Genomic DNA, 70,791 nt, shown 5'->3' with positions numbered 1-70,791 from the left:
GCGTCCATTGTGCTGTTTCCGCTGGAAACAGAGTGGTAGGTGAGGAGCCAGTGGCGCAGCATGGAAAACGAATAGACATTCATCCACTGGTCCTCCGTGAATCCCTGGCCCACGCAGAGCACGGTGAAGAAGTCGCCCGACACCGAGCCATCCAGCTCTGCTGTGGGCAGAGGCTGAGACAAACAAAACATGGATTGAAACACAAAGTTTTCAAACTTTCCGCGGGGACATCTTGGGTCCAGATCGCTCACCTGACGGGACCTGGGTCCTGTGAAGAACCCTCCCAAGGAGGCTCCACCCCCCTGCAAGATGCTTGCGTAGCGCAGCCAGTCGACAAACTTTTTATTCAGGATGGTCACGTGTTCTGGAGGTGAAAAAGAAGGATATGAGTCACAAGTTACCGTAAATACAGAGTACTGAGGAGCCTCTTTTCGTCCGCTGGTTACCTTCGGTGAGGCTCTCTCGGCTGAGCCTGAGGATGCTGTTGAGCACCGGCAGGGTGAACATGAGCGAGCGAGTCGGCCTGTCAGACGGCCGGCCCTCCAGACCGTGAACGAGCTGAGCGCAGAGATTGTTCAAATCCGTCCTGGATCTGGCCTGTTGCAGCCGAAGCAGAGCGGAAAAACAAGTCGGAAATTAAGGCTGCAACTATCAATTATTTCAGTTATCAATAAATTGATTAATAACTATGAAGATTAATTGATTAATCGGATTAAAAATTGGCACATTATGCTGATTTTTTAAACTTAAACTTTCCTTATGCAAAGTTGGAAATACATTAATGCAAGTAAAGCGATGCAATTATTAATAAAATAATTTATTCCTTTCCTAAACAGGAAAATAAACATTTTATTCCCTGAAATGCAATGACAGCATTTTTTTAGTGAATCACTTGTAGCAAAGGATGCATCTGCAGTGACAAAATTACTTCTACATCAAAATGTGAAAAGCTCAAACCTTTCTACTTGACTTAACATCAATAATACAGTGGAGGGCTGACCTGTTAATGCATGTATTTATTTTTTTTATTAACTGATTAATTGGATAGAAAAAGGTGCTTAGAAGTCCTTTATTTCTTTTTTACAGAATTTGAACCAGGTGAAGCTGAAACTTCACGACTCTAGGAATTCTGGGTAAAACATATTAAAGCTTTTTTTTAATCTTAAATGCAAAATGTATAATCAAAGCTTATTTACTGCTTTGATTATGTTGTTCTTTTAGCAGCTCGCCTTTTGTTCAGTCTGATTAATCCAGTTCATGATTAATCGATTAATTAATTGATTATTTTAGTAATCAATTAATCGCGACTAATTCAATTAATCGTTTCAGCAATAGTTGGAGTGGCTCACAAATAAAATTAAATTCTGAGCATATTCTTTTTTTTATCTTCCTGCAAACCTGCGAGACGAGCAGAGCGGCAGCATGCGTGTTCAGCTGACTGACGTTCTCCTGGATGTTGTTCAGCTCCTCACCAGAAGAGGGCGGCGTCTCCCTGAGCAGAGCGGAGCTCAGCACTTGGAGCTGCTCTGAGGGTGAGGAGAGGAGCAACAGCAGCCTCTGCTGGAGATCTGAGGGCAGCCTTTGATTGGTGACAACAGAAACAGCAGAGCAGCAAGGATAAAAAATAAAAATTAAAAAAGTACAAGTTAAATATGTTAAGCGTTAATCAGAGAAGAAGTCAAAGAGTTTCATAGTAAACATGTGTCAAACTCAAGGCCCGTGGGCCAGATCCGACCCACTGTAGCTTTTTATGTGGCCCTCTAGATTCTAGACTAAACACTAAGTGTGCTTAAATATTATGTTATCAATCAAATCAATGCTGTTTTTTTCTGTTTACTGCCAAATTACATCAATCAGTCCCTCCAGCTTCTTGAGAATTATTGTGGAAATTCACGCAAAATCAACAAATCCCCACACTTCTTTGAGATAATATATATTTGAGAGTTTATTGCAGATTTTTCTCAAAAATGGTCAAAAACTTCCTTATTTGTACTAAACAGCTGCCTCAGCCTTAATTGATATCAGATTATGGTCCGTGATCTCTACAGCGAGTAATTTTACCATCATAAATAAGTGCAAATATTTCCAAGTTAGTCCCACAAACACTTTGATTTTATTGCAAAAATTACAAACAGTATAACAAAATCCTGGAGGGACTGAAAAGATGTTCATTAATATTAGTTAACTTTAAGAATTCAATGATATTTTAACAGTCGGTAAGCAGGTTTTATCAATACATTATTATGGCACAACCGGCCCTTTAAGAGCATTCATGATCTTAATTTGGCCCAAAGCGAAAATGAGTTTGACACCCCCGGGAAAAGGCTTTCCAGCTTCAGATTCACACATCTCTGACTGCCTCCCGTAGAAAACAAACCTCACGACTCTTGTCACAAAGGCACAAAAGCTAAAGATAAACTTGTTGAAAGATAAACCTCCTGGTGTGATCCGGCGGCAAGACAACAAGGCGCTGCAGAGGACCACAAAGACGCCATCAAACATCATAAACCATCACATCTGCCTGGGATGAGATCTACAGCCGTTTGTTGCCCCTGGACTGATTTACTGTGTTGATACAGATTTGGACTACCGCTACAAAGAAAGATTACCAATACATTAAAATCTTCTTACAATTGAAAATGTTATTTACAACACAAAGTATTTGCCTTTAAATTCTACGTTTATACTAAACAGAAAAACGTCTATTCAGCCACTTTTACTCAGAAGCAGCCGCCAAATTAAGTGATTTATTTAACTTGGCTAAATACGCTGAGTGTTTAAAAAGAGAGAGTGACCCGAAAGCCTGTTCTTTTTGCTAAAGGTAGAGTAACTTTTTTTTTCCTATTTCTTTTAATTGAGACAAATTTTAAACGGGATGTTTTTCTTTTAACAAAGAACGCTTTTTAGATTGTTAAACGCTTTTTAAGTTTTGGATCTGCAGTGGTTTAGGCCACCAGTAGCTCTTTAGATCTTCAACAATAGCTTAAAATGAAAAAGAATCAAACTGATGTTTTTAAATATGAATTTAAAAACAAATGGAGGTTTTAGCAGCTTTTTCTGTTCTTATGGCACAATTACATTCATTTTCCACAAGAAAATCAATGACAAACATTTAAATCTGTTTTTCTTGTCTTTGGGTTGGCAAGTATGTGTTTTAGCTTATTTATTGATTTTTTTTTTACCCGTTTTTGTAAATGCCAAAAGAGATATCCATCTTTTTTTTCAAAAAGTGTTGTGTTTGTCTTTATTTTACAATAATCAAAAAGAAAAACAGGAATAAAATGATGATTGTTTAGCAGGGACAACACTTTTTCGTGTGTGTGTGTGTGTGTGTATGCATATATATACGTTTACAGATTTAAATGACTTATTTAGCTAAACTCAAGGGTAAAAATGGCTCTTTAGATTGTAAAGGTTGCAGACTCATGGTTTAGACATTGCTGTCATTCAAAAATGTCCGACTAGATTATTTGTCTAAATAAAATATTGCATCCTTAGTCTGTGGTTGAGAAAGCAAATCAATGTTTTATGTTTTTAGTTTAAGACAAAGGCTAAACCCAACCTAAAGCAGCGTCATGACATGTTTGGGCTTTCGGGAAAAAAATAAGGGATTTCTGAAAACATTATTACAGTGTTATCAGACCTATCAAAATTATTATAACAAATACTTGTAAAAAAAAGTATCAAGATCACGAGGAGGGCCTCTTACGTTCTGGCGTATTTATTAGCGGACAGGATGAGGTGCAGCCTTTGCAGCGAGTCCACCGTCTCATGACCGAGCTCCTTGAGCTGGAGCAGCTTCACGAGGCGGCTGTAAAACTTCTGCAGCTCAGTCTCCTGAATCTCCCTGGAAAACAACCAAAGCACACCGAGGCTTCATCTCACATTGCTGCACAAAAAGTCTTGAATCACGTCTAGTTTTTTTGACATTTTACCAAACTTCCCAAGAAATGTCAATATTGCTGCAGGCTTTCACTCATTTTCACTCAATAATAAATGACCAGAACCTGATCATTTATTATTATGACTAAGGCTGAATTATTGCAATAAAGTGACTTTTTTAAATGTTATTTTTAGCTCATTCATTTTTAACACTTTGTTTCCTGGAATCTTTTTAAAGTGTTATGTGCTTTGTTCTCCTTACCTTGCTGTTTGTTTGTTTTTTGTTTTTTAAAAACTCACTGATTTAAGACTCTTTCAGGGTAAAAACAGTTCCAAATCTCAAAAGATTAGCTGTATTGTGCTAAAATATAGCGACTACGAGAACCAAAGGGCCAATACTTGAAACAAAAATAAATTTGCATCTAAATCTTTACACCAAGTTTCACTTTTTGAGTCAAATAATGGAACCGCTTGGGGCATATCTGCACCGTGTTACACAAATAACTCTTCAGTGTTTCAGGGAAAAATGGTAAAAATATTCAAAACAACTGACATTATAATGACATTCCCAGGGTGTTCGCATACCAGATCACATTTCACTGATAAGTCATTCAGGTAAAAACGCTTTTTTACATTCCAAAACAAATCTAGTAAATAATAATATACTGATTTCCATCTTAGCGACATGTTTTCATTTTAACATGTTACGGGGGGGGAAAGAAGGAAGCTGACTACTTCTTGTTGCAGCCTCGGTTTTTCAGTTAATGGCTACATAAAATATAAACAAAATATACGTTTCAAGTTTTAGCAGCGTTAATAATTGAAACTTAAAAAAATACAATAAAATTTGTACCCAAAACAAGGAAGTTAAGTCGGGCTAACTGGTTTTAGCTTTGTTAGCAAAGCAGCACAAGAGCGAAAGGTTTTGAATAAAATCCAAACTTTCCGAGTCCTTACCTCGCTTGTTTAATTAAACTCTCTGAACCGAGAGAATACATTTTTTTTTTATCAGTCAGCCTTTCCACTACAGCGAAAGGTAAACAGTGCGCGTTTTAAACATGTCCGGACTGCGCTCACATGACATGACATCAGTTCCGCTTTCGATTGATTTGACTTGCATGTTTAACTTAAATAAAATAGCGCCACTATGTCATTTATGCACCAACTAAAACGTATAAAAACTCGCACGCTATTCTACAAAGCAGCAATAAATAATAACTTTAACTCAGCTGATGCCAGCATGCCAACATGTCACGCCAAGAAATATATATGGTTGACTTCCTCAGGCCGTCTCATTATTCCATACTGTGAAATCGCAATTCTCCTGTTGTGCGTAATTTTCGGTCATATTTATTGGTGACCCTGGTAAAGATGTATCAAAAGCCTTCAAGCAAATTAACATTAAAACAACTCAAATACAAAACTTAACCTGAGTGCACTGGACCATGTTAAGAAGAAATGCTTTAGAAAAATTAGCACAACCCTCTCTTCTGGCAACACGAGAGTGTGTTATCCTTTCATGGTTGGGCCGTACAGAAAGAGGGATGTTTGCGCAATTTCTGTTGATCATTTTAGTTTGGAGCCTTTCCTTATAATCGCCTCTTTCAGCTCAACACACGGGACTTCTACAGGACTGAGAAGGAACTTGTTTTGTGGCTTCTGAATCACTCTTATGATGATTTGCCATGTTTTCCATCATTATTTGGAAATATCAATTGGTTATCCATTTTCAGCTTCCTGGTGGAGTCAGATACTTGTTTAAAATTTACTGGTATTTCAGAGACTTCATTTTGCCATCAACTCCAATATGGTCCTCCCTCATGGAGGGTTTATGGGGGGAAAAACTATTATTTGACCAAAGCAGACAATCTCAGTTACAATCTGAGTTAAATTTTAAAAAGAGGTTAGCAAAATCTACATGTTTTTCAGGAGTTTTTAAAGGAATAACACTCCACAAAAACAACAGTTAGCATGAGCGTAGCATCTAACGGTTATAATGGTGACAAGATGCCAACCTTTTCTTCCATCCTGCTCACTGTGCGCCTGCATTACTTACTAGGGACAAGTAGTGGGCGGACAGAAAAGGTTTGAACTGTCTAGATATCATAACCAGTCCATTGGTGTGGCGTCACAGAGTTTGCTATGTTATAACATAAAATTTTACATCTTAAAATTGGGTCATAAAACTCCTATCTAGAGTACTTCAACATATTTCCCTCCAGGCAACTGATGTCAGACAAATATATTATACATTTCAGCTCCTGTAAAGACCGACATATACCCAGCAGGACATCAAGGAAAGAACTTTTTTTAGAATATAAATTAAGAACAAGTTGCAACAATGTCCAGAGAAGAGCTACAAGGATGAAATGGTGTTATTTTTTGCTTTCGCAGCCGTGGAAGAGAGAACCAATTCCTCTTTTCTTGAGGATTATGTATAGGCCTTAACTCTCAATCCATAGCTAGTGTTATGTTTAAAATTTGTTGTTTTATCTCATCAGTGTAATTTACTTTATTGTTTATTAGTTATTTAGGTTTGCCTTACTTTATTTTCTTCAGACGTGATTAGAGATTATATTTCTAATTGACTCTCCAGCAAACTGGTATATTTATGGGTTTCAATAAATATCAGAAAATTCAAACAAATCAACTCTTCTTCTTTTAACAGCACTCTTTACATACATACATTTTTTTTTTTACCCCTCCAGGGGGTCTTTTTGTGGGCTCTATTGTCTCTTATACAGAAGTAGGCTGACAGGAAGGGGAAAGTAGAGGGGGGAAGACATGCGGCAAATCTCGCCGGGTCCGGGAGTCAAACCCGCACCGGCTGCGTCGAGGACTCAAGGCCTCCAAATGTGGGTCACGTTATCCCCTACGCCACCACGGCACGCCCCATACATTTTTAATGTTGTTATTGTCAGTCATTATACTTATCTGCCTGTTTTGAATTGCTGCTTGAATTATTTCACTGAACGGCAAGCAAGGATGTACACAAATCAAATAATATGGGATCTATGAAACTTATTAAATTGAGACAACCATTAAGACTGGTTAATTTATGAATGTTAAAATAATTTAAAATGACTCAGAGTTTGCTATATCTGCTAAGCTCTGAGAATTACCCAAAAGCCTTGGCTGTAGAGAATCATTAAACCAATTAGTCACTTATAATTTAATATTCTCTACACATTAAGCTGCAGTTGACTTTGATTTTACGGAGCTTTACTGTTCAAATACTGTTGCATACACCATGCAACAGAGGTTGATTTTACCCTATGCAAATAATAGATACAAAAAAAACCCAAACACCAAAAACAGTGTCATCTTTTTATAGGTTTTGAAATATTTAACTGTTGCCATTTATAGAGCAGGATAAATATGTAGTGAAGCAGTTCTTTGTAAGCGCTTGACTAGTCATATTTTAATGCAGGAATGCTAGGAGTACGCAGGCAAAGCTCACTTCTTGATCGGGAACTTATGAATAACCTTTGTGGGTTTATGGGATTATTTTCCACTCAATGGATTGTGTCACAATAAATCATGTGTTGCTAAAATATGCAGTTTTTCTACAATTAGTCATCATGGCTAACGGGTTTAGCAGTGACACAGATATTGTGTTTTGTGGCATCAGCAATTTGGGAAAATTTGTTGTAGATGTTGCCATGGCTGGCTGTCTTTATGTGAGCAGCTCATTCATTTATTATGTTTTATAAGTTTCACTAACTCAAATTTACAGACAGACTGAGAGTCATAGAATTTGACTCAAGATGAGAGTTACCGGTCTGAACCAGGAAGGACCAGGAAGAGATTTTGGCTAAGAAAGACCAAGATTAACAGGGTTTAGAGGTAAATATTTGGTTCTTGTTTTACTGGTTTCTCATGGTGGGAAAGAAGTTGAAGATGCGGCTTAGGTAGGTCTGAACCAGTGGCATTCCAACGTTCAGATGATTTTGTAATTTCGACAGGCAGAGAAGTTGTAGTCTTGGGGCGTGAGATGAATTAGTCAGGTTGGCACTGAGTGAGATGACAGATTACCCAAAAAATGTACTCAAGTAAGAGTAGCACTACTTCAAAATTATTTTTACTCCATTATAAGTAAAAAGTAGCCATCCAAGAAATTACTCAACTAAAAGTAAAAAACATATTTGGTAAAAAAAAAAAATCTGCTCAAGCACTTACTGACCAAATTGTCAGTCATTTAATATTTGGAAATTACATAATTAGATGGACCAAAATACAAAGATAAGTGGAAATGTTGGTATTTTCAGGACGAAAATGACAATAATTGATTAATAACTTATAAGTAACAAAACATAATAAAATCAGGGAAAAGAAAAATGTTTCCAATTAAGTTTCTTTCAATAAAAAAAACTTATGAAACTTGAACAAAAACTGCAGGTGTGTGTCTGGTGAACTTTTGGTTAAAACATGTTTGTTTTTTTATTCAGTGAAGTTACTCACAGTGGGAAGAGAATCCAAATTTTTTTACTCAAGTAAGAGTAGAAATAGGTCATAATAAAATTACTCAAGTAGAAGTAAAAAGTACAGCAAAGTAAAAATACTCTTTAAAGTAAAATCTTTCGAAAAACATTACTCGAGTAAATGTAATAGAGTAAATGTAACCAGTAGTGACTATCCAACTCTGGTTTGAAGATGTTGGAACTTCAGTTTTCCAGTTTGATTATAAATCAGCAAACTATAAAATCACAACCAACCAACCTCTGCATTCAGCGTACATAAGACATAGACATTGTAGGAGACTTTAGGTTAAAGAGCAGTCTAATGTGCTCAAGGTGAAACAATTTGCGTTTTCTTCTGTGTTTTTATTCACGTTTGCCCTTACAAGGACTTCACCTCTAAACTGTGAGCTGTTCCTCCGGATATCTTCCATATCCAGATGTTGTTGTTATCCAGATAACGACAAAGCCCAGATTTAAGTTGGACAAGATCAGGGCGGAGTAGAATGGCCAGATTTGGTTTTAATGTGCCGACGGAGTATCTTGCTGGGACCTGCACTGCACAACTGCCAGGAGTGATCACAAGGCGAGGTCCCGCGGAACCAGTTGACCCAACCAAACATGCCACCTCCTGTTGCCTGTGAGGTCTGCTGGATCTCTGGACGATTTCAAGTCTGTTGTAAACACTCATCTTTTTAAAGAGACATAATTCCAGAGAGCAGGGTCTTTTCTGTCAGCCTTTGTATTCTTACGTCACTGCTTAAGTTGGTGCAGTTAGGATGTGGTATATGGATGTTTTTGCAAGTATTTCACCACCTCTTGTTCTTTAAATAACATCTTTTGATTCATCAAACCTGGACGGCGAACGGGCATGGAAGGAAATCAAATCAGATAACAAAAAGAAAAATGTCAGTAAAGAGGAGAAACAGATTTTTACCAGTTCACTTTCTGAAGATGATCAACATTCATTTCACATTCTGGCTCAAACATGTAGAAAACGATTGCTCTTCTTTTGAAAAAGTTTATTAATCAGTAAAGTCGTTAGACATTCAAGACTTTTCATCCTCATATTTTATTTTAATAGATTTACCTTTAGTTGTGCAATTAATTTTGTTTTCACAAGTCAATTAGCGCAAATTACAAACTCTAAACAGTCTGGCATAATTCGCTGCTTGTGCTTTTCATGCATATAAGAGGGTCGTAATGCTAATAATAATAATAATAACTAAAAAAAACATTTACATTTTGGAAAGTAGATTAAAGGAGCTCTGGTTCAAACACTTTATTTATATCTGAAATTGGAGACGATCAAATACAGACCAGACAAATAATCCTTTTAATTCAACATGCAGTCGGAAAGTTCACATCCGAAACCGAAACTTCAGCACGAGTGACTGGACGCAAACAAGCAATAAAAAGCTAATTTGACAGACTGACAGACTGCTTTTTTGTTTTGCGGCGCCTCCATGTCACCCACATGGCCCGCATAGCTTCAGGTCAGCAGGGCCGCATATGAAAAACATATGGAAAACAGCCACTGCTCTCCTACAAGAACTGAGCTTTGTTTCTCCCAACTCGGGATGTTCAGAGACTTTCCTGCTGCTTGTAAGATACTGACTATTAATAATCACTCGATTGATCCTAAAAATAATAATAAAAAAAAATGGAACCATCTCTTTAACTTCAGAATTAGCTTTATTTGCAAAGTTGGCATACGCCAGGGGTGTCAAACTCATTTTCGCTTTGGGCCAAATCAAGATCATGAATGCTCTTAAAGGGCCGGTTGTGCCATAATGTATTGATAAAACCTGCTTACCAACTGTTAAAGTATCATTGAATTCTTAAAATTACAGAATATTATTGAACATCTTTTCAGTCCCTCTAGAATTTTGTGATTCTGTTTGTGATTTTCTTTTTTGCAATAAAATAAAGTGTTTGTGGGACTAACTTGGAAATATTTGCACTTATTTATGATGGTAAAATTACTCGCTGTAGAGATCACGGACCATAATCTGATATCAATTAAGGCTGAGGCAGCTGTTTAGTACAAATAAGGAAGTTTTTGACCATTTTTGAGAAAAATCTGGAACAAACTCCCAATTATGTATTATCGTAAAAAAAAAAAAAGTGTGGGGATTTGTTGATTTTGCGTGAATTTCCACAATAATTCTCAAGAAGCTGGAGGGACTGATTGATATAATTTGGCAGTAAACAGAAAAAAACAGCATTGATTTGATTGATAAAATAATATTTAAGCACACTTAGTGTTTAGGGCCACATAAAAAGCTACGGTGGGTCGGATCTGGCCCACGGGCCTTGAGTTTGACACAAAGAAGGCGCGTCAAATTACAACTCTAAATATATATATATATATATATATATATATATATATATATATATATATATATATATATATATATATATATATATAAGGATCTCGGTTTGATAAAGTTCATTAATCTCAGTTAATGTTGAGTTGTTCATCACTTACAGGCTAGAAAAATTAACTGTGTGTTAGGTCTTACAGGGGGGTTTACCTAAACCCACACTAAAACCAGCCTCTTCACAAAAAAAAAAAAATAAAAATCTTCTGATAGTGAAAAGCAGACTTAGTCACGATTCAGAAAGTGATTCAGTTGAACCATCTTCTAAATAACACTCGGGCTTGTTTTGCTCGCACCGTGCGGGCTATAATTGGATCATTGCTCATTCTTTGTGAGGTTGTGGTTGGTTGGAACTATTGTTTCTCTTAGAACTAAACCGTGGGACCAAAGCACGCAGCTTGATGGAAATACTGAAGAGTCTCCTTCTTGTGTTGGCGCAGCTGAGGGAGTAAACACAGAGGTCACGTTAAAAAGAGCGAGCTATTAGTGGACTCGCAGTTCATTTTAAAGGTGGAGGTGAGCAGTCATTGGCCAGCTTGTCCGTATCTGATCACAGCAGCAGCAGCAGCAGCAGCAGCAGCGGTGGAGGTGAGCTCTTCCTTTCACAGCAGCAGCAGCAGAAGCAGCAGAGAGCTTATTTCCATCAACCCGCCCACCTCCGCTCTCTGTCTGCTTCTCTGGGCGACAGTTTCTCTCCGCTTCGGTCTGTGTCTCCACCTCACTCCTCGGCCCAGAGAGACGGGGCTCCACAGCCGCCGAGTCCTGCCGGCTTTATTCTAACACCTGCTCCTCGAGTCGGATACATGGAGACAACCTGAGCGTAAAAAACTATTTTTTTTTCTTCTTCTTCTTCGCGCGCTTCTTTGGTTGTCTTTCTCAAGAAACTACCAGAACATCTGTTGATTTCCGGCGGACCTGTGGATCATCATTTCAGGTGAGAACAGTGACCCCGTGGGTCTCACGGTTGTGTCCGTGTCTGAATTTAAATGCCATCAGTCGCCAGTGGAAAAACAAGGCGCACAGGTTCTCTCTCGCTCCACGGTCAAAACGTGTCGTCAAAAGCAGAGCTGCGTTTTACCCTCATACGAAGTAGCTTATAATCTGTTCATAAGGACTTGAAAGGTATTGGTCTGCCTCTGTGCCCTCGCCTCTGACATGCTCTTGGCTCAAGCCGGAGGAGAGAGTTGAGTTTCTTTGTCATCACTGAGTCTTTATCAGCCCTCATGGAAATGCTTGGGATTCCAGCAGCAGGTGCAGCGGATAATGGGAACCAGTAAGCCTGGGAATCAGAGAAAGACAGTGTGGGAGGGGGGGGGTAAAATTAAGCACATGAGGTCAATCAATCATCTGCCTGGCAAAGGTATTCACATACCTTCAACCTTTAGGCATTTTGACTTTCTGCTTTCTTTGTTTGTGTTATATTTGGATTTGATGTGACAGACCAACGCAAAGTAATGTGTATTTTTTTCCAGATTGTACTACAACACGTGGATTTTCCAACAATTTTACAATCAAAATCGGAAAGTGTTGCATTTATATTCGCCCCCCTGCCTCCACTCGGGGAGTAATGCAAGTCTTTTGGTGTTTGTCTCAATTCATTTTGAACATCTAGAGACTGAAATCTCTCAAGCTCAGTCAGATTGGATGGAGAGAGGCAGAAAACAGCAGTTTTCAAGCTCAATTGGATTTAGGTTTGGACTTTGACTGGGCCATTCTAACACACACACACACACACACACACACACACACACACACACACACACACACACACACATCTGCTTTTACCTAAACCATTTTCTTTCTTCTGCTGCTTTGTATTTATTTCAATATTACATTGATATTGTTAACAAGCCTCATTGTGCTTCAATAAAACAGCTGGATTTATGCTGAATTTAACCACGTTTTGGGGAATAGGTGTCATGTGAGAGCAGTTGGCTACACTTGTTTTTATTTAGGAGGAATCAGAGAAAAGGTGGGTTGAATACAAATGCAGGCTATTTCAAGTTACTGAAAGTTGTTCACATGTGTGCACTACTTTCTGTTTTAATGTGTGTGCACAACCCAAGAGGAGTCTGTGCATGCTCCAAAATCTGTCAGTGACTCATTATGTTGGTCATAATTTCAAACTTTTCCACATTTTTGCAGAATCGAACCCAAACTGCGTTGTGGTTTACACGGCACCAACCTGCTGTTCACTGTTTTTTCTTTTTTAATGCAAATTATTTCAGCTTTTTCAAATAATGGTTGCCAGAGCCGAACCTCTGACCCCCTTTTGCTCTTTCAGTCGACACAATAGGAACACATGTATCAAGTTCCTAGAGGCTTCGGCTCTTCGGCTGGACAATGAAGCCTTTATGACAGTTTGTACACTTGAATCAATCATATCTGCCTGCATCAGAGCACCAGACCGGTGCGCTGACGGCGAGCCCCCAGAAGCCCCGGGCCCGGCTCTGGAGGTTCGGCACCGATTGGGATAAACAGGAAGGCGAACAAAAAAGTAGGATTAATTTCAATGTTTGATCGCACAAGTGAGTGGGGGAAGAAAACTGCTCGACAGCTCTCAGACAAAACAGAGGCCAATTGTTTGCACTGTAACAATGCAAACAATTGTTAAACAATTGTTTAACAATAACAATAAAATCAGTGAAAGTGAGAAAAAGGATTTATGAAATCGACTTGCTTAGCTATAGAGCTTTGGTTACAGATGTCATTCAAGTTTGTCATTTATAGTAGTTTGCTTTTTCTTTTCTGAATTGCTTGGCGTGTCAAAGTGCGTTGATGCAATGAAACACGCAAGAATATGCTTCCAGTTGAGCTCCTGACACATGCCGTAAGTAAACACAATACGCAAAACCTTCCTCTGAAGCAGGGCTGTCAGACCCATTTTCATTTTGGGCAATATTAAAAATATCAATGTTCTTAAAGGGCTGCTTGTGCCAGAATATATTGATAAAACCAATTAAACTGTTAAAATATCAATAATTAGCTGTTCCTCCACGATTTTGTGATTGTTTAGTGGGTTTTTTTTTTGCAATCAAAATTACAGATTTTGTGTTGCTAATGTAGAAATATTAGTAAGAAATTGTTATAATTTTTGCACTAATGGCAAATGTCACTTTTTATTACTCGCTGTATCAGTTATGGACTATAACTTGACATAAAGTAAAGTTGAGGCAGCTGTCACTTACACTTAATGTTTTTGACCAATTTTGAGAAAACTTGCAGTAAAATCAGAAAATATTTTTGATTCTATGTAAATTTTGCAGATTTGTGAAAAACTGGAAAAAAATATTGATGTAATTTGTCCAGAGGGCCACATAAAAAGATAAGGTGGGCCAGATTTGGCCCCCAGGCCTTGAGTTTGACACATGTGATCTTAAAGGTTCATTAGTATAAATTTGTAAAATATGGAGAAATTACAATTTCTTTTCATTCTTACAAATTCAATGGATTTTACTGAACTGCTTGTCCGTGCAAGACATGTAAAATCCTGTGATTTTACCATGATTGTTTTGTGGCATTTATGGTGGGGATGATAAAAGTAATCTTGATAAAAATGATCAGATTCAACACAGTCTACTCGTGCTGTGACTGTGTATACAGGCTGCAGCGCCTCTTGCCTTAAAAATTACCGTCACTCATCATCAAATCATTATAACTGTCATGTTTATGACCCCAACTGTGCTGCTAAAGAGTACAAAAAGATGGAGTTCAATCATTTTTTGAAAGCAGCATTCATTAATGCTCTCATTGAACCAGCTGTGGAAAAGTTGTTAGAATCAGACAAGCAGCAATTCTAGACACAGTTTGGGGACTTTTTATATATTATTGATATAATCATCAGCTTTAATATAGACACAAATAGGTCCATAGAGAAATAATACTGATAATAAAAAAACAACAAATTATTTTGATAACTTTTTTGATCCTCACTTCTGTTGTTTCCCACGTTTTTGACTGAAACACCTCAGTGTTTCTTGTCAAAGTGAGCTTTGTCTTTATCAGGAAAAGTAAGTCTATATTCTTACTATGAATGTGTTTGCTTGTAGCCTGTATTTGTGTTTCATTCTCTCATTTTGAAGTAAGAAAGGAAGTAGGTTTTGAGTTGCCCCGTTGTTTTGACACAGCCGGTAAATGAAGACTTCATAAATATCGAGGAAGCCTCCAGCTCTTCCATGTTGTTTTTGTGGCACCGTTTTGGGTATGTGGTTAGAAAATAAACAAAACACGTTGACACGGTGATAGACGAGCAAAAGGACCATCTTAGTATGAAAGATTATAACATATGGTCCAGTCATGTGTTTGAAAACGGTAACTGTACAAAAATATTGCTTTCATTTCATCTTCCGTCCTTCTGGTACATGGTAAACAGAATATTGTTCAGCCCAAGAAAGAAAAAAACCTTCCTGGTGAAAATCCTGTTTTTATTTCTCTAAATACACCAAATGTAAACAAACATTCACCAAAATTGTAAAAAAAAAAAAAGAAAAAAAAATCTACTAATAAAAATTAAATTAATTTCAGTATGTAATAAAATACTCATAATATAGTGCAGTAATTGATTAATACAAGAAAAAAATCACGCTATTATGTTATTTGTTCAGTAATTTAAAACCAAAATGTAAAATAGGAATTAATCGGAAAAAAAAGTTAGTTAATCCTAATACTGTTAAATATATATATGTATAACAATCTATAATCTAGTTATTGTTTTATTTTAAAACACAATTAGATTATTTAGACGTAGTTCATAAGCATATCCACCTGATTATCTAGTCTTATGGCGTACAAACTTTAGTTTAAAACAGTGTTGAGTTTACAGTAGAGATGAGTGGAAATCTTTATGTTTTTACTCCATGACTGTTCTGTGTGTTGAGACTGTCAATATTTCCAAACAGCCACATTTGCCTTTTCTTGTAAGTGAGAGAAATGTGCAGTAGCTTTTCTTTTGTTTTTCCTTTTAAGCCAGATGACGAGCAGTGTGCAGCAACAGGTCGGGGAGGGGCAAATGTGTACGTACGGACACAGTAAGGCGACTTCTCCGACATCTCATTAAAAGCTAAATGTTGGCAATTTGTCATCCGTAACTTGGGATTCCTTGATACCCAATGATCTGATAGGTAATAATTTGCACATCTTTTTTATAAATAACTCTGCTGTTTTATTCTTTAAAGGTCATATTGATCCTTATTGACAATACATTATTCACCAGGTGTTCTGGGTTCCCATTTTCTAGTTGTATTTTAACTTGAACGAATCTAACAAATGGCAGTTGCTCAGTCATAAAAGACGGCTGGACTCATTAAATTCATGTGTTCAGAACTGAGAAATTATGACTTTACCTCATAAGTTCCCTGATTATCTGCGTGATTGGGATTAGTAGAGCGGCGAAGCAAGGTAAATTTCAGCTATATGGTAGCTCTGATTTGAGAGCACACAGTGAAATGAGCACACTTTCCTGCTTTTCTGTCTTGGAGCCTGTAGAAAAAGTTGAATTTGTCAAACATTTAGAGTAATATTGTCACATGTAACGCATGTGGCTCATGTGCATTCGCAATAATAAAGATGGGCAAAATCTGAATGGAGCACTCTGAAACCTGCTTTCATTTTAGAGTTTAACAAAGGGCTTTTAGTGGAGTCTACACTAAAGACTAACAGTGTCGACTCCACAATATTCAGCCAGTTAGTAATTCTGCATATTATAAAGATGGAAAATATGTAAAATCACTTCTGCCTTTTTTTCCCCCTCTCTAAATTTGCACATATGTTCAAAAATATTTATTTTGATGTCCCCAAAATTGAAAAAAAAAAAGAAATTCATAAGTCTTCACTTGCAACTGTCAGGTCACAAATAGATAAATAAATAAGTAAATCTCTTGCTCTATTCACCCGAGGTGGATTTGGAAATTCAAAGGCAAAATGATGTTGAAGTGACCCGAGTTATGAGAGAAAGAGGGTGGAAACGATGAGTTTGCTAAGTGCATCTTGCAGGTTGCTTGTCTGCATTGCTGCATGTGTCTCTGTGTTGCTTTGATCAAAAAAGATGGGTAAAAATGAAAGGCATATATTGTGAGTGTGCTGCCGTGAAAAAAAAAAAAAACAGTAGTATACATACAAGGGCTTGAGTGAACGGGCTAAATAAGAATAGAGGAAGAGAGCTGCGACACACATCTGGTTTGAAAAGGAGGAAGCAAGGATCAGCTTTCTCGGTAACAAAGTCCAAAATAGGAGAACAGAGAAGAGGAAACATGTGCGGTTACTTATGGGGGGTCTGTGTTGCGATGTGTTTGTGCGCACTTGTGCTTGTGCAGGAATTGCATATGGCTGCGAGCTGGTCTGAGTGTTTGCGGTTTTGTCATCTGTCTGCAGCGACTTGAGGCAACAACTCATGCAAGGCTGCAAACTACAGACAATGGCTTCCAACGCGGAGCTGGGGCCACGGCTCCGCCGGGGTCACGGGGTCGATTAGTCGCCGCTCCGGCATTGCGTAACCCCAGTTTAAACCAGGATGTGCCATTCAAATGTGGCATGAAAGCGCAAGCTGGAGCTCATTCACAGACCACGCAGAGTGTGTGATTGTGTGCGTTTACTTGCACTGTGACATCAGGCAGTCTTGATTTGCCTAACTGTTGGATACAGGTCACAAAGCGGGATTGTGGAGTGACATCTGCAAACCTGAAGGCATGCAAATGCGTTGCGATGCAGGCACCGTGTGTTGGTGTTGATATGTGTGTTAATGTTTGAAAGAGGGTGAGGGCAATGGAACGCAAGGGGGAATAAGGGGACGATAGAGGAGTACAAAAGTGACAAGTGTGCAGGATAAAAATTGCACAAAAAGAATGTTTTATGGTGAAAAGTGTTGTTTGCGTAGTTACGCATCACGATTCTTCACGTTTCTGTGCCTTGGGTTTTACATATCAGGACCTAATAAAAAAACTATCTGGTCTTGAACAGTTCTACGTCATTTAAATTCAGCCTTAGTTGTGGAAAAACAGATGTCACTTTGTCTTTATTCATCTATCTGAAATGGGAAAATTAGCAAGTGTCAGCATGTGTAAAGCAGCGAAGGCATCGGCAGATTGTAGCTCTGGAGCATACGGGTGTGTTAACACAACGCCAAACAGGAATGCAATCTGCAGTGAACTTGGAAAAGCTGCCAAATGATTTAGGAAGAGTTGTAAAGCCTTTTCCAAACAATCCTAATCTCTCTGTGGGAAAGCTTCTAATCGAGTGGAAACATTTAAGTTTCCCAGGGGTAGACATCCCACACGTTTCTCCCCTGCGTCAGATCACGCAGAAGAGTGAATATGACAGAACAAGATTGCATCTCGGTTAATCCAATGTCTTTTGGATTAGATGAGAGCTACCTAATAAAACGTGGCATGAAAGTAAAAAGATGGCATACCAGTTTACAAGCATGGTGGTGGTGAAGTGTGATGAGCTGGACACGGGCATCTTGAAGTTACTGAGTTGACCATAAACTCCTCTGTGTAGAAAAGTATTCCAGATTCAAATGTGAGGCAATCCGTTCCGGTTCCAGAGTAAAAAGGTTGGAAGAACGTGGACGATCACCTCCGGTACAGAGACGGCAGCAAATCCGCAACCAAATGTCTGAAATACCTCGGCCAAATCGAAAAGCGGTGATCGGACGTTTGAGTTGTGGATAAATGAATCGCAGCATTGACAAACTGCCAGAAGACTTGGCAAGACTTCCTTTACTACACTGATAGACTGTCGTTCTTTTCTTCCACACTGTGTTGAATTAATATCATTGGTATGACATGAGCCATACATTTTTCTACACTTGAGGTTAGATTAAATGATTTGAAAACCTGGTAAAGTCGCACAGATTTTCTCAATACCCTTAATGTGTTGCACAGTGGACTTGCTTGCTTTTTGTCTGTTTTCATTGTGACATGATTGATGTGTGGTGTAAAAGTGTAGCCGAAACAGATCTTACTCAACGACGTCGGCTTGTTGTGGATTGCTTTTGGCAGCAACTCAGCCCGTGTGATATCCTGCCTCGGGCTGCCTCGTCTGCCATCGACCGCAGTCTGAACAATTAAGTCGAACTCTGCAAATAGAAAACCGTTACAATGGAAATTTGGAGGTGACAATTTGACAGCGCAAAAATGGAAACAAAATTCTCACTTCATCTTTGTTTCTCTCAATGTCAAGCTGTTGCATACACTTTCCAAATTAGTCAGAAACACATGTGTTGCGTGGTGGTTATTCTGCACAGTGTCACATCAGCAGCCAAAGTTTGAGTCCTTCCACACCCAAATGTCAGGTTTCAACTTTACTGCCACCTACCATTGTTTAGCTTTAGGTGTTAAAAATATATGATGGACAAGGTCTGTGGGTTTTGGTTTGACCTTTCTCCTTTGATTCTGCATGTTGATGTGATTTATTTATGTCTTTTTGTTTGGTTAGATTTGCTCATTTGTTATGCTCTCCTCCATATTCGTCTCAGTTTGCTTCCTGTTTTATTATGTTGCATGGGTTTTGCTGTCTGCCTTGTTAATCCCCCAATCGTAGTGTTGTAGTGCTCCAGATTGGCCTTGGTTTTGGTTTGTTTTGGTCTTGTTTATATTTTTACTCAACCCTGTCTCGGTCTTGGACGCGTTGGACTTGTTTTGTTGTTGTTGTTGTTTGTTCTAAGAATAGTCAAGACCATGTGAAACTGCAGACTGCATTCAAACTGGACTAATAATGACTTTACCTTCTGGCTTTCATCTACCATCCTTGTTCCTACATGCTGGGGATGAGAAAATAAGTGAAGTGGGAGCAGAGGAAATGCGCCAATGTTTTTTTTATTTGTACATCAAGTGGAAAGGAAGTGAAGTCTTCCATGTCCTGTTGCCTCTTGTCACTCTGCCTGGAGCTAATGCTAAGATGCATAACATTTATCTAGATGTATCCACTCATCAGAGTGGTCTGGTTTGTCTGTTCACCTTGTTTCTGTCTTGTCAGTAAAGGGCATTTAGAGGTGGTTCAGCTTACACACAAGCTTGGCTTCACCTAAATGTCATGCGAGAACACTTTACTGAAAAAGTTGCAGCAACAACTACATTACTGGTTTGGTCTTGTTCTCACCGCCTTCATAGTCTTGGTCTTAAGTTGACTTGACTCGTCCTTGGGGCACAGGATCTTGACTACGACTCTGACTTACCTCTAACGACCTCACCCTGACCTTGCATATTTGGTCTGCAGGTCTCTTTAACTAGTTCATTCCCAGCCAGATTCATCTCCATTTGCAGATCCTGCGCGGTTCCCCCACATTTTCTTAACCATCTCAGTTGGGGTACAAGCCACGTCAATTGTTCACAAGCGATTTGATTGATGCCTTCATTGATTGGCCCGTGGATATACCAATAACAACATCTCAAACAGCTTTTTGGATCAGACCGTAGTAGTTGGCGAGATGTTGAGCTGCAAATTAAGTATAGTCAAACATTGAGGTGTGAAACCTTTGTATCAATTGTGCCGGAAGAGCGAATACAACGTCCACTGAATGGGGGCAAACCAAAATGAACAAATATATCAATATGCTGAGAGATGTTGGAGAAACTGGCCACCCAAGGTTGCAAACACAACATAACATTATTGCGGCATTGACCACAACTCCTGTGCATTCATAGACAGACATTAACCATCTGTGAGACTTGACAATGGACTACAGATATTTGTTACTCTCTAAAGTCAAGTTGTTTCCCACATCCCTGCAGATACAGACCTTTTCTCTACCCGACAGTGAGAAGGAAAGTTAAAGGCTCCCTTTTTATTTTTGTTCCAGCAAAATACAGCGGCAAACATTAAGCCTTATGCATTAGAAGCATTATAAAAGCCAATATTGGTTCTATACACAATTAAAAAAAAATTCAAATCAGTTCTACATTTCACAGGAAGCCAATTTAGAGAAGCTGTAATTGGAACAGCACGATCTCTTTCAGAAGTACTTGTCAAAATAGTTGACTGGTCATTCACTATTTTTCAACCTTGAGAACAGAGGTTTTGCTAATTCTAATTTTAGAAAAACTTTGCTCAGACTTGATAAATGTGAGATTTAAAAGATGAGTTCTTGGTGACTTGATGAAACACTGGAGAGCAGCGTTATGTCATCCAGAATAAGAATAAAATCAGAACATAATCTCAAAGGATTCTAGAACCAAATGTGTAATTTTTGTCCTGGTTACATCATAAAACATTGTTAAAAATTGAAGTTTTGAAGTTTGCGAACCAGCACAGAGTTCATCGATGAATGGAGGTGGGTGTTATCTGTCACGTTTGCTTCAGAAAGAATTAAAGGAAGAAATGGAATTGGTTCAAAGCCACAACTCTGTGGAACGCCACGCTAAAGAGAGTATAAATTTAGGTTGGTCTTTGATGAAGGTCTCTTAAAATAAGATCTTATCAGACATCTGTTGCCGCCTCCTCATTTCTTTCTGAATTTAGCAGAAGAAGCTGCTTCCTGGGTCACATGAATCTCAAAGTCATAGCCTCTGAGACATTGTTGCATTCTGTATTCTGACATTTTTGATATTTAGGTGTAGAGAAGACACAATTTCTCATAACTTCCAATATATTGAAAATACGTAAGGAAAGAAAATATGGTATGTCTTGACTAGAGAACATATAAATTAGTGATATTCTACAGGCTCCTTCAGTACCTGAAACACTTGTTAATGTCCATTCATTAAAATTATTGGGACTTCTTGGTCATAATGTCTTGGCTGCGTTCACAGTGCAGCCTGAAGTGACCCAATTCCGATTTTTTGTCAAATCGGATTTCTTATTTTTTTTACCGTGGTCGTTCATGCTTCCAAATAAATACGATCTGTTTTTGTTCTCTAGTGTGAAAGGGCAAATGACCTGAAAGTGTCCCGCATGCGCAGTAGAGGGCGCAATAACGTCCCGTATCAGTGACGTTAACGTCGGATGAACGCGACCTGGCAGTGGGGATTCAGGTCACATTTGAATCAGGTATGTATCGGATACCCAATCCGATACAATCAGATACCCAATCCGATACGGTCGGATACCCAATCCGATACGGTCGGATACCCAATCCGATACGGTCGGATACCCAATCCGATACGGTCGCGTTCGAAAAAATTCCGACCTGTGTTGTTCAGACTGTCATGAAAAGATTGGATACAGGTCGCATTACATAAAAAATAAAATAAATCGTAATTGGCTGACTCCACCTCCGTTTCCCGTTTGCCATTCTCACAAAAACACGAATAATAAAGAGAAAAAAGTACTCTATTCTTTGAGCTGTTACTGTTAAAAATAAAATCTAATTTCACAGAACTATTTTACTTCAGTTAAAAATAACTCTGTTACCTTTATTTGTCCTAAAAATGCTGTATTTATCAAAGATAAACTCGAAAGAAAACTGACTGTAATTTAACACCCTGACATTGGGCCTCTGTCTCTTTAAGAAGCTCCTGCTCTTTCCAACACTCTGCCCTCAGCAAGTCACTGCAACAGTGCTTCTCTATTATGCCATTTACAACTGGAGCGATGGACTGATAAGTAATTTGTATGTTCAGGTGATTCGAAGTTCCAGCCGATTTTAAATAATAACTTACAATTTAAATGAGAAATGCGTGATTTACAAAGTCACCAACATTTCCCACTGTTCTTTGTGGGATATCTTTGCTTAAAGGCGTTCCATGTATTTAAGCATCGTCTCGTGTGGAGCCTATGCAGGTTTCCTCGTATTTTCTTACCTAATCCAAGCACAGGCATGCTTATTCTTCGCTGAGATACAGATCGGATTGTTTTCAGCACGAGGTTATCAGATTTAACTGCTGGTGTCGGATGAAAAAGGATAAAAGTGGTAAAGACAATTTATTTCAGTCGATTTGAGTCTCTCTAGATTTATGAGCGTATCGTGAAGTCCATCAAGGAGGTGGTTTGAATCAGTATCTTGTAAACAGCCTCCGTTAGATTCCTGCAGCTGCTGTAGATAAGACGGAGCGCTGTGATCAAAATCACCACTTCTACAACCAAATAAGAGTTGTAGAGGTGATACACATTACCTCATGGGAATGTATATGTAAACATGAAGGAAAATGACAATGACGTTCTCTGTTTGTGAAAATATTTGCTTATTACATCTGTTGGGGAATATTTGCATATATAATCCAAATGATTCGCTTTTTAAAAACCGACATTTTCATAGTAAGTGCTGATTATTTCATTTTTTTATTACTTTGTGTGAAGGATGGCTCTGTTTCTCACATACTTCTTAAACATTTTACTCAGGTTAATTTCTAACCTAAGTCTCAGTGGGTGCGCAGGGCAGCATTCTTCCAAGAACCGCCTCTGCTCACAGTCACAGGCCAGACAGCAAAGTGAACTGTTCCTGTCCGTTTTTGCTGCTCGTCAGGGCCGTAGGAGATGGACGAGAACGGGACGTTGGAGGACAACGATGCATTGTGGGAGAAGGTGGAGTGCAAGCGCTACCAGCTGTGTCGCAACATCACTCCGGCGAAGCTCACCCCGTACCTCCGTCAGTGCAAAGTGCTGGACGAGCAGGACGAGGACGAGATCCTCAACTCCCCGCTGCTCCAGACAAAAGCGAACCGCACGAGTGAGTAAAAGAGATGTGATGATTTGTAAGGAGAAAAAGTTAATTCTCTTACATATGGTGAAACATTACAGTTGGATGGGAAATTATGTTCATTTACTGGCTCTGAACTTTAGAAATAAAAGCCTTTGAGGGTCTACATTTTTACCCAAATGCTAGATTTTCTAGAAATCTAGCAAAAAATTGTGATTGCCTGTGACTTAGATATTTAGCCTTACACATTTCTTCCTGTCTCACAATGAATACACTTTCAGACATAAAGTTATTATCAGACGTCTCCTGCAAAGCAGAAGCTCTGAGTTTTTTGTTTCTCTACTATTTTGATATAAAATTTTGTTATTTTAGTGAACTTTTATGGTCTTCCTCAGGCCACAAAAAGGCCATGAAGGTCTCATCAGGTCTGCCTTCAGGCAATAGATTTAAAAATGACAAAAATTACCTCATTACTCTGTAATTGTAGCTGAAGAATTAAGGCAGTTGTTAGATTTTTGTCTTATAACAGAGATCAGGAGCATTGTGTTTGCATTCCCTGAACTTGAAAACAAAACAAAAATCCTTCTTTAACCTTCTTTTAGGTCGTCTGCTGGACATCCTCCGCACCAAAGGAGAGAGGGGATATGGGGCGTTTTTGGAGAGTCTGGAGTTTTACTACCCTGAACTTTACAAGTCGGTCACAGGGAAAGACCCAACGAGACGATTCTCCACCATCGTAGGTGAGTCCCGGACAATCGGCACCAATTTATTGGTGCCGATTTCCTTAATTTTGGGACATCTGTGATCGGCCGATACTTACATGTGAAGCCGATGTTATTCCCTGATCTCATCGACCTCAGCAAAGGTCTAAAAATCATTAACGCACATCCTATCCTCTTCTGCTTTCCTCTGAGAGAAGTTTGACTGATGGCCCAGCCCTCCAGGTTATATCTGCACGTTTGCAGTTGCCAACTCAGCAACTTTTTTGCTATCATTTTGGACAAAAAGAAAATTGGTATCGGCCAAAATCGGTATCGACATGTCAGGATTTTTTATCGGAGATCTGTTCTCCCCTATCTGAGACACCTAAAGTACCTCGCAAATGTTTAGATTCCTCCAGAACCTTTTCTGATTCTGTCACATTCCAGCCATAAACTTTAATCTTGATATTTTATTGGGATTTTATGTGATTGACCAACATGGAAAGATTTAACTGAGAAGTGTAAGGAAAATGATCATTTATTTCCCGCACCCTTTACTTGGCTGTAAAGACATTAATGGTTTTGTTTAAAGCTTTCTACAAGTCACGGAGGAGACAGAGCAGAGAAAGCTGCTCTGCTCATATAACACCAAATTTTAAAAATCTTTTTAACTTCCTTGCAAAACAGCTTGCTGTTGGGAATCTTGATTGATTGGGAAATAGATTGAGCTAAATGTGGGACAATCCTGATCGGTGTAGGGGCTTCTGAAGACGATTTGCCTTCCAGCAGTAACACAACGTAAATACTAATTCTCAGAGCTGTGATTTGAAGGTTAAGATCAAACCTCATTCATGTGTTTGCGTGCCCCCTTCAAAGTCCAAACCTTAATTCCTTAAAAGTTTGTGTTTTGGGAAACAGACTGACTGAGCTATTGTGCAAAAAAACGAATGCTCTCCAAATTCAGTTTTTAGATGAGCAAAGCAGGCCGAGACAAAGTCGAGTTGTTGTTTCAGCTCATGAACAATGTCACCTCTACAATAATGCACTTTGCAACAGAATAACAGACTTAAGGTCACAAAGAGACAGATTACTCCTTTCTGCTAGCTATCTAGTTCGGAGCGGGAAATCGTTACTTTTAGGGTTTGGGTTAGTAAAGTAAGTTATGGCGATGTAGGGAGATTTTTCCTAAACATCTTTCTGTAATGCTGATAAAGTCGCATCAGCCCAAACACGGCCGGCAGCCAAGAAACACCCGAGCTGAGGAAGAGATAACGCATCTGTAAAATCTGTAAAACAATCCCCATGGCCAACATTGTTACCAGTTTTTCTCAGCCTCGACTGACGTTTCTGGAGTTACTGGAACAAACTGGATTCGATCACTGGGCGGGAAAAACATCAGTCTTTGGATTGTTTATTTTTACACAGTTGAGATTGAGGGGGGCGATCCTTTGCTAGATCAATGATCAAAAACATAGACGTGAAATAAAAATCTAAAATAAAGATCGTAGAATTTGAATTGATTGACTCATAAGTAAACAAAGATGAATTTACTATTCTAGAAAAAACACTTTGAACTCTGACTTGGTAGAAATTTGCCATGTGTCTCTTCGGGTATCACCCGAAAGATTAAATTTGAGTAATAATTGATTAAGGCGTCTAATCATGCAGTCTCTGTGGGTGATTTTTCTTGTAGAGGTTGACTGACATTTTCTTATCTGATAGAAACAAGCTGCAGTACCAACAAACGGATGAACTCCTCTGCTTTTTCTCTTTTCTTCAAATGTACTATAATTGATTGATCTGTGGGACAGGAAAATAATCCATGTCAGATTAATAAATATATTTTTTAATTAGAGATACAGTCATGATTTTGAACTGTGGGAGGAAGCCCGGATTATCTAGAGAGAATCAGCGCTTGTACAGGGAGAAAATGCAAACTGACCCGAGATTGGGATTTGAACCCAGGATCTTCTTGATGCAAAGCAACCATGCTACCAACAGTTCCACCAAATAAATAAAAAAAAACCCTGCATGATTATCCATCTACTGCTTTGTGCTCTACTTTGTTTCTTGGTCTTGCACACTGTTTTCTGATGAACAACTTTAAGGTTTGTGGTTCTGACATGAACAATTGGGACAGTATATGCTCACACGCATTCTGAAATGAACGAAACCAGCCGTGCAGCTATAGAGCTTTTACACTCCGTTGAGGCAAAGCCAGCCCCGCCTTCCTGGTTTTGCTTTACTGTCTGTGGTTAGAATCTGAGATGTGTGTTGTATATATTTAAAGCTGGTATTGTACAATAACTTCTCCTCTTTATATTTTTCCACTCCCCTCTTTAGTGGAGGAGGGTCAGGAGGGTTTGACCCAGTTCCTCATGAATGAAGTGATGAAGCTGCAGAAGAACACCAAAGTCAAAACCCTGCAGAACACAGAGCTCAGCAGAAAGACCCGCACGCTGGAGGACGAGTACAAGAAGCTTCGCTTGGCTAATCAGGAGCTTCAAGCCTTTCAGCAGAGTAAAGATAAATCACATTTCACCTCCACTGACAAGCTACACACACTTTTAACCTCTGGCAAGGATAAAACGGCTGGGCTTATGTGCTGGAAAACGCTAAGCCCACCGCTAGTGTTTGGTTTACCTCTCTCGGTGCGCCGCAGTTTAGCTTAACAAGGATTTTTAATCACATAGCTTACCAAAGGGCTGCTTCTGAAACTAGGACACTGTGGTCTTTGTTATCATATCCTGTGCAGTTAACCTCTGCAGCTGGCACACTGAGGCACCTTCAAGCAAGATCTAAAAATACAGTGAGAAAGCTTTTAGCTGGGTTCAAAACAGACCATGTAGCTTAAGCTAAGCAGACCTTTCCAACAATTTACACACTGAAAGCCTAAATTAGTGTGGAGGAAATTATGTTAAGGTTTCACCTCTAGACTGTAATGGGGAAACAAAAACCCCCACACACTTCTTTAATAAGCACAACTAATTTATGCAAATCCATTTGTTCATATATAGTAATTAGTTTTCTGCCACGCTTGCCAGGATATAACAAACTGAGAGAGGAGCGGAACACCTTCAGCGACGAGCTGCTGAGGGTAAAGGATGAAAACTACAAACTGGCCATGAGGTACGCCACGCTGAGCGAGGAGAAGAACATGGCCGTGATGAGGAGCCGAGACCTGCAGCTTGAGGTTCCCCCACCTGAAAGCATTCACACAAATAAAAATGCACCGCTTCAGCTTTTGCAAATTACAGCCGCAAATATTGTTTAATTATTCAACAATTGTAGTGCACAATAATGACGTGAATGGGAAAGGATGCTGGGTTTTCCCAAATCTTTTAGGGTTCATTTTGACATTTGAAAAAGTATGTGCCTTTAGAAATCACCTAATTCGTAAAAAGAGTCTATGTGTGTGCAATTTAATCTGAGCATCAATGCAGCTGTTCTGGAAACTACTAAGACCTGGCCAGTCCCCTGAACCAGACAGGCTGGAAACGAGGTTTAATTATAGAAAAGTCGTCATGGAAACTCTGGGGGAGCTGCAGAGATTCACAGCTGACAAGACGACTGTCAGTCATCAAATCTGCCCTTTGCGAAAGATTAGCAAGAAGCTTAACGCATTATCTATTGATTACTTTCACAATGAGTCAATTTATTGGATAAAAAATTGGCAGATTTTTTACTTAACTACATAAGCTTGTTTTATACAATATGTTGAAATATGCAAGAAAATGCAAATAAAGAAATGATTCAATTCCTTTTTTAAAGACCAAGATAAACATTTTATCACCTAAAATGCAATAACAGCATTCCTTTTGGTGAACGCTCGAACAGTCGCAGCAAAGAATTACAACATCAGCATGTGAAAGGCTCTTTCTGGTTGACTTAACATCAATGCAGCGTAGGGAGCACTACGCTGTAGAAGGTTGTTCTGTTGCTAAGTCAACAACAGAAAACACAATATATTAGCCTTGATTATTTTTTAGTTAATATTTGAAAAGCAAAAGTTGCTCAAGAGGAGATTTTTTTTTTCTACAGAGTTTGAACCAGCTGAAGCAAAAATGGCCACTTTAGGATTTCAGGGTAGAACACACACAAGTTGTTTTCATCTTAAATGCAAAATGTATTTTTTTTATACAATTTTGGCTCAGTTAATGATCTGAGTGTGTTCTTCCAGCAAATGCTACACGTCTGGGTAATCCAGTTAATAATTAATCCATTACTAAATTTGCTGACTATTATCTCAATAATTGGTTAATCACAATTAATCTGATTAATTGCGTCAACCCTATAAAACATTGTTGAATAAAAATCATAAAATCTGCAAATCTCTGGAGATTTTTAGTAAAAAACCCCCAAAAAACAGAGAAACTAAAACCCATAATTTCATCTCAATTTTTCTTCCACTTCATGATTAGGCATTACTTTATGTCAGTCTGAGATTTATGGCGGTAATGTATTGCACTGCATTTGGATCTTTCTTTGTTCATGAATGTGTTTTGAGGAAATGTCGGACTCTCTTTGCCTTGCAGATCGACCAGCTGAAGCACACGCTGAACAAAGTGGAGGAGGAGTGCAAGATGGAGAGGAGGCAGAGTCTCAAGCTGAAGAATGACATCGAGAGCCGACCCAAGAGAGAGCAGATCTTCGAGCTGGAGAGGGAAAACGAAATGCTCAAGATCAAGCTGCAGGAACTTCAGTCCATCATACAGGTAGGGAGCATTTATCTCCTCTGAGAGACGATTATGATCCACAGAGTCAGCCTGTACATGGACATAATATTTAATATTTGACTCCACTCGCCACCTGCTGCTCAGTTGAAGCTGATTGGAGCTGAATATGAGGCCAAGTCATGAAGCTATGCAGAGTATGTGGGGAAATAATTGAGCTTTTCGTGACTTTATATCCCGCTGCTCACCAGACGTCTCAAGAAAAAAAAACCCCAAAAGGTTAAGCCTTGTAAAAAAAACAACAACTTTGTTGTGTGTGTTTTTTTCTCAGCCTGGCCCCTTGCCTGCATCAGACAAGGCCATCCTCGACATTTTGGAGCATGACAGACAGGAAGCTCTGGAGGACAGACAGGATCTGGTCAACCGCCTTTACAACCTCCATGAAGAAGTTCGACAGGCGGAGGAACTACGAGATAAGGTCACAGCTCGGCACGACACACCACACCACCCCCATTGTTAACATTCTGAGATGGTCATGTGGGTTTCAGTGGTTTCTGATTTGAAAGTATAATTAGGCTTTTCTCTCTTCGTCTTCCTCCTTCTGCGTCTGCCTTTCACTTTACTGTGCTTATTGTTAATATTGTTGCTATGAGACAATTTTCAAGCAATATAATGGTAAAGGCACAATAATGCAAGAACACATGGTCAAAGATGAATAAACGTTACATTTTAATGAACATTTAACACTGGAACTGGAAGACATTTTAAATGTCCAAAATAACAAAAAAGAAAAAACTAATAAAATGAAATATGAAGTATTTGTAAACAAAACTGTCCTTCAAAAAAAGGGGCTGATTGAGGCCAAAGCACCAAACTGAAAACGTTTGTCATCCAGTTTTTGACAGAAAGAGAAAAAGGATAAATCATGCAGATGAAAATAAATATATATATATATATATAAATATATTTATCGCCCAGTCCTAACTGGACATATTTCTATTCAGACTGAATGGGTTTTATGAGTGAGGGAAAAGTGTACTGTCAGTGTGCAGCCGCATTCATTTAGTATTTGTGTGTTGTTGCAAATAATGTGTGTGTTACCACACCTTTAAATTACACCGCCTGTTTTTGCTGTCTGTTTCGTTTGTAGTACCTGGAGGAGAAGGAGGAGCTGGAGCTGAAGTGCTCCACCGTTCAGAAGGACTGCGAGATGTACCGCAACCGCATAGACACCATCTCCGCCCAGCTGGATGAGGTGGAGAAGGAGAGGGACCAGGTGACCAGCATCAAAACACACTCTACAACCGCCTACACACTCAGTGTGTCGGTCACTTTGTATGAAAACAACACATTTTGTTTCTTACTTTGCTGTGTCGGCTTCCGCAGGCGTTTCGGGCCAGAGATGAGGCCCAGCATCAGTTCTCTCAGAGCCTCGTCGACAAAGACAAATACCGTAAGCAGATCAGGGAGCTGGAGGAGAAGAGCGACGAGCTCCACATTGAGATCGTGCGCAAGGAAGCCAAGCTGGTGGCGCTGGAAAGTCGCCTGCGACGGATGTCCAAGGACATTCCCCTGGACCAGGTCAGACATGATCACATCATCACAGAGTCATCAGTTTCCCTCTGCACCCTACTGCAGTGGTTCCCAAAGTGTGGGGTGCGGGAAGCAGTATGGTTGAATGAAAACAAAAAAAACAGCTACACAAAAGTGTTTCACTGTAAAGATGGTTTGCAGTTTGTTTTGTTGCAACCTGAAGCTTCAGTGGAGTTTGAAAACAAAATATGTGTACAGGTTTATGTCTGGTTGAACGATGTGTGTGCCCAGTTGATTTTCTTTTTCTTTTTTCGAGGGGGATTTTATTGTGATCCATAGGGAGGCCCAGAAAATCTTTGGGAACCACTGTTCTACTGTCCTGCCAATCATATATGTGTTCTATATTCCATATATATATGGAAGCACACTTTAATCTTGTCATTTATCTCTATTTAACTGGACTACCTTCTGTACTGACTGAATAATAAGAAATCTTATTATTCTGGACATGTATTATTATTAGTAAAGATCCGTAAAAAGCCTCCAGTATTTTTTGCAATTGCACAATCTGACACAGAAAAATGTAGTAAAATCCAAACTATTATTTTTGTACATTTATTCAGTGGAGAAATTGTGATGTTTGGAAATATTTTTTTTTCTTTTTCTCAATTTCCAGGAATTTAAAACAGTTTATCAACTAAATTTCAAGACGCAGTTTGAAATAACTAAAGCAAACTGACGAAAAGTGAATTTAGTTACAGTTGTTTTGAAGGATTGTACGATGTATCAATATTTACTCTTTCCTAACATTGGATATTAATGTAGTCAAAATTAAAGATCGATGTTTTTTCAGTGTGACAACCATAATAGATATAAATGCTAAATGCCCATATTCACCATTGGGGGCAGCAGTAATGCCTTTCTGTACCAACATGTATGCTTTAGATCCTTATTTATGTCAGTAATAGACTAGCTCAAACACTAACAGTATATAAAATATTGCCAAATAATTGTTCCCTACTTAATGTTTCCTCTTGCCACAAAACCCTAAACAAGAAAAAAAACTTCACTTTGTTTTAACAACAGCTGCTTTTCTAACTTCCTGTTGCAGCTAGCTGTGCTGCAGCGCCAACACCAACTTTTATATGTACTTCAGTAAAATGTGGAGGCTGGAAGGTGATTTAAAACCACAAGCTAAATGTATTTTATTTTGGCAGAGTTTGCCGAGGGACATGCCGCTGCCCATCATCTCTCATGCGGCCGAGGATAAACAGTGTTGGTCCAGCGACGAGTCGCACGAGGAGAAGTGCCCGTCGGACGAGCCGCGACTCAAACGCAGGCCAAACCTTAAAGCGGGGGTAAGCCGTTCTTTTATTTAAAGCAACTCGCTTCTTTTTTGAAAAGAGAAATAATCGTGTTCAGTGGGGGGAAAATAAACATGCAACGCAAGTTATGTTTTGAAGTCATTTGAAATCTAAATCATTTTTCCACCTGGAAGTAATTGGTTGAACTGGAACTGTGTTAATATCCCTCAACTTTTTATTGCTTTCATTTGTTTAAAAAAACATAACAGACATCAAAGCTGGTTAAAAAGAAGTAGCAAGAATAATTGTTTCATCATTTTGTCTCTAGCTCCGATGTAAGTCTCCAGTGTTGGGGCTCAGAGACAGTCCGATCACCTCAGACGCCAGCCATCGTACAGGTACGCAGGATGTTGGGATTCAGCTTGTAATGCAACACTGCCAGTCGACTGGTTTGGTTTAACTCTCTATTTATCTCTACTTTTCAGTCAACGGAGATTTCCTAGAGATTCAGACGCCAAACGTCAACGGCAACAACAACTCTCTCCCTCCGTCGCCCAGTTTCCCAGTTTCCCCCACGTTGCCAGGGCCCTCTGCTCCATCATCCCTACCAAACATGTACCCCTTGGAGCAGTGCAGGCAAAATATGGTAAAGAGGGGGCAACTGAGCATGTACAAACTACATTTTAATTTAATGCGATTTTTAAAAATTATTTAATAGGTTTTATTGTAAATGAAATTATTGTGAAATAAAATTATTTCAGATGAAATAAAGCGTACCTTTAATTGATTAAAATCAAATTAGACTATTTGGAATTTATCTAATAAATTGAATGAAATGTAAATCAATTGCTTTTTTAATGTAAGTGGTTCAATTAAAATGGGATTTTTTAAAATTCAATTTAAGTTTGTTAGAAAACAATTAAATATTATTTAATTTAACTTATTTGAAGTTTTTTCATTTTTATTTCACTTTGATGATGTAACTTATTAGTAACATTTATTCAATTTAATAATTAAATTTTTAAAAAGATTTTAATTGAAATGAATTCTGCTGTTATTAAATGAATTGAACATCGGAGTGAATGACCTTTGTCGTCTGAACTGATTCGGTGTTTTTCTTTCTGTTGAAACTTCAGCTCCGTTTCCGTAACGACAGCATCATGTCCATCGTCCCGGAGCCTCCTGAGAAGGCGTCGCTGTACAGACGAGAGAGGGAAAAAGAAAACGACTTCCCGCTCCGCAGGTACAGCTATCTTAATTTTACTGCAGGTCGTTATAATCCCACCAGTTTTCACTGAATTTAATTTGATTTATTTCTCATTTCCTGAAGTGAGAGCAAAAAAAAAGCCTTTTTTTTCTGTTTTCTTTGTAGCCTCTCCGACTTTGATAGCGACAACATGGAAATGGAGTATGGTAATGTGCTTTAATGAAACGTTCAGAAATAACACAAATGATCAATTTGGTCATAGTGCTCTAAAAAACATATTTTCAAAATTAATATCTTGATTGATCTCTCTCTCTCTGTGTGTGTGTGTGTGTGTGTGTGTGTGTGTGTGTGTGTGTGTGTTGATTTTCATTGCTTTGCCTCAGAAGATGGCCCTAACTCTGTGATCTCGTCGTCGTCCTCCCACCAATCGGAGGGAATGGACACATATGATCTGGAGCAGGTCAACAATATCTTCAGGAAGTTCTCTTTGGAGAGGTATTCTGTGACTTTCCATCTACTCAATAAAAATAAAAAAAATTCTTCTACCAATAACCCCTTTTTTCTGTGTTGGTGGACGCGCAGGCCGTTTCGCCCGTCTTTGTCCTCCTTCTCCAGAATCAGCTCCACCATCAAGCCGGTGCAGGAGGTGGCTCTGCAAGGCGACAACCTCTTGAAGGACGTCACGCTGGTCGGTGGCAACGAGAGCGGGATTTTCATCTCGTCGGTTCAGGCTGGGTCCAACGCCGAGAGAGCAGGGCTGCGAGAAGGCCACCTCCTCTTGCTGGTAAGAAGTTAACGTTCATCCTGAAAGTTGAATGAGTCAAATATGAGGTGAAAATCTATTAGGTCGTCAAGGATTTATTCGGAAACATCACAAACCAAGTTATTTTACTTGTTTCAATGTACTGTGGCTGTAATCTATGAGACCCAAAGATGGGTTTCTAACCCCTGTTTATTCTGTGATTGACTAACCAGCTTGAGGGATCCGTAAGAGGGGAAAGCCAGAGCCTTCCACTGGATACCAGCACTCAGGAAGAAGCCCACTGGACGTTGCAGCACTGCTCTGGACCAATCAAGCTGCACTATCGAGCCAGTTTTGACTGTAAGTCATTTTTATTGTTGAGAGTTGTAGAAGCTTAAATAAATGGCAGCTGGGTTTAAGAAGACAGTGTAGCGGAACATGTGTTCGTATCAACACAGTAACGACATCCCTCGCAGTGAGTCACAGCCAACGACCATTTAGATTAAGAAGAGGATGCAAAAGTGATTTTGTTGGTATATTTTGTTTTTTCTACGATGGAAAACGAGTCAGTGAAGTTACTATCTAAACGACTCCACGCCAAACTAATGCAAGAATGGCTGCCAGTAAAATCACGCAGGAGGCTGAAGATCGAATTGCTTGTTTTTGATGAGCAGCACCAAGAGTTTGGGTTTCAGGTCAAGTGACGGCAAAATACGGCAAACACAGTAGTCATATAATAGCCTGTTTTATTCAATTCTGCCAGTAAAATCACGCATTTGTAGCAGCTCTTCACAACACAGAAAAGCTACATCAGTCCAATCAGACATCCAGATTCCAAGTTAACTACATGCATTGCAGTTTATATAGTTGTCAAACAATGCAGACAATTTCTCATTTTATTTAAATAGTTTAAACTGTTTTCTACCTAAGGAGACCCAGTAGATTGTATTGAGTCGCCGACTTGCTCCTTCTAGGTGAGAAGTGGATAGACGACTGACTCAATGTCAAGCCATTTGTTTGATTAGTATAAATCTCTCTTAAGCGGCATCATTTTTATTACATAGACCAAAAATGAACCATTAGCCACAAATTCAGTCACCTGGTTCTTAATAAGCGCCACCTAGAGTTCAAACAGTTTGCCACCAGGTGGAAACAGTTGAAATGGTGCAGGCAAAGGAGAGAAGCTTTTCAGTTCAAGAAACATGCTGTTGTGTTTTGGTTGATTTTATGGTCTGTTTGTACGGTTTAGCTACTCAAGTAGCGCGGTACAACTGGCTTGTGCATGGCTCAGAAACAGACACAAAGTAGCATGGCTTTGATACAAAATTGAATTCCAAAATTGGTTATATGGTGAGCTGACCTGGAAACATTTAGAAAACCAACCAAGCATTTGGCGTTTTCTTTGGGTTTTTGTTGTCACACCAACAACAACACCTTATTATGTTTCTTGGTTATTGGCCCAAAAAACCAGTGAACGTACCAAAGCGTTGTCCCCTGTTGAAGCCCAGTAGCTATTTTACGTCTCCTTAGATCAAGCTTTTACACTGACATACTTCACAGCTTTATATTAAATAAGCTAAATGCCCATTCTCCAGCTTATCGTCGGCTCCAGAGCAACCTGTCCGACGGCACGCTGGCGTCTGGAGACTCCTTCTACATCCGAGTCAACCTGAACATCTGTGGACAGTCGGACAGCTGCTCCCTGAGCGTGCGCTGCGACGAGGTGGTGCACGTTCTGGACACCAGGCACCAGGGCCGCTGCGAGTGGCTGTGCGCCCGCATCGACCCCTACAGTGGAACGGACCTGGCCGAGCGCGGCACCATACCCAGCAACTCGCGGTAGGCCCCAAACTCAGATGCTGTCAGACAATCTGAAAGGTGTAGATCAGAGCTTTGTGTGGCGCTTTGATTCCAAAGAGTGAACATTTCTCACATAATCTGTTCGATCGAAAATCTATAGCAGGAGTTGATGGTTATGACTAAATATTTCTCAAGTGCCGTAGAAAATTTTTGCCCACTTCAAAAATAATCCTATTGCAATAAATCGATTAATCGCGTGATAAATGTAATATTTTCTTACATTTTCCTTTGCACTATACCTTTTCCAGAAGGGCAATTTTGTTTACAGAAACTACAGTATCCATTTTATTTGTCGTTTTGATAGTTTTTGTAATCTATTTTGGGTATTTAAAAATATCTTCCTGTTCTAGTGTCAAATCTTCATTAGAAAGTAAAGTTTATTGATCTTTAATAGGGTTTTCTCTCATTATTATACTATCAACATTGTATTACTTGCAAATGGTCTCGAAAGCAATTATTATTATTGTGTATTGCAGTAACAATTAATTGTCCAGCAAAATTAGTCATCATGACTAATTTTTGCCTACTTAAATATTTCTTCTAAGATTTTTTTCCTTTTTTGCATCAAAATCTTTAAAATTATTATACAAAAATTATTCATATAAATTTAAAAAGCATTTTTCTAATGACAAATTGAAACAGTGATGTGAAAATGTAATGGCCTCCTTTGCTAAATCACAAATTAAGTAATGTGTTTGAGTTTCACAAGCCACATCCAGACCTATAAAGAGGAAATCCTTTCACCAGGACCTACCTGGCAACAGGAAGCAGGCTGGAAGATCTCGAAAAGCAACGCATTGTCCCCCAATCTACAGAAGTTCAGGAACAGAACAAATGTTGCTGCTTTGGGAGCAGTGATCTTGATAGTTTAATAGTCATGTTACCTTTGTCTGGTATCAAAATCGGATTGATCTGAAACATTTTATTGTGCCAAAAAAGGGGGCAAAATACAGGAGAGATCTGTAAAGGGGGAAAATACTTTCTCACAGCTCTGCTTTATTTTCAGCGCTGATTTAAATCCTTGCATTTTTAGAGCTTTACGAGTGTTTTTGTGTGACTGCAGAGCTCAGCAGCTGCTGCTGGTAAAGATTCAGAAGTTTGTCTGTCGAGGAGGGAAGGAAGAAAATGAAGGCCAACGCACCAGCAGGGTAAGGATCTACCAGATTTTTCTTTTCAGCTGTCATCAGAGACAACAATAAATTAACAACAACATAATAATTTAAGTCTGATTTAAGTCTAGTTCATTTGTATAACTTAATGGCCAAACAAGCAACAACCGTCATTACATATATTAATCACTGTTCCAGTTATTGTTGACCAAAGGTGGGATTTCAGCCTTGATTTAATGGACACTGGTGTTTCGACAGTTTTGCAGTTTTCTGAACGTTTGTTCAAGATTAGAGAAGCTGAATGCTGCTTCTCCATGTTGTTGTTGCTTCTCAATTGTTTTTTAAAATCTCACCTAAATTGTGTCTTTTCTCAAATGTTTAAGCTGCTCAGAGAATTATGAAACTTTTCCATATCTAAAAACGTCAAACTTTTGACACCAATATGCATTTTCAGACCAAACTCTGACAGTCTGTAGCATCTTTACTAAAATCTTTCTTGCATCTCAATCTTTTTTTCTTTTTTTTTTGCGCCACATCTTTACTGTGACTTTATCAATATTAATTATTTGTTATTTATTGTGTTATGATGCTGTGTGCCTAGGCGAGCAGTTTACAGCCAGAAGAGGCCGGCTCCCCTCCCGATCTTAAGGCCAGCCCTCGTTTGTCCAGAGCCAGTATCTTCCTCAATCAGATCCTGCAGGTATTAAAGTCCAAACACGTCTGGTGCTGACAGTCTGATGAGTTTTTAAGTCTTTTTTTTACAAATAGAAAAATCTGGAAATGTGGAAATCTTGCTACAGATTCTCAAAAAGATTTAGGTTTGTAGTATTGCAGCTCTGCTCTGTGGCCTTTACAGCCTCCAACACGTTTCTTTCTCAGACTGTTGTGCATTTAGCTCCGTCCATTTCTCCATTAAGTCTGACCAGCTTCGGTGTCTCTAGAGAAGGAAAGCATGATGCTTCCACCACCACGTTTCCCCATTGGGAGTGCGTTCACTGTGATTCGCCGCCTTAGTTTTCCATCAGTTTGCATGTCAGCTAATCAAAGTGAAGGCAGCTGGTTGTAAAATGCCTGGAGCAAAAACTGTTTTCCCCTTAAAAGGAACCCCGTCAGACTCACTGCGGCCTTCTGTCACTCTAGTTTGTCAGCAGGGTGGATATCAAGTACAAGCGTCTGAACAGCAACGAGCGCGTGAGGATCATCAACACTGGCAGTGCAACACTAGCAAGACAAAGCTTCGAGGTGCTCAGGCAAGAAGGTGAGCGCGAAGCGTCGCGGACGAACCGACTCTTCTTCAGAAGCAACAAGGAAACTGACGCAATTCTGAAGAGTCACAGTAAAGCTGTCTGAACTGCGTCTAAGGTCACGGTTTAAGATTAGATACTGCAAGGAGGGATGTTCGAAGTCGTAACCACATAAAGAAGCCTAAGTGTGAATTTATGCTTTGGGGTTTTTTTTTTCTTTTCTTTTTTTTATCACTTGATATGAAAAGGCGGCACCTCTCTAAAAGGAGCTGCTGGGTTAGATAAATAAAAAAGGAAGTGGAAGTTCAGCAAGGGTGCTTAGACATCTTTGGCCCAAGCTGATGCTAGTACAGAACGATAAAGTCGAAGCCGTTTCGAAAGTCAAAATGTGTTACCCTAAAGGACAAACAAACAAAAAAAGCGGACAATGAAAGTGTGAGCGCTGACATGTTGGATGAAATGAGCGTCGTATCGCGGAGGTGATGGAAGCTGAACTTTCACAACATTCAGATGGGGGGAAAAAAAGAGTTGTAACCATGACAACGAAGCTCTGAATAGCAGAAACACCCAGTCGGAGGAGGAAGGAAGCGGACTCCATTCATCTTGGTGAGATGAAATGGTTTCCGAGGGTCAAAATGGAGGACATGTTTCAGAGACTTGAGCAGTTCTGGAAGTTAATTTGAAAAACAGCAGAGATGTGGTGAGATTTGAAGATAAATACCAGAAACATTGTGGAGAGACAAATTAATGTCTTTATGGCGCTAAGTAAATTCATCATTACTGAAAGTCAGATTAAGACTTTCAGTACTTTTATGCCAATATTAACTTGCTTTACCGTTTTAAAAAACTATTTTGATGTTTTTTTGGATCCTTTTGAAAAGCTGGGTTGCATTTACATTTTAACCAGCAGAAAAGTAAAGGTGAGGTGTTTAGAAAAAATTTGTTTGGTTGGCAACCTCATTTCAGTTAACACATCTTTGATATAGAAATAGATTTTATGTTTATATTGGTGTTAAACTTTCTTCGCTGTGGACAGTGACACTGCGGTAGCATCAGTTTCAAGTTCATGAGCCTTTGTGTTTTTGGGGTTTTTTTCAACTGATAGCGACAGTTTGTTTGAAATTTGGTTGATCTGAGGATCTTCCAACAGGACAGGATAAAGCAAGATATAATGAAGCTTCTTGAAAAGCTTAATTTTCCAAATCATAGCTATTTCTTTCATAAGTACCGTATTTTTCGGACTATAAGCAGCTACTTTTTTCCTACACTTAGAACCATGCGGCTTATAGCCTGGTGCGGCTTATATATGTACGTTTCCAGTTGAAGAAAAAAAAACTTTGTAGATGTGGCTTATAGTGAGGTGCGCTCTATAGTCCGGAAAATACAGTATTTACATTTAACGCACTGTTTTGGGTACAAAAACATGAGCGAATGCGCTCACTGAACGTCAGATTGGAAATGTTGTTATAAGTGTTTGCCGTTCCAAAGATTGCAAGAATTAAAAAAAAAAGATCAAGCGCTTTCGCTGAGATAGAGAAGCAGGAAGAGGTGGCACCTACGTAACATCTGAGTGAATAAAGCTACATCAAAAACTATGTGTAGAAATAGCTAAGTGACATCAATTAGAGCTGCGAAGGCATTTTTATGCAAAAGAAAAAAGAGAGACAGCTCATTTCTGAACCAATTCTGAAACAGGGTTGCAACACTAGGAGGGTTAAAAGAATAACACTTTCTATGCAACCAGTTTCTTTAATCCAAGAAATCTCCTGACGCAAAGTTGTGAATATTGTGAAAGAACATACAATCATAAATCATAAAAAGACAATCCTGATCAGAACGAATGTCCAGACCGAACAGTGAAGCAGAAGAACGGTGCTTTTATGATAAGACGTTTAAATATGGCAACATACTTTGTCGCCAACTTTCAGTCGGCAAAGAAAGAATCAGGCTTGATTATTTTTATTAGTTTCAAAGTAATTGCCCCAAAATGGCAGAAATTCATTGTAAATGTTAAAAAGCGAGAAAGAAAGAGAAAGCTGGCACGAGATGCAGAGCAAGGAGCGGAAAGCAGCCAGAGAGGGACGGCGTTATGGAAAGAAAAACAAACCCACATAAACACGTAACACAATGGCCACATTGAGACAAAAGTAGGTGGCTATGTACTCAGCTCGAATGTGAGTTTATAGGGCAAAGATCGAAATAGCAATCTGTCCACTGAAGAGAGGAAGTTAAGAGAAAGATTATGCTCATGCAAACACTACGTACCCGCCAACGGGGAGAAAAACTCAGTATTCAGATTTACATTGTGATTTTTGCTCCTATTCTGACCAGCAGTGATATTCCAAGATTTAACTTTTATACTAATGAGTGTTTCTCTAGAATAGCTCATTTCGTATGAGCAGCAGTGAATGGAAGCAGCTGAAAGTCTCACTTTTCTACATGTTCATTTTCTCTGTGTTCAGAATATTTGTTTGTGTATTGCATTAGTATCTGGAGAACATCTATTGTCCTATTTAAATTTTCTGAATGGGTCCACAGTGAATTTTTCTTAAAAGTCACTTTAATTAGTCCCACACACGTGGTGGGTGGAAGGCGATGTAAAATACTGCCATACAATCTGTCACTTATATGAATCAGAGCGCTACCGCTAACTATCAGAAGCAAATATGCAACAGAAACATTTGGAGAGAGCAGTTGTTGACTTAATTTGTTAGAGCACTTCTTGGACCATTTTATACTGACAGATGACACAAAAAAGGAAAAAGCATGGTAACATGGTTTGCTTATTCATTTTATATCCTGAAAAACTTTATGCTCACAAACAACACCTTGTTGCTATGGCTGCTGAATCAGCTCCAGCTGTCCGTCATTGTCCTGACATGAACTATGTTGTGTCTTCCTCCATCGGGATTAGGTAGACAAGCCTCCTACTTTATAAGACTGAGATAAAACATGTCGAACTAGGAGACTAGTTTTGGTAACTTTCACAATTCCTTCCCATTTGTCCCTAAAAGAAGATATTTGGGGAAAATAAAAATGCTCTCTCATTCCTTTACTGCCCTAGTAATGATGAAGCATTTTGCGTTTTACACATCAAATCACTGTTTAAATGTTTAACCAATACTGAAACAACTTTAAGTCATTTCAAAAGTTCACTTTGAAATGACTTAACTTGGCGAATGCCGCAAGTCAGTGACCCGATGCAATCCTTAGATAAAAACTTTTTAATTGCTTTCAATAATTAACTCATTGACAAGTAGGATACTATTTGTGTACGTGTGATTGAACTGAAGTTATTTCTTCTGTAAAGTGCCTTGATATGCTATGAATTGGTGCTAGGACGATGAATTGATTTGAATAGAATTGGCTTCAAGTAGCAGAAAAGAAGTATTTATTTTATTGTTTTGAGTCTACAAGCAACAATTATTAGAGTCCTACAAAATTACCCAGCCTCACAAAACGATGCAAAGGCAGACTGTGGTTGTAAACAGCTTTTCCTTCTAGAAACAGGGTCTCTCATTGCACGCTTTCTCTTTTGTACTTGTGCGTCACCTATAAGCAGACGCTGCTGACCCCGACAACGAACTGAGCAGAGGTTTGAACCTGATCCCTTACAGTCCCGTCACGCCTCAGAAGACCCAAAGGCGAAGACCGGTTCTCTTCACTCCGGCCGCACTGGCCAAAACCATCATCCAGAAAATACTGAACATGGGCGCAGCCATGGACTTTAACATCTGCAAACCGGGTTAGTGTCTGATCAACAGCATGCAGTATAAGTCTTTGTAAGAAATGTCACTTAATTGTCTGTGAAGGGATTTTTTTTGTTCTTTTAACCCTGCACTGGGATTACTGGGTGTAATCCTAGTGTGTTGCTGCCTGTATGATGCGTGGGTGAATGCTAGAGAAACAGAAGCCCCCGTGGGGATTTAACTTATGTGTTGTACTGCACTGTGATGAAAAAGTTAAGAAGTGTAACCAGAGATAGAAAAAGACGCAGCACAGAAGATGGCCTAGTTGATAACCAGCGTGACGATGCACTGCAGTGACAATGACACAGATATTTTAGACGCCACGCTGACACTACACTGTAAAAATGTTGTTTTTTTTACAACATTTTTAAATGTTGTAAAAAAAAATCATTTACAACATTTAGATGTTAAATGTTCCCTCCCTGTCCCGTGGGAAATCATCCTTTTCCCCGACAGAGGAGGGGGCCGTCAGGCAAGTTATCGGTGAAGGTTGAACATCTGGCGAGTCAAGAGTCTGTTTTGTGACTTTCTGACGTGGAGAGTCCCCTGGGCGAAAACCTCAAGTTTCTGTTCCTTGTGATAAATGATGCCGTGCAGCGGCGTAGCAAATGAGCACGGTGTGAATGCGTCCCATTGTGAGCTCCACAAATTTACACGACGTGTGACGTTCAATTCACGTTTCCCCCTCGTCTTTTCGTTTTGCTCTCCGTGTCCAGATACCCTAACTAAGGAGGAGTTTCGTCTGAAACAGATCGTGGAGCCCTTCATTCACTACAAAGAGAAGCAGGCCACATTCGAATGCATCACCCGGGAAATCATCGAAGGTGTCGCTGCCAAGGTTGGTGTTTATTCGATCTGCATTTGGTGCCTTCAAGAAGTAGGTTGAGGTTATTAATGCAAGGAGTCCACTTAAAATGTCTTAAATTGACTTTAAAGGGGCAGTATGATGACAAATCGACTTTGTTGAGTTGTAGTGTTATTTTCTCATCAAAAACATACTTGGATACTTACCCACTCAGCTCCTTCAGACTAGCCAGCAGCAGTTAGCAAACACCTGGTGGAGCTGCACATCTCATTATAGCAGCTACTTCTCAGAGCAACGCTGGGAAAAATGTTGTTAGAGGGTTAATAGAGGAGCAATGCTGCGATGACTTCCTGCAGGAGGAGTTTCAGAACCAGCGGGAGTTTTTAAAGAAACAGAGACACAATTTCAAGGTGCTAAATTTTCTAAGACAAATTTATTTTAAGTCATATTTGATATACGGCATTTTTATAACAACTGACGGTAGCATAGTTACTTGATAGTATTGAAGTAACTACCAGTATTAGGTGCCTGGGAAACACCTATTATCAGTGATGGTATAGTTACTTTGAAAAAGTAACTTTAATCGGATTACTGATTACTCCTTGAAAAAATAACTTAGATTACTGGTTACTTGATTTGGAAAGTGACTAAGTTACATTAAAAGTAACTTTTTTAGTTACTTTCAGCAGCTGCTAACAGCAACGCTCCGCCACCTGTGAAAATTACATTGATCTTTGCCAAAACTTAATTGCAAGTTATTTTATAATGGTAACATCAACAATGTGTCTCTACTTATAAGGTTGAACTGAAGGGGAGATTGTTTAATGGTTACAACAGTACAAAAAAAATGTTTGTAATTTGTTTTTGTGTGTTTCTATTGTCTGGAAAACTATAAATAGGATTTTAGACCCCCCACCCCTCCAGCGTCCAGGTTCTGCGTTACGGACCTTAGACAAAAACGAGCCCAAAGCCGCTTATTATAATTTTACTTGACGTGCAAAACTCAAAATAGTTTTTCCAGCTACAAAATGCGCATCTCCCTCTTCCCTCCATTGTTTATGTTTCTGTCGCTGCTGATGCTGTCACACAGAAACGGCGGTCACTCGCCAAGACGCTTAGAGGAAATAAAATTAAATTGCAAAAGAAAATAGTAACACAAAGTGATTTCGATAAGTAACTGTAATCTGACTACTGGATTTGAAATAGCAACGCATTAGATTACTAGTTACTGAATAAAGTTGTCCGATGTCATCACTGCCTATTATTGCCCCTTTATAACAGTAAGGAGTAGTTAATCATAATAGGTGTTACATTTTGTACTGCCAGGACTATATAATCATGGATATTCCATGTATTGTTTTTTTTTCTTGCCGGATTTTTTTTTATCTTTCCAAGTTGCATGACAGGTATGCTAGCTAGCTAGCTTTTGTTCTTTTAAATCTGTCATGTATAAGTGCAAATTTATAAGCACTTGGCTGGACGAAGTTCATACATTTCTTTGATAATGGTCTTAAAAATGTCTGAAGGAGTCTTAAATTTGAATTGTTGAAACCTCTCAGAAATCGTGGCAGGCTTGTATAAAGCACTATGTAATAAAACTATATTTTTGCATCAATGATGAGTTTGGAAGATACACTATGTTGTGTATTTGTGCAAGTTGTAAACATTTTTCAGATATTAGCAGGAGTTTCTTTGATTCTTCGAATCAGTAAACCAAGAAAGCCTATTCTGAGATGGGTCACAATGAGTGACGGACACAGGTTACAATCATTCTGTCTTTTATGAAACAAGAATAAAAAATAAATGTAGGAAAATCCAGAGAGGAGAAGGACTAAATTAATTAATTATTCAAATTGTACTTCCACGTTGAGCCAAGGGGATGTTAGCGCCTCACTGTGATGCAAAAAGTGTCATGGAGGCAGGTTTGTGATTTGAAGACTCCTAGTTGACACTAAGCTAAATGGATACTTTGAAGGCTTTAAGGAATCGGGACAGTATTTGATCTGCTTTTTAGTTTAGAATCGGACTTCCTTTCTCCAACACCATGAACTTCTCAGGGCCATATTTGGAGGCCAAGTCATATCAGCTTCTAGTTGATGTCATGCTGCTCAAAAGGTTTTTTTAAAAATATCTTTTCCCCCTTTTTAAAAGAAGGAACAGGGGACTTTCAGAACAAATGTCAAACAAAACACTTGGTCTGCCATGGCTGATTGAACAGGGATTATTTCTTAGTAATTATTTCATGGAATGGCCCTAATCGTCAGCGCGTCTTTTAAAACGACTGCATCAGTTCACCAAAAGAGTGGAGGACTAGCTTGACGGCGCACTGCGCTCCCCCACTGGCCTTCCTGTTAAAGAAAACGCAAACTTTCACACACACAGCGTGTGCACGAAGACTACAACACCTTCACGTGTGCAAACCAGCACCTCCTAACTTCTACAGATAGATTAGATGCACGCCGTTTGCCACCACTCCTGTAGACTTGTTTTCAAGCCTCGTTTCCTCTGTACCCCTCTTCAGGGTAAACACTGCCTGCTGGAGGCCGAGCTGAGCTGTGTCAAGGACCTTCTACGGAGCGAAATCTACCCCATTATCGTTTATGTCAAGATCTGTGAGAAAAATGTCAAGAAGCTAAGGTAAGTCGAACACGAACTCTCTGCCTGTGCAGTGAAACCTCTTTTTCCAAATCCAAACACACGTCAGTTCTTGTAATTAGCTAATGTTTCCATGTTGGAGATTAGACAGAACACACTTTGACGACTCTGTTTGATGCTTTCTTTTTGAGCTCCCTGGAAAGATAAAGTAGATAAAACAAATGGGCAAATGCAACCATTTCTAAAAATAAACCCCAAAAAACAGGTCTGTTCCGTGGTTCTGCTGTTTCTAAGTAAAATTACCAAAAAATTCTGACGTATCTCTGGGTGGATTCTGTGACGTCTTTGAATTAGACGGGCCGCTGCAGCTCCACACGATCTCGGCATCAGAGATACTGGGTTCCAAACGTCACCGCACTCACCACCGCAATGCTGCTTCCTTCCTGTTTCCTGTCCACACAGGAAGCTGCCTCTGCGCGTGGAGTCAGAGGAGGACTTTGTGAGGTTGTGTCGGGCGAAAGAGAAGGAGCTGGAGACCATCCCTTGCCTGTACGCCACCCTGGAGCCCGACTCCTGGACGGGGATGGAGGACCTGGTAAGGGTCATCAAGGACAGAATTTTGGAGGAGCAGAAGAAGACGATCTGGGTGGAGCAGGACCTGCTGTAGGCCTCTTGTGCACCAGTCTGTACATTTAAATACGTGTTTCACTAAATGCAGTAAGCCACAAAACTTGTAAATCTACTGTAGCTCTCGTTTTATATTTATAGTCAGACTCAAAGAGGCCCAAACAAATGCATTATGTATTTTGTAAAATTGTATTTCAATTTTCTAAAGATAAACGGATTTAAAAAACCCTAATGTGAAGATTTCCTTATTTAAAAAAAGAAAACAAACCATCTGACACAGGATGTGCTGCAGGCAAATGTTTTTTCAGCAGCGCTTGCGTTTGATGGTAGATTTTAACCAAGATTAAACTGCCACCTAGTGGCGAGGTTGGGTCATTACAGAAACAACAGTTAGACCAATCCAGTAAAAACCAGTCATATTCCACAAATTAGAAAATTATTGAAAAGTTTAAATTTCCTCGGTAATTCAATTCATTTAGTGAAACACATTATATAGATTAATTACACAAAGAATGATTCATTTAAGCATTTTTGTTTTCTGTTGTGATGTTTTTCTGCTTACAGGTAATTGAAACACAATGATAAGACATTTTAAATACAGAAATGTGGGCTTAAGGTTAAGTATATTTAATACATGCTTAAATATTGTTACTTTCAAAAGCCACTTTTAATCTAAAAGACGAGCCTCAGTGGAGTGCATATTCCAATTTATTGAATATGACTGCATTTCTCTTTCTACGACATTACAACCGCACACTTCAGTGTGTTCTGCTGGGACTCAATGTGACAAACCAACAGAATACTGCATGACTGCAGTGGAAGGAAAATGATGTGGGTTTTCAGAAGCTTTTGTAAATAAGTATCTGAAAGACATGGTGCATTTATTTTTGGTAGAAGTCTCTTTTTTTCCACCACGTGTCATGTCAAAGCACTTCAAGCCTAACATGTAAAAGAAAAAAACAACAACCATTACCTACATGTGCCTAAACAGCTACAGGATATCTCAAGATGAAATTCTGACTAGCTGCTTGACTAACTTTAACGCAGACAAGGCTACAAATAGGAAACCTTTTTGAGTGCATGAGTGGAAGGAGTGCTGTTGAAGGTGCAACGTTGTCAGATTGGTGAGAAGCTCAGAAATCCTGCGACTTATTTGCAAAGGAAATATTTCTGAAGCAGAACTGGATTCTACAACATATAAAAGGCCCCAAAAATACCCCAAAATTCACCAGGGACTGACTGAAAACTAAGCAATTGAAATTCCTGGACTGAGTTAAAGCCCAGATCTGTAGAATTACTTGAAACAGGCAACGCATGCAAGAAAACCCTCATATATCATCCAAGGAGCAGCACAAACTCGTCTCACCGAAGATTAATAGCGAGGTGGTAACACGAGGAGGAAGGCTGTCCAAACTTGTTCCTAGAAAACACATTACTGTTGATGTCTATCTTTATGTTTTAATGAGTAAAACATGAAGAAAAGCATTTTTAAAAAGCATCAAAACGTTTTTTAAAGTGTTTATCGTGGTTCTCTAGAGGTCAGTGGGAATTTTGAGGAACATACTTTTCCAAGAAAGCCAAATAATCATACATGCATGGAAAATATGTGGGAAAATATTCCCAGTGCGGCTCATATCAGGTATATGGAGCAGAAATGCTAAATTTGGTGCACTACCTCCCCCACTTTGTGTTGTAAAACTGTCTGTGTGTGTTTAAGGAAGAAAGTCAGCTGCTAGGACAAAAAAAAACAAAAAACGATTACACTAAGCAAATGTTTTTGACAATGTCCGATCCCACACAGATTAGGTTACAACACGAATCAGCTGTCTTCAGTATCACCTAATTCATCTAATCAAGATAACGATTGCCAGTGTTCATTATTTTTCTCTCGTTCTTGTCAATTTTTTTTTTTTACATTTAATGTTGCAGTCAGGTTTTTAAAAAGTTATTTTTAACCCCCTGGGAACACGTGAATCATCCCGGATCAGAGAAATGTCACGCTGGAGCTGACCCAGAAAAGTGAATTTATCTCCTCCTCACGAGCTCACGTTGCAGAAACCTCAGCCTACCAACTCTCGCGGTGTTTCGCTCTGAGATCCCGCTCCATCTCCCACGGAAAAAAAAAACGGTGGCTCTCATCACACGGAGCGCCGACAGGGCAGGCTCAGCTAACGCGACCAGAGGAGCAGAAAGGGAAAAGAGAGGTGAGGACGTTTAGTTCTTAAATATCTTTGTACTTTTTTTTTTATATAAAAACATGACCATAATACTAAATATTGTAAGATTTTGGTGCACATTCCCCCCGCATACACCTTTGCCCCAGTGCTTTGGACTTGTTTGACCGTTAGGCGCACTGACAGCGCGACAAACCCACCGTGACCACTGAAACTCGGTGTTTTCTTTACCCGCTCGTCGTATTTGTTCGCCTAAATGCACCGCACACGACGCTGTAACCGAGCGGGTCCCGGGCGGGTTGGGGTTTCGGGGCTCCCGCGGTGAGGGAACAGCCTCTTCCTGCGGCGCTGCTCGTCCGTCAAAGGTAGCATTGTGTCCGGTCTGGCATCCGCCGAGGGCTGCTGCGGACAGGACGGAGGGATTCATGTCAGCCCAGGCTCCCGTTTGGGCTGGAGCTGCAGGTTACAGACGTGGTGGGAAATTAAATTCATAAAGACATCAACTAAGGTGAGTGGCACGACCTCAAAGTTCAAGCTCTTTGAAAATGTATGGTGGGAAATTAAATTACTCTGATTCTCTAATCAATTTAGAAGAATTAAAACACAAAACTAACCAGGATGCTTTTTAAAATCTCTTAATATAGTGTTATGGATCCACATTCATAACAGTAGCAGAAATAATCACAATCATTTTATTTGCATTAATCCTGATGTAAAAAAAAAAAAAAAACATTCAAATTTTAATATTATTGATGAATATTGCAACGTTGTTAACATTGTCTCTTTGTTTTCCACTACTGTTCTGGATTTTAAAGACAGTAAAAGGTAAGGCAACTTTAATTATATAGCAACTTTCCGCCAGAGACAATTCAAACTGCTTGTACAAAAAAGTTAAAAACGACAGATTAAAAATAAACATTACAATTTTGAATACAGTTTAAAAAAAACCAAAAATTTAAGAATAGGCAACGTCAAATAAGAAGGTTTTTAACCTTGTTTTAAATAAACGCAAGGTAGGGGCAGTCTTACAGTGAGCAGGAAACTTATTCCAGAGTGTTGGAGCATAAAAACTAAAAGCTGCTTCACCGTGTTTAGTTCTGACTCTCGGAATAGTTGAAAGGTTTGATTCTGATTATCTTAAAGGTCTGAGTGGTACATATGGTTGAAGAAGATCAGAAATGTAGTCTGGGTTTCTATTATAAAGTGCTTTGTAAACCATCAAGGAGATTTTAAATTCTATTCTTCGAGCAACAGGCAGCCAGTGCAGGGATTTTAGAACTGGACTGATATGCTGATCTCTTGTTGTTTTAGTTAGGACTCTTGCAGCAGCATTCTGCAGAAGCTGGAGCTTTCTTATTGCTTTTTTGATAATCCATTAAAAATTCCATTGCAGTAATCGAGTCTACTAAAAACAAAGGCATGAACTAATTTTTCAGAGTCTTGTGGGGACATGAGTCGCGTAATTTTAGCAATATTTTTTAGATGGTAGTATAATGTTTTTATGACAGATTTGATGTGGTTATTAAAGTTCAGTATTAAAGATCAGGATGCAAGTAAAAGTCCAATCAACTGAAGTTGTTATTAACATGCAGAGTTTGAATCCATGCCCCCTGAAATGTTATTACATCCTTATAAATAACACATTCAAAGAGTGCTTTGCTATTAAAATGTCACACACAACAAAACTGCATTGCAATTTGATATATTGTCCAACTCTAATTCAAATCACTGAATCTTTTTAAACCTAGTTGGTCAGTTATTGTGACCTAATTTAAAACTGCTTTTCCGTGCTGATTCAGATTTTCAGCTTTCTTTCTTTTTCTTTTTTACCAAGTTTGCCCTATTTCAATATTTTCTTCTTCTGCAGGGTTTCCCCCACAAACGTGGCTGAGCCCGGTGGTAGCGGCGCTAGGGCAGTCAGCTAGTGGTGCACCATATTTTTGTGTTAAAAATGTTAAAAGATACAAAAATTCAGAGGTGCAGGAGCAGGCAGTGTGTGTGAAGCCAACCAATGTGTCAGCTCTAAACCTAGCTTAATCTGTCTTTACTGTCACCATTACAAGAGTATAAAAAGCCCTATTTAACTTAAATAAATGACGCTTAGCCTGGTGGGTGGCTATTTTAACTATTTAACAGAAAAATAGTTAGATTACTGCAGCTATCCCCACTTATGCAGTACAAGCAAAAATCTGTAACTCAGAATAAATTGTTTTCTTAATGCATTCGACGGCTGAAAATATGGGATTATTCAAGTTTTAAACAGGAAAAACTGAGAATAAACTTGGATTTTACAGAACGTGACCTGCCTGGTCTGAGCCGGTCAAAGGAAAATGGGCAGACTTTGACCCAGGACGAGTTATTTGATGCGCCACTAGTCTATGAAATGCAAACTGCACCGGAGCACTTATGTTGTTGCCGACGGCGATGATAAATACAACACGATGTAGTAAGACAGCAGCTGATATGTCGGTAGGGAGGAAGAGGGAGAGATGTCTGCTGCCTCCTAACAGACGTTTCCATGTCAATAATTGCCTCTTCGCTTCAGGGGAAGAGGAGGTACAGAAACATGATGCATGACAGTTCCAAGTTTAGAAGTAAGCTGAAGGGGGGGGTGACGCTCCGTGACTTTTGATCCAAAGAGGAAGGAGAAGTATAGAAGACTGGAGCCCAATTATCCCCGAGATGCAGGAAATGCGACTCGGGGACGGAACAGACACTGCCTCCACTTCAGACCCTTCCAAGCTAATTAGCACGCGAGCACAGTGAGCATCTGTGTGTCTCCCTCGTGCAGCGTGCGCCGAGGTCAGGCTGCGAAACCTTTTATAACCGCCTCTCCTTCAAAAGTGGCTCACACTGGCATTTTTATTATCTGAGGAGGGCGTGGCATTTCAAGCAAACACTGCTGCGGGCTTCAGCGTATCCCTCTTTGGTACGCCGAGTCCCCCTGACCTGAAAATATCTGACAAACGTTTGCGATCTTACTGCTGGGAAGCGGTGTGGGGCCAGAATGCTAAATTCAGCACAAGCCTTACCATAAATCACGCCTGAGACTTCCTCAAACATTTTTTTTCATAACTTCAGACAGTGAGGAAGAAAATATGTGTGTGTCTTCTTATTTACTGTATGTAAATGTTTGGTTTTAACTGTATATAACTTGGAAATAATTCACAATAAAATTAAAAAATGTAATCTAAGTAAACTTTCACATCTCTTGGCGGGTTTTATTCTGAAATAAAACCTGCTGTTTTATTTAAACACTAATAGCAACAAGCAAAGCTGTTAAAAAAAAGAAAAGAAGGAACATATCATTAGGCCTGTCACAATAAACAATAAGTCAGTTAATCGCATGATAAATTAAAATGAGTTCTATCATTTTTATTTGCATGATTTATCGTTTTTCTCTTTCTTCCAAAAAGTGGATGTTAAAAGTCTTCAATCTGGTGTTTTGGTTTTAACCATTCCTTTTATTTTTTAAGGACAATTTTGTTTACAAAGACTTCATATTTCATTTTATTTGTTTATTTTAAATATTTAAAATGTCTTCCATTTCCAGTATTAAATGTAGACTAAAATAAAAAAAAAGATCGATCTTTGAGAATGTGTTCTTGCAGTAATATGCCTTTACCATTATATTTCTTGAAAATTGTCTCAAAGCAACAATATTATCGTTTATCGCAATTACTGCTGGGACAATTTATCGTCCAATAAAATTTATTGTGACAGGCCTACTCATGAATAGTTTGAATGATGTTTTGCTAAAATCTAAAATCTGATGAAGCCATCTAAAATTATCTTTGAAACATAAAAATCTCTCAATTAGCTTGCTCATATCTTTCACCAGAAAACATTTGATGGTGTTGCCGTGATTTGTGTGACCTTGATTTTTCTTTTTTTTGAGAGAGACAAAGAACACAATTCAGATGTGATTTGATAGGATTTGTCAGCATGGGTTGGATACTTTTTCTCAAGAGTGCAAACATGTGTTTTGTGTCCGTTTCTCCACAGATCGTTGACGGGCGGGCTCCAGTCCTGCCATCATGTTTGGCCCGATCCGACGTCAGACTCCGCTGAAGCCGATGCGTCCCTAACCGCGCCCGCATGGAGCTTCTGGGTTTCTTTTAGCCCCGCAGCAAAACCGAGCCTCCACGTCCCCCGGTCCGTGCATGAGAAAACACGCAGGTATCTGTTACAATCTGCCGCCATGGCAACGCTGTGCAGACGCCCTGCGAAATCATAAGTCTGTTGCTATGGTGACTCTGTAGCAAGCAGCTGTCACTATGGGAACATCCAGGATGTTCCGCATTTTCGTGGTTCTGGGCTCGGCTTTCATGATCCTCCTAATCATCATCTACTGGGACGACGTGGGAGCCACCCACCTCTACATGCACACCCCGGTGTCCCTGGGCCCCAAGGTCCCCCACCCGCAGCCCCCCCAGTCGAGGCCCCACACCACCCGGACCCCGTCCTTCCTGTCCGACATCGACGCCTTCGTCAACCAGTTCCTGGAGCCCGGAACCGGGGAGCCCACGGACACGGTGCCGGGGGACTCCAGCAACCAGTCGGAGAAGTCAGAGGAGCGCTACGTCCCCCGGAGGGAGTGGAAGATTCACCTGACGCCGGTTGCCGCGGAGCTACGGGAGAGACAGGTGAGCTAAGGTGTTGGCAGGCAGCTTCAGATGGAAAGAGGTGGAAAAGAAGCCACTTGAGGAGTTTTGGGTAAAACATATTTACAGACAAACATGATTTTATCTTAAATACAAAATGTGTGCATATACATATATATTGTACAGTTTTGGTTGCATTGTTGTTCTTAACATGTTTTTTTATCAAAGAGCCTTTTTATGAGTCTGTATACTGCAGTTAATGATTAACCGATTGCTAAAGTAGTTGACAATTATTTTAATAATTGTTTAATCACGATTAATTCAATTATTCGTAAATAAATCTGTCCCAATATCCTTAATGTTGGATGATCTGCAATCACCGGATACTAACATGTTAAACCGATCTTTTCCACTGATCTTATCTATCTCCACAAAGGATAACTTAGCAACCTTTTCACTATATTTAGTGATTTTTCCAACAAAAGAAATTGCTATTGGTCGGAATCGACAGGTGAGACTTTTAAAAGATCTGCGATCGACCAGAAAACTGCAGTCGGTTCACCTCTAATAAAAACACTTGTTTTGAATGTGTTTAATTTTCATGCTTGACCCTTTCTAAAGTCATCAGTGTAAGACCAACATGTGATATTTATCGCATAATTGTTTCTCCAAATGGAATAATCAGGAAAAGAGGCGAAGGTTACTCCAGGAGGTCTGCGCCAACGACAGCGTGCCGTTTCCGGGCAAAAACCGTTCATTTGATGACATTCCTAACAAGGAGTTGGATCATCTCATTGTGGATGACAGACACGGCATTATCTACTGCTATGTTCCCAAGGTATGCAACGTGGTTAGCCAGTGTTGTACATTTTGTCACATTTATGACATCGGGTTGATCTGTTTCTCTGCTGTGAATGTAACTTCAGGTGGCGTGCAGCAACTGGAAGCGCATCATGATCGTCCTCAGCGAGAGCCTGCAGCAGGACGGCGCTCCTCAGAGAGACCCTCTGGCCATCCCCAGGGACCTGGTCCACAACAGCAGCATGCACTTTACCTTCAACAAGTTCTGGAAGCGCTACGGCAAGTTTGCAAAGCACCTCATGAAGGTCAGTTCTGAAAAATACTGCCAAACTAACTTCATGCTGGGATGACTGTGTTATGGTCACAATGCATTTTCTTACCTGAGAAAACAGACGCTTGAGCACATCCAACATCTAAACGTCGTGAACGTAGTGGTCTGGCTGTTAACTCTCAACTAGAGCCGCCCATCGTCGCCCTAAACTTTGTTGCATCCTCGATCCACAGCTTCAAGTCGTTCCTCCACTTGAAGCCAAGATTATGTTTAACACTAGGGCTGCGATTAACGATTATTCTAGTTATGAATTAATCTATTTGTTATTCTGACAACTGATTAATCGGATAAAAAAAAAGTGAACATTTTGAAGAGTTTTCATCTTAGCCTGTTTTATGCAATATTAGGAATCAATTAAAAAATGGGAATAAACAATTCATAAATTTTTAAAGCAAGAAAATAAACATTTTATCACCTAAAACCCTTTAGTGAACTCTTGATCATTTGCTGCAGGGGATGTATCTGCAGCATCAACATGTGGAAAGCTCTGTCCCTTCTGCTTGACATCGCCTCAATCAGTGACATTTTTCTAATTGTTCGATTAAGCAATTAATAACTGCATGCAGACGGTGTTTTACAGGAGATTTTTATTCATTTTAGTTTTTTTCTGAATTTGAGTCAGATTAAGCTAGAACTGTCATTTGAGGAGTTCTGGGTAGAATCTGTATAGTTACCTTAAATTCAAAATGTATATATTTTGTACAGTTTTTGCTTCACTACTTTGAATATTTTTGTTATTATTTCAACAAATGGCCTCTTTTGAGTCTGTAAGCTCTAGAAAACGATTAATTGATTACTAAATTGGCTGATGATGAAATAATTACGATTTATCCGATTAATCGTTTCAATCACGTGTGCCAACAAGCGTTTTGAATTGAAGCACTCTTTCTGTGGAAGAGGAGAGATTCTTCCTATTGACTCTCACAAATCACATGATGATTAGAGGATCTTGGGGGAGGTGAGAGCGCTCACTCCATTACTGTATTCCCAATATGAAGAGCTAGCATCCATTCGACTTGTTTCATTGAGAAAGGACTGTATTTTGTTCACAGCAATAGGTAGTCACCCTCTATGTTGCAGATATAAAATCTCTCCATATATATTCTGTTATATCAAAGCCTCCTTTCAAAGGCTGCGTTAAAAACATCAAAACAGATCATTGTGAATTACTTTTCCCCTGACTATTGAGAATTTTTTGCTCTAAAATATGTAGTAGAATATGCCTTGATATGTATTTTTCTGATGTATTTTAAAATAATGCTGGAACTACCTTTGGCAGGTGAAGCTGAAGAAGTACACAAAGTTCCTGTTCGTGCGGGACCCGTTTGTGCGTCTCATCTCCGCCTACAGGAACAAATTTGAGATGCGCAACGAGGACTTCTACCGGCACTTTGCACAAGTCATGCTGCGCCGCTACGCCAACCAACCCACGCCTCCCGCCTCCGTGGACGAGGCCTTCGCTCTGGGTAGCCGCCCGTCCTTCTCCCACTTCACCCAGTACCTCCTGGACCCGCAGACCGAGAAGGACATGCCCTTCAATGAGCACTGGCGGCAGGTGTACCGCCTCTGCCACCCGTGCCAGATCCAGTACGACTTCGTGGGTCACCTGGAAACGGCAGAGGAGGACGCCGAGCACCTGCTGCGCCTGCTGCGGGTGGACAATGTGGTGGAGTTCCCCACCTCGCAGAGGAACCTGACAGCGAGCAGCTGGGAGACGGACTGGTTCGGTCCGGTGCCTGTGGAGGCACGCCGGCAGCTCTACAAGCTCTACGAGCCCGACTTCCGGCTTTTTGGTTACGACAGGCCAGAGTCCATCCTCAATGAGTGATTCACGCAAACGCACAGGCGAAATGTAGTTTTTAAAATCACAACAGTGGGCGCCGCGCCCCCATCGGCCAGCGAGAGGCGTCACACACACCTTCTCCCGCCGTGTCTTTGCTGGACTGAATGTGCACATGATTAGAAACACTCATGGAGTCATTTCTGCCTCATTAAACCACAGAAGAAGCATGCAGTCACATTCAGATGTCTGTCCTTCTGCCCTCTTTAGGGATTTTAACCTCCATGTTTTTATGTAATGCCATCTGTGCCCACTTTTGTGACTAAATTCACATACTTTGGTAGCACTCTGTTTAAAAAACAAAATGATGCACAGAGACCGTTTTGGTTGTGATTGCTCGCTTTGGACAATTAGATTCTTTTTTTGTGTTGCTAGATTATCTTAACTTTTCACTACACTATCAGTAGTTAGCTAGTTTATTTCACATTGTTTAAAGTGCAATGTTTTTAAGCATGAAAGGGATTTTATGTTGAAGTAAGTCTTTTTTTTTTACCTCGTATTCACACTTTACGTTTTCGTGAATTGAACCGAGCTGATTAATTTATATCAGCCATACAAGGTTCTGCGAGCAAAATATGTGCTGGAAATGAAGTACCGCTGCTGGCGTCTGGTTAGTTTTAAAGCCGGTTGCCACAATGTAGCCTCAGCATAAGGAAGCACAGCGGCAGGCAGCTGGTGACCTGGGTTTGTCTCCGCTTGTTTCAGACATATTCTTACGGTTACTAATGCACAGATGTGCCTCTGCTTGTTTTTCAAAAATCTTTTTCAAAGGGAAATCTCTCATTTGTGTCTTTGCTTTTTGTTTTCTTTCCAGGCAGGTCTGGGTTAACTCGCGCCGTCATCATTTCATGACCTTAAACAAACCATCTCGCTAGAATATTCATAACAATTGCTTGTAAGTTTACTTCCCTTGGTAAAAGTAGTATTTTACAGAATCATGTAAACTTGCGGGATATTTTGAAAGATTTTATGTTCCGTCCTATTTCCACTTACTTTTGGTTTTATAGTTTCTACTTGAACTGTTTCACTCCCTGATTAAACTAAAATGACTCTGAGGACTCTCTAAGGTTTATAGAGCCACTTAAACACAGCGGATCATGAATACAATGTAGTAACTTATAAAAGATTATATAAAAGTACATGTGCAAGTGGGTACAAAATGAGAAAAGTGCAGTTAAGAGATTCTTAATGTATGAAAATGTTGAGTAAAAATGTCAGTATTATGATACTAACACAAAATAAGAACAAAAACTAATCACAGGATATCTTTGATTTTGCAGAAAATAGCATATTTATTATTACACTTTCAATTATGCTGCCTATAATGTAGGTGAAAAAGTAGCAAAAATCTACACAGCAATCCAACCACTGAATTTAGCTGTGCTCATTGCTCACACCTTCCCTTTTTAGCATTCAGTCAGTCGTCTTAAGACAGCACTACCTTTAGTTTCACACCAGGACTGGATGTATTTTCCCAACCGAAGCAAGGAAGAAGTGTGGCGGTCGTGTTTCAGCCTCCTGACCGGCAGGGAGCAGCGATGCGTTGGTCTTGGAAGTCAAACTGTGGAAGAAAGCCCTCGTAGTTTTAAGGCCGTAACTTTGTAAGCCTTGTTATACTTCGACACCGATAACAGACTTTATCGGGTGTCTGTTACGTCAAAGCAAATAAAATGACAGATAATGTCATTTTCACATTGTTAATCTCAACATTTTCTTTAAAAAAAATGCAACATGAGCTACTTTTATTTCAAATACATATGTTTAGTAACGCTTAACGAAGAAGATGGAGGGCTACCTTTGGCTTCCGTCTTTTGCAACCAATGGGAAGGTGTTGTAGCGTTCTTTCAGCCAGCTGACCAGCAGTGTGCAGCAGCATGTGGGGGAGGGGCATTACTTTATGCTTCAAGTACTTTCTCTGAGAAGGACTTTAAGACATAGAAAAGGTCTGATGGTTTTAAGATTGTAACTATTTAAAAGCTTCATATTGGTAGCAAACCAAACATAAACGCTACGGTAAGGAAAGAGGAAAACAACGAAAATGGAGAACGAACGAAGCAACCGTTACTGATGCTGAGCTTTCCTGCATACTGCAACTATATGCTGTCATTTACCCTTAAACATGATATCCACAGGTTGCTTCTGCATTTATTATGCGGTGCATTGCATTGTTTTTGTAGCATTACTTTGAGCTTTGATGAACTCCTGCACAGCTGAAAGCTGGTTCAACATGAATAGTGTTAGTTAAAAGGAAATATGTAAGTTATTGGAGTTATGGTGTTAACGAATCGATGGCTTTAGGTGATGAAAGTGAGGAAAAGACAGTGCCTTTGGTTGCTAAAAGTTTACACAGCTTAAAAAAACGAAAGTATTTTTATAGGAATTCATTTGTACTAAAAATCACAGACTCACAAAAAGGAATATTTGATATACTGCGTGTTGATTTCAGCTGTATTTAGGGACCAAAAGAAAAACAAAAGCCTTTCGGCTGAACTGTTAACGTGGGACTTTGCTGTAAATCTCTCCGTTTGTTTGGATTCTCCATTGTGTTGATGTTCAGTGCCATTTAAGATTGAGGATTTCTCTTAAATCTACACAGATCCATGCTGGATGTCGCTGTTGTTCCGACTCTTCATTGATGTGATAGACACACAACTATTGGTGTTTCTTTATTAATGTTTTTTTTTAATCTGATCTTTATGGAGAATTGTTTACGGGGCTGGGGGGAAGTTTTGTCTTCATCTTGTGGCCATATGCTGTGAGTGTGGATATAGTCCACCTCTGCTGTGTTTGTACTTTAAGTCCTGTTGTATTTTCATACCTTTGGTTTTCTATTCATGTTCTTTGTTGATGTTTCCTGTGTAAAATTCCGACTTTTGATTTATTTATTTTTCTTTCTGTCAATGGGCAAAGGGGAAAAAAACATCGAAACAGAAATGTTTGCAAGTCAAAAAAGGAATTTATTTATGGTTCAAATAAAACAAACGAATATGAGATTGTGCTGTTTCTTGCAAATGAGCTACAGAAACAAGTTACGACCCACATTTTAAGTCCTTCAACAAACATGAAGCACAATACTATTATTGTTAATATTGACAGACTTTTAGGTTCTCACTATGTTTGTTTTGTCTGATATGTTAAAATCTACATTTATCACACGTTAAGCTATTCCGGCCTCAGGTCTGCTGGCCCCTGGGCTGTTTTTTTTCTTTTTCTTTAAATCATTCCAGTAGTAAAACACAACTAAATGCTAATTAGCGGGACTTTACTGCCATCTAGAGGTCAAATTAAAGAACTACAACTGGATCAATTCAAAATCACTTCTATCGCTCACAGAAAAAAACTCATCTTTGATTTTTGTACATTTTATTTTTAATTATTTTTAAAAAATACATAGAATTGGTACCAAACAGACACTGCTAATTGTAACTTAAAGATTTCTCTTAAATCTACACAGTACTTCCTTTTAGGCAAATCAAAAATATTTGAGATAATTTGATTAGGAATCTCTGATTTGGTGTAGAGTTGACACACATTTCTCCTCAAAATAGATAAAAACATGCCATTCAAGTAAAACGTATATGATTTGGACAGGAACAGGAAAATAGCTATCAGCAGTCAGAACAATATTTCAGAACCTTCAACAAATTGAAGGTTGGATAAGAATAGTCTTAAGACATTAAGTAAGACATTACTTAGGTCTTGTAAAAGCTTCTCTTCCTTCTGATAAGTATATTTAACTTATCAGTCTCCATGGTTAGTCTAATGTAGTGTGAGACTGAGTTATCGTCCATGCTAGTATTCATTCAGAACAACAGCTGGTTACCATGGAGACTAAAGGCAGGCTGGTGAAGAGACATTACTGACAAACAAGAGGCACAGTTTCCTGCTGCAGCGCCGCCTGCTGGCGCTCCCTTACATAATGCTGTTTGCTCTCCTGACATTACCTCATCTATATCATCTCTTATAGACACAAGAAAGACAAATTAACTTCACTCCACCTTTTTAATAGTACAAATGAATGATTTTCTCACAATATATACCAAAAGATCATAGTGATAAAGTTATAAACTAGTCTAGATTTTCATCGTGATGAGTCAAACCAACAAAAGACATTTTATTCAAGTTCGAGTTTATGTCCGTTATCTGTCACTCAGGCTTAAACAGTTACAAAATACACAACAGAATGGTTTTAGTTAAGATTTTTCTTTTTCATATATTTACAAATCTGCTAAGTCGTTTAGGTGTCTCAGTTGGAATAGAGTATACAGTAATCTAAAGGTACATGCCTCATTTATTTATTTATTACTTAATAAATAAATAAAATCTTGTTTGTTGCCACTTTTTGGCAACATCATTTTGTATTATTTCTTGTCCCTGGTCTGAGTCATTCAGAAAGATAATTTAGTGAGTTCAGTTTTGTGCTAACACACAGAAAAACGTTTTGGCAAGAAACATATCAGGTTTCCCCAGAAAACTTGCTAAGCCCGGTGGATGTGATCTAGGGCAGTCATTCATCCAGCGGCCCGTCGTGTTTTTTGAGTTAAACATGTTTAAAGTTGACAGGAAATTTGAAAATATCACTTGATAATTATGTGTTATTGAAAGAACGGAAGATTAATACTTGAACACCAACTATAAAGTCTTAAAAAATGGAAACATTTTAAAAAGTCTGAGATAAATAAGCAATTATTAGCCTGGTGGGGGCGCAAGTAAAGCCCAGTGGCCCGCCAGGCTTATAATACACTGAGGGAAACCCTGAACATATTTTAAAATTAGCCAGTTAAATCAGACAGTTTGTTACCACTAGAAAAGCACAGATCATGCATTTTCTTAGCCTACATCAACACGCTGGAAGACTTTAATGGAGCCTCAAAACCATTTTTGAGGATGTTTGTTAACTATCCTGTTCATCTTTCACAATTTGACACATTTTCCTGAGGTTGTACTGAAATGTCTGTAATGAAAGCCGGGTCAAAATCCCCCAGAGAGAGTTATTTTCTTTCAAGCATAAATTTACAGTCCTGGGTTGAACTTCCTAGTGTGGTTATGCTGCATTCAGTGGCTTCGTGACTTAGTTAAGTGTAACTGGGTCTACATTGTTAGTTGTATATTTTCACAAAATGTTTTCTTTAATTTATTTGTCCTCTTATACTTGTCTGTCCTTGTGTTCCTCTGTGCCTGCTATAAGGGGTTTGGTCCTCCAGCTCCACCCTAACAAATTGGTTTACAGATGAAGTATATGGGAGTCAAATTATTTCTCTTTACTCCTTTGAGTTTTATAAATTTGTGGCAGAGTGAGTGACCAGTAATGGATGGATGAACCACAAGCAACCACCGACGCCAGCCCCCAAAACCAAGCTGAGAATTCAACAGAAAAAGCATCAACATAATTTCTTCTTTAACGTTTTGGTTTTTAATCCCAAATTAAAAATGGGGGAAACAGTCTACTGCTGCCAAGGTTTTCACAACCTTAAACTTTTTCACATTTTATTCATGTCGCAAAGTTATTTATTTTTGTTTTTAATTCAATTTTATGGGATAAACCAAATGTAATACCGTATTGACAGAGTTTCTCCTGTTTGTTAGACTGGATGTTACTAAAATATGATAAATATAGTTAATAATAATCTTGTGCTGCCACACACATATAAAGACACAGGAGGTGTTTTGCTGAGATGAGATCAAAAGGGTGGGGGAAAAAATACTGTACATCACCCTGGTGACAGATTTTGTCCAGGTGAATTGTCACGTTCCACTGGCAGATTATTTCACTTACATCTAGTACGTTTTCATCAATGTTAAGGGATTATTGATGTAAAACAAGCTCCTTTGTCGTGCTAAAAAGTTAATTTTGTCTTAATCTCAAGTGTACCAAGATATTTACACTAGGAACTATGCCAAAAATGCTTGTTTGCTGCGGGAATTATTTCCTTAAACACGAAAGATTGATGACGTTTTAGTCGTCACGCGCACATTTTGTTGAGACTTGCCAGCCAAGAACAATGTTACTGTTTTATCGCGAGATTTATCGAAGTTTGAGGCTGTAACCTGACAGATGTGAAAACGGTGTGAATACTTTCAACAAATTAACTCAATCTTCAAAACGCCCCGCCGAAATGTCCCTCATTCCCCGCCGGCTTTGATGAGGTATCCGTTGAACGTGACGTAGACGTCCACGTCGTCGCTGTAGATGGCGTTCTCGCGCTCCCTCTTGAACAAGCGCACCCACACGGCGTCGCGCGGCCGCAGCTCCAGCATGACGCTCTGGCTCTGCATGATGGAGCGGTCGCTGGGCTGGGCGTAGACGATGGCCCGCTCCGCGTCGTTCTGCATGACGTGGAGGTACGTCTCCTTGAAGTTCCACGTGTGGATGTTGACGTTGAAGAAGTAGACCCCGGCGACCCGGCAGAAGAACTTCCCGTGGAACATTTCGAAGTCGCCGCCGAGGTTGACGAAGACCGTGTCGAAGATCACCGCCTGGTAGGCGTCGTCGCTGTGCAGGGACTTCCGGCGCGCCACGGAGAAGGCAGAGTGCGACAGCTTGCAGGGGTCTCCTGGAGGACCCGCATGGCCTTTGCTGCCCTTTGACCCCGCTACGCCTTGGGCCCCTGGAGGGCCTTCGTGTCCAACGTTTCCTGGGGTTCCTCTGTCCCCACGATCTCCTTTGTCACCTGAGTGAGGTTGGAGTTAAGACCAGAGGTGGGTAGAGTAGGCAAAAACTTTACTCAAGTTGAACATATTTCTACTCAAGTAAAAGTAAAACGTAGCCGTCCAAGAAATGAAGTAAGAATAAAAAAAGTATGTAGTGAAAATGCTGCCCTAGTATTCCGAAACAGTCATTTAATACTAAAAAATGACACAATCAGATGTACTTTAAAGGCCAAAATGAAAATAATTAATATGAATAATACAAAATATTAAAATAAGTCAAAAGATTTTTTTTCCAAATGTTTCAATATAAAACTTATGAAACTTTAACAAAAACTGCTGATTTGTGTCTATGTTTGGTTAAAACATAGACACAATTTATTACGCTAGTTAAAAAGTCTAGCGTAATATAAAATACTCCTAAAAGTCATTTTTTTTCCCCAAAACATTGCTCAAGTAAATGGAACTGAACAACTAGTTACTGATTAAGACGCACTGAGAAGGCACAAAAAATACTTTATTGGAGAAAAAAGTGAAAGAAATGGCTCTCTTTTTTTAAAGGTTTACTAATAGGAACCGACTCTCTCGCTCTCCGTCAGCTCCACATCCTTTCGTTTCTGAAAAGAATCTACCCTGAGGCCACCTGTCTGATCAGCAGCACTGAAAGCGAACATTCCTGCAGGAAAATGAGCCGAGTCGTAGTAACAAATCCACACAAGAACGTGGACAGGTCATTCTGTGGGCGGCTTTTAAACAAGGCAGCCCTTCCGAGAAGAACCCGCAAACACCCTGCAGCAGACGGGGCGACGGGGGAGGCTCACGCGAGATTCGTCTAATGTTTTGGTGAAGGTTCGGCAAGCTGTGGGGAACCGGCCAGCGCTTTATTTTTACTCATAAATCCAATAAGCAGAATTAAGTCTCTGTGCTCCACAAATCTGGAGCAAAAGTTCAGAAAACTGCAAAACAGCTGAAACACTGAATTCCTTTAAATCAAGGCTAAAACCCTCACCTGTTTAGCGGTAACTGGACCATTTTCCACCATATCTGACGTGTATTTGCTCGATAATTTAATATTTACTGCTTAATGACTTTATTGTGTTATGATGATGTTAAGCACTTCCAACTGCCTTGTTGCTGAAATGTGCTGTAGAAATAAACCTGACTCTATTAAATAGAGTCTATTTAATCCTCAAATTAAATCTGTAGATTTTTTATTAAATACGTAATAAGTTCAAATATTCCATTAAAAAAATTGCATTCTTAAACTAATATAAACTCAAAGGAAGTATAAAATATGATTTTGGCTCTACTGTAAGAATTGGGCTGATTCAAGCACTGTGAATAATAAAAATTATATATTCCCACCCCTTTGTCAGATTTAATCAAATCACAAACTTGATTATCTGATTAGGATTTTATGCAGTAGAAAAACACAAATTGACACACAAATATGAAGTGCACGGTTTTCAATTTGTTGTACAAGAAAATGTCAAATAGTTTTGTTGACTTTAACCCCAACAAAATATGAAGGACATGCGAGTCCTGATTATTTTTGTGGAGGAATACTCTCTTTTAGTTCATTTCTAATATCCTTGAACAAGTCTCCTCTGATTACGGCTTTAAAGAAAGAAAAAGAAAGCACTCGTGTGCAACAAGTCACCTTTCAGTATAGTCATGTTGATGTAGGTGCGGATCTCTGGGACGTGGCTGAACTCCGCCAGCGCCGGAGGATCTCCGCTGCCCTCTGCTGGCGGCATGTGGTCACAGCATCTGCTGCAGGGAGAGTGGGGCGGAGGAACCGTGACCCCAGGAGAGGAGGAGGAGAGCAGGACGAGGAGGACGCCCAACATAACTGCAGAGATGTATAGATTATTATTATAAATACAGTTACAATGCATGAATACATAATACATAGCTTCAGACAAATGCTGTATGTTTTAATCACTTAAGTGATCATAATTAAAATAACAGGCTTTTCCAACTCTGTGCCGGGTTGAACGGGGAGAGACTGTGACGCTTTCTAGCACATGACTATGTCATAATCGTGTGCATAAATATAATCGATCGGAGGTTGTAATAATGTTTTTACATCAGGCGTGTCAAACTCAATTTGATTTTGGGCCAAATCAGGATCATGACTGATCTTTCAGAAGATCACCGGTTGTGTTATAATCTGTGGCTGAAACCTGTTAACGAAATGTTACAGTATAAATCAATTCTTAAAATTAAGCAATAGTGAGCATCTTTTCAGTCCCTCCAGGATTTGGCAACTGTTTTGGGGATTTTATTTTATTTTTTTGCAATAAAAATCAAGGTGTTTGTGCTATTTTTGAAATATTTGCACTTATGGGAAATGCCACTTTTTATTACTCACCGTATCATTATGGAATTAGAAATCAAGTGAGGCTGAGGCAGATGTTTAGTAAAAGTAAGAAATACGTCCATCTACAGCTGGGAGTATACCGTCACTTGGATCCAATATCTTTCACTGTTTTTGCCAAAGACCTGCAATAAACTCATAATTCTGTATTAGTGTGAAAAAATAGGGATCAGCAAAAATAGGGATCAGCAAACCCTTAGGGGTGAATGCTTTCATTTGGTTAGAGCTGTAAGTCCCATGTTTATGCCCTGATCTCAACTTTCGCTGCAGTTTGCTCACACTAAGCTCACCCAGCTCGTCCCAAAAATGTGCTTTTTCTCTCGTTTCATTCGAACCATAAATCTACTGTGGAGATTCTCTGAAACACAGATGGTGCTGCTCAGTGTTTATTACTAGCACATTACATAACAGTGAAGGGGTTTTTTTTCTGAAAGCTTCTCCTAAACAGCCGTCTTCTGTAACAAATCCCATATATGCAGCTATGTTATAAAACCAAGATTTTCAAAGTTTAAAGAAGAAACCTGCCGCTTCCCTTTCCTACTCAGTAGATTTTTTTTTGTTTTCTTATTTTTCAAAGCAATCCTCGTGTCAGTGTCATGCAGCAGTCTTGCACCTGCAGCTTAACAGACGGACAACCCAGACAAAGTGGACGTTGTGATCCTCACCTCGGCTTCAGGAGGCAGATTCCCGAGTCCGCAGCTTTCCCGTGTTTCTGTACGAGCGAGTGACGTTTCCTGAGAGGAAATCCGTCTTTCTCTCGATCCCTCCTTCATGACCGTTTATGCAACAGCAGGATCCGGTTGGCGATCAGAGCCCAGCAGTTTCCTGCTGACCCCTGATCCAAACAGAGCGTTGTGCGTTTTTGACACGACTAAAAGCGTGGGGCCTGACTTTCCATGCCTGATTGTTTTAAAATGTTTCTAATCACTCTGAAAGCGGCCAGTCTGATGAGAAAATCTCCTTTTAACCGCTGCTCAGGTTTAATGGTGCCTTGATGAACACTTTCTGCATTAGACACACAGGAAGCCGCTTGTCGTTCCCCTGAGGGTCCGCCTTTCTTCTGCGCTGAATTCCTCTCAAATTTCCGGAGACCCAGCTGCAAGGAATGAGGGAATCCAGCGGAAAGGCGAGGGGAAACAGAAAGGGAATGTTTTGATTAGCTTTGGAGTTGAGTTTTGAGTTCGGCTGCTTGGAGGAAGGACGATTACCTCAAGGATTACGTAAGACAAATTACAGGAACTTAAAGGCAGACGTGAAATTTAATCAAACCCATATTTTCCAGGCAATGTCAATAAGGTGAATCTTTTTTTTTTCTCACTTTCTGACATCAAATTAGACTAAAAGCTTCCTGTTAGGGTTACCTAAACTATTTCTATTTGATGTATGGCAAGAAAATGAGACCCAATTCTTTTTTTAAATTTCATTAAAGTCAGAAGTTTGCCTCCACTAAGATCATCATTCCCAGATTATGATTGTAGAAGCCTAAATTCAGTTTTTGTTCAGACTTTAGGATAAGTTATGTTCATATTTCTTATTATAATTTGTTTATTTGGATAAAAATGTTAACTAGTTGGATCTATTGCATAGTAATTTACTATATTTGGATACACTAATGTCTTGCAAATTTGCATATCTAATTGGAATGAAGGATTTTAGGGTGTGGCTAGCCAGAGTCAGTGGGGCAGTTGGAGTGGAGCCACACAGTTTTTTGACCTCACTCTCTTTCCTTTTAAATTGTCGTTTCTCTTTATTTTTCGTGGAAAAGGTAACCTTTGTACCGTTTTTATTATTATTTCTGAAGTAAACCATTCAACTATATTAAGAGGATCCAGTCCTTTTTGTTTTGTTTTGTCGTTTTCGTCATCAAGTGGACCGAATGGGAAAGACGGAGAGCGTCAAGCTTATGGCTTCATTATTTAGGAAACTACATTAGTCAAAAAAACTCGCTCTACGTGGACCGTATCTACTTGGAACAACCCAACTCACAAGGAATTACCTCAGGAAAACAGCACGGAGACTTTGGAAAAGGAGTAAATGGGATAACGAGCGACACGTCGAGTAGGAGACGGTTCGTTAATAGATTCGGGGGAAAGTGGACAGCTGCAGCTGAAGTACGTGAGTGAAAAGAAAAAAAATGGCAAGCTTTTCGTTAGTCGGTGGAACTACGAAGTGGAACGGTACGTGCTGTTGACGTTATTATTCACAAGACGTAGAAGTTTAGCTCGTTATGGACGAACGAGACAGTGAAAAACGAACGGTAAAAATGACCGAGAAGGCTGCAGAAGAACATAAGTCTAAGCTAATCCAGGCACGCAGGTCCAAGGTAGCCCAGGTGTCAAGCTTAAAAAACCAAATTGAACAGTTAATGGAAAATGACGCAAACGTTGATGCTGTAAAAAAAAAAAAAAGCTTCGTGTGGAATTTAGTGGCTTGCAAGAAGAGTTTAAAGAACTCAACTCTGGTCTGCAGAAAGTTATGGATGATGAAGAATACACGAAAGATCAAAAAGACTGGTTCAAACCGAAGCATGATGCTATGGATGGCTTCTTTTGGCATTGTGAAGGATGGATGAAAGACGTTTTGAATCGAGCTGAGCAGGCTGAGGAGTGTGACAAACAGATGACACCTGCAGATAGTAGGTCTATGACATCTAGGCGGACAAGCAGACATAAAAGTAGTTCCTCATCACAATGTGGAAGCTCAGTCTCATCATCTTCATCAGTGAGATTAAAAGCAGAATTAGAGTGGGCTGCTTTACAGGAAAAACTAGAACTTGAAAAAGAAGAAGCAGAGTTTGAAGCCCAGCAAAAGATTTTTGAAGCTGCTTTAAGAGCAGGGAAAGAAATGCATGCAATACAAACAGCATTGGCAGAATCCAATGCTAAATTGAAGATTTTGCAGAAATACGAAAATGTCCAGGAAGACAACAGCATCGTTCAAGGTGATCAAAAAGACAGTGAAGAAGATATAAAATCTACGTTGCAGCTACCATTACAAAACACATTAAAATCAGCCAGCTTTAAACGTACTGCTCCAGCTGCACATGTTCAAATGGCTACATCTGCATCAGAAGTTGAACCTAGAGATCAGCATGGGCCAGTGCTGGACAGGCTTTGCCAAGCTATCTCACAACAAGCCCATGTCACAAAGTACCTGGTGAAAAACCATAAGGCATCGCTACTTCCAGATCTCACCATACCAATATTTAATGGAGAACCATTGGTATATAGATCTTTTATTGGGGCCATCGAACATGGAATCGAGAGTCGTACCGATAACGATCGTGATCGACTTCAGTTTTTGCTGCAATATACAAGTGGACAACCACATGAGTTGGTTAAGAGCTGCATTCATATGGAATCTTCAGCAGGATATACTAAAGTTAACAGATGTTAAAGGAGTTCTTTGGAGATGACTTCAAGATCTCAGAGGCCTACATTAAAGAGGCTTTGGAATGGCCAGCAATTAAACCAGAAGATGGACATGCTCTTCAGTCCTTTGCACTTTTCCTCACTGGCTGCTCCAACACAATGATGGATATTAGCTATCTGGAAGACTTGGACAATACAGCTAATATAAAGTCTTTGGCAAATAAACTGCCATACAAGCTCAAAGAATCATGGAGAAAATCTGCCTGTGACCTGCAAGAAAGGACGAAGAAAAGAGCTAAGTTTAAGGACTTTGTTAACTTTTTGAACCAGCAGGTAAACCATTCAACTATATTAAGAGGATCCAGTCCTTTTTTTTTTTTAAATTGTTTAAATGAGTCAAGTTTTATTACAAATTAAAATTACAAAATAACTTGACTAAAAAACAAACAGAAATGTTTCTTTTACACAAATATTTTTACACGTGAAATATTACATATTACATGCGGCAGGTTCAGTTCTCCTTAGCGCAGCGGCGACTTTATGGAGGGCCCTGGCCTTTGCTGTCCGCCATTTTGGACCTGGTCTCCCTCCTGCTGTCCTTCCGCCTCCTTCTGCCTCATCCTCAGCAGCTTGCTGCGCCTGACGCTCTTCTTCAGAACCCTTTCATAAACAAACCCCCGGTGCCGAGGAATCACACCAGTAGGAACGTCCTGCTGCAGCTCCTCCAGCAGGAAGCTTCGGACCAGCTGCTGAACCGCCTCCAGCTGCTCCTGCAGCTCCGCCAGCTGCCGCTCCAGAACCGCCCGGTCCAAACCCATCAGCAGGCCGTCCACGGCGTGGGCGTAGCCGGTCAGCATGCGGTCATGGGCGGCGCTGTGATGCTGTACGCTGCGCTGCAGGCTGCTGAAGGCGCCGTCCATCCTCTGGGAGAAGCTCTGCTGCGTCTGCATGTTGTGCTGCTCCACCGCGTGAAGGAGTGAGTTCCTCGTCAAAAACTCACGGAAACCTCCTCAGTTGCTCAAACTGTCCTCCTAGTCTATCAGAGCACAAAGCCGCTGATGACCTTGAACAGGTCTCTCTCCTCCCTCTTCAGGTGGATTATGTCTTTGGTATGTGTGATGGCCTCTCTTAGACTGCTGCAGTCATTAGATAGTTCCTCCAGTACCGGTGAACTGGGGGCACTGGACACCAAGCCCACCTCTTTCAACACAGTTTCCACGTACTCTTCCTGAGAACTCAGGTCTGCGTCTAGGTCCTGTATTTGGGCTTCTGCTTTTGCATCCGAAGCCTCAATTTTACTCAGACAATTCTGGATGTTTTCCACACCTGTCCGACACTCCTTTATCTTCTCAGACAGATGCTTTCTGACAACTCTGATCTCCTCAAAAATATCTGTGCAGTCAGTGAATAACTCCTTCACCTGTTCCATTCTCTTTTTAAGCTGGGTCTCCATCACCTGTAGTTCTAAAAGAGTTTCCTGACTCAACAGCATCTCCTGAATTTCAATTGACTTCTTATGAAAATTTGCAAGACATTAGTGTATCCAAATATAGTAAATTACTATGCAATAGATCCAACTAGTTAACATTTTTATCCAAATAAACAAATTATAATAAGAAATATGAACATAACTTATCCTAAAGTCTGAATGAACAAAAACTGAATTTAGGCTTCTACAATGATGCTATGGATTCGTACGCTTCTGGATTAATTCACAGCATTTGACATAATCTAGATCTACTTTCCTCAGATATGCTGTTTTCTGATTGGTTAATTCACAACATTTAAGGAAGAGAGTTGTGCATCTTCGCGATTCTGCTTCATCCCTGGGTGTCATTTCACGTCCCTAAGTTATAATTGTTCCATCTGTTCACACAGTTATTACCTTCAGACCGTTACAGGGAGCAGACCGGGCTCTGCGTTTCAAAGACGGACAAGTTTTGGTGTAAAATGTTCAAATCAACTTCAGAAGAAAAGCAAAAGACTCCGTGAAGTCTTTAATCTCAAAGCGACAGGAGGGACTGGTGCGCTTCACAAAATAATTCAAATTGTGGGGAAGAAAAACATCATGAACGGATATTGAAGCAACATATTGAGACATAAACCAGGAAGTTAAACGTTGGGCGAAAATTGGTTTTTCAAATGAACAATGCCCCCAATGTAGCAGACTACATGCAAAAACACGGAGAACGTAATCCACAAATTAGTGTTTTTCTGGGTACTGCTTCAAGCAAAATGAATAGATTGTTTTGACGTCCCAAAAGTTGTATAAGGCTTCTTGCTTTATGAAAAAGCATTCTGTATTCTCCTGGTTGCTGTGTCAGGGCAGCACAAACAATCCGCTGTAGGGTTCATTTGGAACCGCACCAATCGTTGGGTGAAGGATGATCTTGGTACGATTGTTTTGGTTTTGGTTCTAGGCAAAAATAACAACTTATTAGTCACCTATAAACCCACTTGTTACCCTCTGAAATCCCCAGGAGAGTCTCATGCTGCGTTCCAGGTACCTGGGAAGTGGGAACTCTGAGTTAAGAAGTGGGAATTTCAACATGGCGACGCTCACAAACGTCATTTTAAGCTTTACTTTCCATAAGCACACAGCAGTTTTAATTTGCTCAGTTTTGCGTTTCAGGCGCTACATGTAACGTTGATTTTAGACATACTTTTACCTCGCATCTTGTAGAATAAACACGTTTCCGCCAACGCTACTGCTGCCGTGAGGAGCGGCCATGTTGAAACGCAAAGCCGTAACTGGGGGGAGTCGGAGTTGCTCCCAGTTTCCCAGTGGGGAATCTGGATTCGGAACGCGTAACAGTCAGGATTTCCCAGTTCAGAGTAAAACTCGAATGCAGCATTGCTACTTTGAACATTGCAGTGTTGCTTTTACTATCTTAATGAGTTTAGTCCAATTTAAGTCTCCTCTGGTGCTCCTAGATGCCCCCCAGCTGCATGTTGTCTCTCAGTCCCCGTGCACCCGACGAATGAAGTTTAGATGCTCCCACCTTGCAGAGGAACCATTTTCTCCTCCTGTCTGCAGACCACAGCAGAATCTGAAGCTCATGCAACCGACTCACAAGAAGCAACAGAGCAAAACAGCTGGGGCCTGCGGTCAAAAGTAGATCAGATATTCGCATTCTTCTGTTCATCTCAAGGGTTAAGAGATTTTTTGTGGTGAATTTAAGATATTTCCACACCTCCG

General features: G+C 39.7%; 4 protein-coding genes across 10 annotated transcripts in view; 2 read left to right on the top strand and 2 right to left on the bottom strand.

Moving 5' to 3' along the window:
• The window catches only part of ap5z1 (adaptor related protein complex 5 subunit zeta 1), a 13,108-nt gene extending 8,139 nt beyond the window's left edge, over positions 1-4,969 (bottom strand). For 2 of the 3 annotated variants that reach the window (XM_028041899.1, XM_028041900.1), the window contains exons 1-6: positions 4,840-4,969; positions 3,710-3,847; positions 1,399-1,579; positions 447-597; positions 252-364; positions 1-173 (exon numbers count right to left, since the gene is read on the bottom strand). The exon at positions 1-173 is cut by the window's left edge and continues 2 nt beyond it. In XM_028041899.1, the coding sequence (XP_027897700.1) occupies positions 1-173; positions 252-364; positions 447-597; positions 1,399-1,579; positions 3,710-3,847; positions 4,840-4,880 (797 nt within the window). In that variant the 5' untranslated portion in view covers positions 4,881-4,969. Of the gene's footprint in view, positions 174-251; positions 365-446; positions 598-1,398; positions 1,782-3,709; positions 3,848-4,839 lie in introns of those variants that run through there. The other variant, XM_028041901.1, reaches the window with a different exon arrangement.
• A 5,814-nt stretch (positions 4,970-10,783) lies between these two features.
• Positions 10,784-45,693, top strand: card11 (caspase recruitment domain family, member 11). 4 transcript variants are annotated; one of them, XM_028041897.1, is made up of 25 exons: positions 10,784-11,543; positions 23,121-23,324; positions 23,897-24,034; positions 26,339-26,515; positions 27,040-27,188; positions 28,531-28,710; positions 29,000-29,146; positions 29,819-29,944; positions 30,055-30,249; positions 31,419-31,559; positions 31,834-31,903; positions 31,991-32,151; positions 32,642-32,748; positions 32,878-32,918; positions 33,096-33,207; positions 33,295-33,496; positions 33,688-33,814; positions 35,050-35,293; positions 36,378-36,462; positions 37,025-37,123; positions 37,564-37,681; positions 41,230-41,412; positions 42,133-42,254; positions 44,743-44,858; positions 45,279-45,693. In XM_028041897.1, the coding sequence occupies exons 2-25, from the start codon at positions 23,132-23,134 to the stop codon at positions 45,481-45,483; spliced, it is 3,438 nt and encodes a 1,145-aa protein (XP_027897698.1). In that variant the 5' UTR covers positions 10,784-11,543; positions 23,121-23,131; the 3' UTR covers positions 45,484-45,693. The 4 variants fall into 4 exon arrangements, with proteins under 4 accessions (XP_027897698.1, XP_027897697.1, XP_027897696.1 ...); XM_028041896.1 differs by having other exon boundaries at positions 10,784-11,657; positions 23,129-23,324; XM_028041895.1 differs by having other exon boundaries at positions 10,784-11,657.
• Positions 45,694-47,520: 1,827 nt separating this feature from the next.
• chst12a (carbohydrate (chondroitin 4) sulfotransferase 12a) lies at positions 47,521-58,795 on the top strand. Of its 2 annotated transcripts, none has more exons than XM_028041909.1 (5): positions 47,521-47,647; positions 51,623-52,263; positions 52,907-53,059; positions 53,148-53,327; positions 54,633-58,795. In XM_028041909.1, exons 2-5 carry the CDS (start codon positions 51,895-51,897, stop codon positions 55,179-55,181), a joined length of 1,251 nt encoding a protein of 416 aa, XP_027897710.1. In that variant the 5' UTR covers positions 47,521-47,647; positions 51,623-51,894; the 3' UTR covers positions 55,182-58,795. The 2 variants fall into 2 exon arrangements, with proteins under 2 accessions (XP_027897710.1, XP_027897711.1); XM_028041910.1 differs by lacking the exon at positions 47,521-47,647 and adding an exon at positions 47,713-48,125.
• A 1,468-nt stretch (positions 58,796-60,263) lies between these two features.
• c1qtnf6a (C1q and TNF related 6a) lies at positions 60,264-65,287 on the bottom strand. The gene is made up of 3 exons (XM_028041911.1): positions 64,887-65,287; positions 63,502-63,693; positions 60,264-61,864 (listed from the first exon to the last, which is right to left on the bottom strand). Exons 2-3 carry the CDS (start codon positions 63,689-63,691, stop codon positions 61,317-61,319), a joined length of 738 nt encoding a protein of 245 aa, XP_027897712.1. The 5' UTR covers positions 63,692-63,693; positions 64,887-65,287; the 3' UTR covers positions 60,264-61,316.
• Positions 65,288-70,791: the final 5,504 nt, after the last annotated feature.

Source organism: Xiphophorus couchianus, chromosome 16, assembly GCF_001444195.1.
Source record: "Xiphophorus couchianus chromosome 16, X_couchianus-1.0, whole genome shotgun sequence".
Taxonomy (NCBI): domain Eukaryota; kingdom Metazoa; phylum Chordata; class Actinopteri; order Cyprinodontiformes; family Poeciliidae; genus Xiphophorus; species Xiphophorus couchianus.
Note: the sequence above shows the minus strand (reverse complement) of the source record. Positions and strands in the feature narration are given on the sequence as shown.

Bases quoted from the DNA above. Each gene is read 5' to 3' on its own strand.
- chst12a (XM_028041909.1), top strand. From the start codon at position 51,895: ATGGGAACATCCAGGATGTTCCGCATTTTCGTGGTTCTGGGCTCGGCT. The intron at 52,264-52,906 runs GTGAGCTAAGGT...TGGAATAATCAG, and splicing joins CGGAGCTACGGGAGAGACAG to GAAAAGAGGCGAAGGTTACT. The intron at 53,328-54,632 runs GTCAGTTCTGAA...TACCTTTGGCAG, and splicing joins TTGCAAAGCACCTCATGAAG to GTGAAGCTGAAGAAGTACAC.
- card11 (XM_028041897.1), top strand. From the start codon at position 23,132: ATGGACGAGAACGGGACGTTGGAGGACAACGATGCATTGTGGGAGAAG. The intron at 29,147-29,818 runs GTCACAGCTCGG...TTTCGTTTGTAG, and splicing joins CGGAGGAACTACGAGATAAG to TACCTGGAGGAGAAGGAGGA. The intron at 31,904-31,990 runs GTACGCAGGATG...TCTACTTTTCAG, and splicing joins AGACGCCAGCCATCGTACAG to TCAACGGAGATTTCCTAGAG.
- c1qtnf6a (XM_028041911.1), bottom strand. From the start codon at position 63,691: ATGTTGGGCGTCCTCCTCGTCCTGCTCTCCTCCTCCTCTCCTGGGGTC. The intron at 61,865-63,501 runs GTGACTTGTTGC...AACCTCACTCAG, and splicing joins CAACATGACTATACTGAAAG to GTGACAAAGGAGATCGTGGG.